This window comes from Curcuma longa, chromosome 15 (assembly GCF_044706935.1).
Source record: "Curcuma longa cultivar G26 ecotype Majalengka, Jawa Barat chromosome 15, ITB_CL_G26_1.1, whole genome shotgun sequence".
In the NCBI taxonomy this organism is placed as follows: Eukaryota; Viridiplantae; Streptophyta; class Magnoliopsida; order Zingiberales; family Zingiberaceae; genus Curcuma; species Curcuma longa.
The window spans coordinates 10,939,219-11,009,993 of record NC_133875.1 but is presented as its reverse complement, the minus strand read 5'-3'; the positions used below and the strand labels follow the sequence as shown (position 1 = coordinate 11,009,993).

At 35.5% G+C, this 70,775-nt stretch overlaps 2 protein-coding genes across 2 annotated transcripts; one reads left to right on the top strand and one right to left on the bottom strand.

Moving 5' to 3' along the window:
• The first annotated feature begins 10,814 nt into the window (after positions 1-10,814).
• Positions 10,815-46,647, top strand: LOC141846573 (outer envelope pore protein 37, chloroplastic). The gene is made up of 6 exons (XM_074734609.1): positions 10,815-11,310; positions 17,939-18,028; positions 18,407-18,577; positions 18,692-18,786; positions 45,956-46,076; positions 46,379-46,647. Exons 1-6 carry the CDS (start codon positions 10,876-10,878, stop codon positions 46,508-46,510), a joined length of 1,044 nt encoding a protein of 347 aa, XP_074590710.1. The 5' UTR covers positions 10,815-10,875; the 3' UTR covers positions 46,511-46,647.
• Positions 46,648-54,742: 8,095 nt separating this feature from the next.
• On the bottom strand, positions 54,743-66,224 carry LOC141846583 (ABC transporter D family member 1-like). The gene is made up of 9 exons (XM_074734619.1): positions 66,050-66,224; positions 65,807-65,965; positions 65,050-65,217; positions 64,768-64,974; positions 55,663-55,817; positions 55,533-55,585; positions 55,371-55,449; positions 55,087-55,285; positions 54,743-55,014 (listed from the first exon to the last, which is right to left on the bottom strand). The coding sequence occupies exons 1-8, from the start codon at positions 66,087-66,089 to the stop codon at positions 55,199-55,201; spliced, it is 948 nt and encodes a 315-aa protein (XP_074590720.1). The 5' UTR covers positions 66,090-66,224; the 3' UTR covers positions 54,743-55,014; positions 55,087-55,198.
• Between the last annotated feature and the right edge of the window lie 4,551 nt (positions 66,225-70,775).

Here is a 70,775-nt window from a genome sequence, read left to right as displayed (position 1 = left end):
AGTTGTAGGCTAGGCAAAGGGAAATCCTGGTTTAGAGGATCAGGCTTGGCAGAGTCAAAGCACTAGGTGAAGTCTGGGCTGGTCTGGAGGACCGAGTCGCAGCAGAAGTCTGGGCTGGTCTGGGTGACCGAGTCATAGCAAAAGTCTGGGCTGGTCTGGGAGAGTCGCAGCAGAAGTCTGGGTTGGTTAGAGAGAACCGAACTGCAACACAAATCCTAGGGACTAAGGACAGAGCCGAGCAAAAGTCAACAAGTCAGGAGGACTTAGTTGGCAAAAATAAATTCTCCAGAGTGGAGTGGGTTAGACTAACCCAAGATTCCGGTAGAAATCTAAAGTTAGACCCACAAGGTAATGCTTAGGATTGTTTGTATATTTGCATGTTTATCTTGCAGGAACCAGGAGATGGAAGCAAGATGGAGAAAACATAAGTGAAGCAAACAAAGTAAAGTCAAACCAACCAGTCCAGAGGATCTAGTCGACTGGAACTGGAACCTAGTCGACTTAAGGGCCAGTCGACTGAACCTGTAAACTCTAGTCGACTGGAAAGTGGATAAACGAGCGGAAAGAAGGTTTATCTGCCACGTCGACTAGAGTCGACTCAGATCAGCCTGGAGTCAACTCAGGAGCAGTATAAAAGGAGGTGAACGTGCAGAAACAAGAACATTCAAGCCATAAACTTCCCTCCTCATCTAGTGGTGTTTCAGAACGCAAACGGAGTCAAGTTCTTACAATCGGGGAAGATCCAGGAGGAGTGCGCGACGCTCAGGACTTCTAGATCGGCTACCAAGAGTTTGCTTTTGTTTTTTCTATTTTACTTTCTAGTCATTTCTTTGTTATTATTTACGGACTGTAAGACGGGTTTCTCCATCTCCAAACAACATTCAGAAAGGAGATCACTAGTGGACGGGCGCCTCCCGTGACTAGACCTTGGACGTACTAACCCTGGGGGGTTGGGAACCAAGTAAATCCGCGTGTCCTTGTTTTATTTACTAATTCCGCTGCGAGTTTTATTTTTATAGTTAACAAACGATTTTTACAAAAGCTACACGCGCTATTCACCCCCCCCCTCTAGCACATACAAGATCCTACAATTGGTATCAGAGCCAGTGCACTCTTGATTGGACTAACCGCCAAGGGAGCAAGACTGCAAAGATGGAGGGGGAAAAAGGGATGATTTTTAAAGTTCGTTTTAAATACCATATTATATGCTTTAAATGTAGGGAGAGAGGGAACTACAAAAATCAGTGTCCTACTCATAAGATTCGGACGACACCACCGGCGGCAAAGGAGCAACCGATGTTAGGAGCCCGGAGGAACAAGGATCACATTCAATGCTTCAAGTGCTAGAAACGAGGACATTACAAGAATCGGTGCCCGGAGAGGAAGACGACGAAAAAATCGGTATATTTTAATAATTACAAAAATACCCCTAGGTTGCATACCCATGCTAGATTTACTTTTTCTACAAATTTAGATAACTTTTTTGAAAATTTAGAAAATTTAAATTTAAATAAGATAAATTCAAATTTGAAAAAGTTAAATTTAGATAAATATGAAAATTTAGATAATTTAGAAAATTTAAATTCAAATTTGAAACAGTCAAATTTGAATAAACTAGAAAATTCAATATTAAATAAAAATTTAAATAATTTGACTAAATCAAATTTGAATAATTCAAATTTGAAAAAGGTAGATCTAGAAATATTAGATAATAATTTAAATAATTTAAACTTAAATTTTTCTAATTTGAAAAATTCAAATTTAGATCCTAAAAATAAGGAGAATTTATCTAATTTGAATAAATTAATTAATAAATCTGAATTAAATAATAATTTAACTAATTCAAATTTAACCAATTCAATTATTAATAATTCAAATTTAATTAATTTATATTTATCTCAAATAAATAAAAAATTAGACCAAGTCTTTAACTTATCTAACCAAGATAATGATAAACATAATAAATGAACTTCAATTAATTTAATAATTCTGAAAATTAATAATAATTCAATTAAACAAGATAAAATTAATAATCATCAAGATAAGTTGAACAATTTAATTTTACTTAATAATTCAAAACTAAATAATAAAATTAATTATAACAATGTACCTTTTAATTATCAAACATTGAATAAATTTAAATTAAATTTTAAAATTTTGAAATTAAATAATCAAATTAATTATAATAATGTACCCTTTAATTATGAAACATTAATTAAATCTAATAAATTAAATTTTAAAAATTCAAAATTACATAATCAAATTAATTATAATTCTGTACCTTTTAATTATGAAACATCTCTAAAAAATTAAATTCAAAAATTTGAAATTAAATCCTAAAATTTAGAAAAATAATTGTATAAATTTTAACAAGTCAAATCAAATTTATTAATTATTCAAAACTTAAATTAAAATTAAATTAAAATTAAAATTAAATTAAATTAAAATTAAAATTAAATTAAATTAAATTAAATTAAAAAAATTAAAATTAAAATTAAATTTAATTAAATTAAATTAAATTAAAATTAAATTAAATTAAAATTAAAATTAAAAAAATTAAATTAAATTACTTTTAATTATGAAACTAAATTAAAATATTATCAAATGAAACAAAATAAATAAAATTCAAAGTGTGTCAAAGTGGATTGACACACTCGAGGGTCCACACGAAATGTATCAAATCGAAAATTTGATACATTCTTATAAACAAAAAATTATTGTGTGAATTGTTTGACTCATGTATACTTGCCATGACATGCATCTGCTTTATTCTTAAATGCATATAACATGTCATGTCATCATATTTATTGTATTGCTTAACTTAGAACGGTTAGTTAAGGACATATAAATGGTTGATACTTGCCAACATAGTACCAAGGTAGGGCGAGATGATATTACGTTAGGGAAGCTTGGTTTGGGTAATCAAGTGGGGTAAGGAGTACCTTGCTTGGTCTGCTTAGTTAAGTGGAACTGACCGAAGCTACCTCGCCACATCTTAGACTAGTTAAACCAAGGTTAAGAAATTAGTTAAGGTCATAATTTTTTGAATCAGTTTTGTCTTAGAACGTGATCGTTATTCCGATACCCAAGAAGGCCACTATGCCTCATCACTGCCTGGAAACTGATTTTTGAAATATGGACTTAATTGATTGACGATTAAACCTGAATCTAACTCAAGGTCAAACATTTCATTAGAACTTAACTTAAAATTAATAAAGATAAAATTGACTACTCATCTCACATAACCCATAAGGTTACCCGTGTATGCCATGTATTGTAACACCTAGTACGGGTGAGATGATAAAGACAATTAAAGTACAATATTTTGAAAAACATTTTCAAAAATTATTATAAATATTTTTATAAAAACTAATTTTGAAAATTTGATATTTCCTTGAGATTCATGCTTGCTGGGTGACTATACTAAAATTTTCAAAAACTTATATCATTGAAAATTAGTTGATCAACACATTAGACACAAACCTCTAGGTCAACACTAAGTCTGAGAACCTTAAGACACATAGGCAGAAAATCCTTGTGGTCAACAAGGATGTCCTAAGAGAGTGTCTAGTTCAAGGAGAGATCATTCTTGAAAGATCATATTTTAAGACCTCTTAAAACTAAATATAAAAAAAATTCTAAAAATTATTTTGAAAAATATTATTTTAAAAATACTTTATAAATTGTTCTTTTAACTTGGAACAACCCCTAAGACACATAGGGAGATTGTCTTGTAGTCAACAAAGAGCCCTAAGAAAATGTCAGATTTAGGGGGACATCCAAATTAAAGGAGTAAAATTATTTCAAAAAACTATTTTACATATTATCTTTTTTGTTTGGGTTAAACCCTAAGACATTTAGGGAGTTTGTCTTGTGGTTAACAAGGAGCCCTATGGAAATGTCAGATTTAGGGGAGGTCCAAATTGAAAGAGTAAAATTAACTTTAAAAAAAATTATTTTCAAAATTATTTTATATATTATTCTTTTGATTTAGGATCAAACCCTAAGACACACGGGGGAGTTTGCTTTGTGGTTAACAAATGGCCTTGAGGACGTGTCTAGTTAAGAGGGAGATTCTAATTTAAAAAGGATAATAAATAGTTTTTCAAAAACTATCTATTTTAAAAATACTTACTTTCAATAAAAATTATTTCAAAATCATTTCAAAAATTATTATCCATTATTCTTTTAATTTGAGTCAAACCCTTAGACACACAGGGAGATTGCTTTATGGTCAACAAAGAGCCCTAAGGATGTGTCGAGTTATGGGGGAGATTCTGACTTGAAAGAATAATAACTAGTTTTTCAAAAATACCTATTTTGCAAAACACTTTTGAAAACTAGTTTGAAAAATGTCTTCAAAATCTATTTTAAAAATCAAAATTATATTGAAAGTTTTTTTTACAAAAACTTGGCTTTTGAAAAATTAATTTAAAAGACTTATGAAAATTTTATTATATTATTTTTAAAATATATATATATATATATATATATTTATATTTATATATTTTTTAAAATCTATTATGGTCTTTCAAGAAGTGTCAAGACTTAATTGTGACTATAGGAATACCATTATTGTTGGTGCAAAAGAAATGAACTTATAAATGTTAAATTTTTTTGATGTATGGAAAGGGGGAGAAGGGACTTTAAGTTAATAATATAGATTTCTCCCAGAAAATTAAATCCTGACCTATATTAACTTAAGAAATTGTCAAACATCAAAAAGGAGGAGATTGTTGGTGCAAGATGCACTAAGATCTTGCCTAGAGTTTCGATGTTTGACAATACACCTAAGTCTGGTCAGTTTGACCAAGGGTTGACCCAGATAGGATCTGATGTTTAGATGTGTGGAAGTGAGTGAAGTCTAGTCAGACGACTAGCGAGAAGACCTAGTCGGTTAGACTAGGCAGTGGAAGTCCTAATTTGGAAGATTGGGCAAGGGAAGCCCTAGTGAGTGAAGTTGAGCAAGGAAAAGTTATAATTGTAGACTAGGTAAAGGGAAGTCCTGGTTTGGAGGATCAGGCGGAAGTCTTGGCAGAGTCAAAGCACTAGGTGAAGTCTGGACTGGTCTGGAAGACCGAGTCGCAGTAGAAGTCTGGGCTAGTCTGGGTGACCGAGTCGCAGCAGAAGTCTGGGCTGGTCTGGGTGACCGAGTCGCAGCAGAAGTCTGGGTTGGTTAGAGAGAACCGAACTGCAGCACAAATCCTAGGGGCTGAGGACAGAGCCAAACAAAAGTCCAACAAGTCAGGAGGACTTGGTTGGCAAAAGTAAATTCTCCAGAGTGGTGTGGGTTAGACTAACCCAAGATTTCGATAGAAATCTAAAGTTAGACCCACAAGGTAATGCTTAGGATTGTTTGTATATTTGCATGTTTGTCTTGCAGGAACTAGGAGATGGAAGCAAGATGGAGAAAACATAAGTGAAGCAAACAAAGTAAAGTCAAACCAACCAGTCCAGAGGACCCAGTCGACTGGAACTGGAACCTAGTCGACTTAAGGGTCAGTCGACTTAAGGAACCTGTAAACTCTAGTCGACTGGAAAGTGGATAAACGAACGGAAAGAAGGTTTATCTGCCACGTTGACTAGAGTCAACTCAGATCAGCCTGAGTCGACTCAGGAGCAGTATAAAAGGAGGTGAACGTGTAGAAACAAGAACATTCAAGTCATAAACTTTCCTCCTCATCTAGTGGTGTTTCGGAACGCAAACGGAGTCAAGTTCTTGCAACCGAGGAAGATCCAAGAGGAGTGCGCAACGCTCAGGACTTCCAGATCGGCTATCAAGAGTTTGCTTTTATTTTTTCTATTTTACTTTCTAGTCATTTCTTTGTTATTATTTACGGACTGTAAGACGGGTTTCTCCGCCTCCGAACAACATTCGAAAAGGATACCACTAGTGGACGGGTGTCTCCTGTGATTAGGCCTTGGACGTACTAATCATGGGGGGTTGGGAACCAAGTAAATCCGCGTGTCCTTGTTTTATTTACTAATTCCACTGCGAGTTTTATTTTTATAGTTAACAAACAATTTTTACAAAAGCTACACGCGCTATTCACCCCCCTCTAGCGCATACAAGATCCTACACCAATATGTTTCTGGTTATGTTGATCGCCCATAATTAATCCTTAATTACGGATAGATTATGAATGACATCTAGTAGTACATCATGATCCTTAATTGATCAGAAAATCAACAATTGATTCCAGAACAATTTTTAAACCCTTCAACAACTATAATGAAATGTGTCTCATTCCTTTCACCATCTTATACCCGTTTGGTTCAGAACATGGTCTGTGTATGTCAGTTCCCATTAGGCTGACTATGCCACACTTAGCCTAAGCTTGCTTTCTTGTTCTATGGATTCAAGTTACTCGTACAAGTGTCCAAGAGTGTCATACTTTTAACATGTGTTACTTTGGTCAAAGACTTTCAGTAACAATCCTAACAAGCGGCCGCAGGGTATACGTCTCTTTTATAAAGAGTAGTGAATCCTCTGTGGGCTATTCAAACATACCTTTAACTAGCACCCACGTTTAACTGTCAACATCCAATGTTTCCAGCCAGTGAGAATAGCTGCTTGATAAATCAAGAAGTTTAAAACGTGCTAATCTCAACAAAATTGATAGCGTCCATGTTCATCAATTTATTGACTAGGGATAATTTCAATAATTTCATAATTACATATGTAGATATGCTCACAAGTTGTGATCCAATCATAAATTCTCTCATGCTATGAATTATATTGTGGGCATTCAGTAAATAAGTTTAAGATTCTCAAACACATGAAAATATGCACTTAAATAGTAAATTTCTATTTATTTAATAAATAGTACAACCGTAAGATGATTGCCTTAGGACACCTCTCAAACATAACAAGTCATAATGTGTGTGACCTTATAGATTCCTGATTTATATTGATCGTCTATAATTAACAATTAAATATGGATGGATCATAAGTGACACCTAATAGTACATCATAACCCTCAATTAATCAAAAAATCATAGTTGATTCCAGAACCACTTCTGAACCCTTCAGCAGCTACAATTGTTCGTACGTCTGTTCCTTTCCTCATCTTATATCGGCTCAATTCAGGACATGGTCTATGTGTCAATCCCCACTAGGCTAACTATGTCACACCTAGCTCAAATAGTAATGTTTTGTTCTGCTAATTCAAGTTTCTCAAAATATCTATTCAAGAGGATCATCCTTTTAATATGTTTCTGCTTTGGCAAAGACTTACGAGTAATAAACTTGACAAGTGACCATAGGGTATAAGTCTCCTAATAAAAGGAGTGGTGAATCATCTATTGGCTACTCAATCAACTTCGGGCACTTCAACTTATACCCAATCATCCTGGGTTCACACCTCTATAGAAACTTTTGCATAAGATGTTAAAGTGTAAGTCTCCATGATCAAGATGACTTGAATACCTCAAGTCAAAAGAAACTTATATTCAAGCCGTAATGAAATCTTCATAGACAAGTAAAGAACTACATGAAGTCTTATGGCAGATCACTTGTAATGAACTAATTACTCTTAACCAGTATTCATATGTTAATTCTCAATATCCTAATATTTCTAACTAGTTAGGATCAGTTGTTTAGTAAAATGAAGGAGTCTAACATATACTAGTCTCACAGTATCGATGATGTCCAGTCTTATCAATTCATCGACTAGGGAATATTTTAATACGTGCATAATTACACGTAGAGATACCTACTAATTGTGAGCTAATCACAATTTCTCTCATGCTATGCATTGTATTATGAACCTCAGTAATTGAGTTTAAGATCAAATCAAATATATAGAAATGTATACTCAAATAGTGATTTTATTTGTTCAATAAATAGTATATTATCTAAAGTGATTGTCTTAGGGCACCTTTCAAATATAACATTCAAGTCATCTTGGTCATGGAGACTTATACTTTGACATCTTAAGTAAACGTCTTTATGAAGGTGTAGATCCAGGATGAATAAGTATAAGTCGAAATATCCGATGGTGATTAAGTAGTCTATAGAGGATTCATCACTCCTTTTATTAGGAGACGTATACCCTCTGGCCACTTGTCAAGAGTGTTAATCTTAAGTCTTTGGCTAAAGTAGAAACATATCAAGAGGATGATCCTCTTGGATAAATATTTTAAGTAATTTAAATTCGTAGAGCAAGGAACTACTACTTGAGCTAGATGTGATATAGTCAGCCTAGTAGAGACTGACACATAGACCATGTTCTGAACTAAGCAGGTATAATATGCATGAAAGGAACAGAGGCACGAACAACTGTAGCTACTGAAGGATTCAGAAGTGGTTCTAGAACCAACTATGATTTTTCGATTAGTTGGGTCATGATGTATTATTAGGTGTCATCATGATCAATCTATAAATAATAGTTAATTATGGATTGCCAACATAAATAGGAAACCTATAAGGTCACACGCACTGTGAGAATATCCAAGAGACATAAAATGAGTTTGAGAATTGGATTCTCATATTAAGAGAGATTGAGTTTAGTTGGACCAAATGAAGGATAAATATGAAAGATATTTTGTCAAAACAAAAGCACGGATGGACTACATCTTTTGAAGTCAAAATGAACCTTTAATTATAAACCAAATTGGTTTGATTTTAATTAAAAGGTGGTTTAATTTTGAACCAATATGGTTTGGTCTTGAACCAAACTTAAGGCTATTGCTTTGGATTTTGGGCTAATGGATACATGTTTTGGTTCATGAATCAAATCTGTTAGAGATCTATAAATAGATATCTATGGAAGAGAATTTTAAAATTAATTGGAAAAAATCTAAGGGTTAGATCTTTTTCCTCTTCCTCTTCTCCTCTTCTAGCCGCTGCCAACCTCCTCCTTGCCACCGCCCATGCCGACCACCCTAGGTGTGCTTGTCGCTATCCAAGAGGGCTTCCAGCCGATAGTCTTCCACTGGCATCCAAGGCTTCGGTCTCCTCCTCCTCTTCTGGCCATCCACCAGCCCTGGAGTGGAGCTTGCCGCGCTAAGCAAGTGGAGAAGCAAGGGTTATTTTTCAGTTGCGAGGTATCCTTCTTCCTCCATCCTAAGCTATTATTCTGACAAACAATTATTGTTATCGGAACTCCCATGCTATTAGGCTTGCTGTCTCTTGTCGACAGTGAACCATCCGACCTTTGAACAGTGATTTAATCGCCTCTGTTCAGTTTGATTTGTATCGTTTAGTTGCTTTGAGCCGTCAGATACTGAATCGAACTGTAGGTTCTCTTTTGGATTACTTTGTCTCCTTCCTTAAATTAGTATCAAAACGGATACACGACACATGACTTAGTGAAGTCGACTCAAGGAGATCTCGGTGTGAATATAAATAGAGGCAATCTTTTTGAAGGTTGCTAGTTGATGCCGTTTTCGCTTTGCATCTTGCAATCGGTATAATTTATTTATACCATCTTTTCTATGATTATGTTTATATGATTTAAATACGACTAGAAGATCAATCGATTGATGAGCTCAATTAACAACTAAAGTAATGTCAACATGCTACTATAACAATTCAACTTCAACTAAAGATGAAAGTTTTAATAACATGATTCAAATAACATCTAGAAGATTAGTTGATTGATGATGGTAATGAGTAGATTATTGATTGTCATATTAAATGTACAATAGGATTTGAAACAAAGGCTATAAAAGAGGCTTAAGAGTTACGAGGCAAAGTGAAACAGATTGCAAACTATGCACCCATATACTACTTCTACACAAGCCTTTATAGCTTTACTCTTATTATATTTTTCTTTCTTATAATATTTTTTTGATAATCTAGGTATTCATACCCTTACAATCCTAACTAATCTTGGAGATGAACGACCTTCTCTCTGGTTTGCCTATCGGATAAATCTAAAAGCGTGAGCGACTCCTTACCCAACAATTACATTCCAAATTTTTCTTCCCATCGAAAGAAAATATCCTATAGTACGCTATAGTTGGAATTCAAATCATGTGCGCTTGATTAATCTATTGAATATCTAGCTGCTACATCATGCTTTGGGAGGGATATTTTTCTTTCCTATAATTGCTGATATTGTAAGAAGTTATTTTTACCTTCAATGATTAATTGAAAAAGGAGAAAAGATAGTAACGTTATTATGATCATAAGTCATGGATGAGAAATTCTAAGGAATTATGAATCACATAAAATAGTGTAGTCTAATTTGTTGTTCCTTACTTTTTATTTCCATTGAATACCTTTTAGTAAAACACTAAGCAATGTAGGTAGAAAGCCCCTTCCCACATCGATAGCATCCTAAAAAATTGCTCAAATATTAATTAAAATTACTTCAATTTTATCAAAACTAATTCAACTTGATCAAAACTATTCAAATACTACTTAAATACTTTGATCAAAATTAATAAAATACTATTAGAATAATTTCAAAACTATTATTAATTGAAATATTTTTGATCAAAATTACTATAATATATACTAATTTTGATCAAAATTAGTATAATAACAAATAATTAATCATAAATTTGATTAAAATTGCATGCTAAAATAAATATATAAATTTGAAATATGAAGCATACTTTCGTTATTTTTTAAAATGGAATGTATAATAATAACAAGTAAAGGTTGCGCTTTTATTTATTTATTTATTTATTATTATTTTTTTTTGCCAATGGACATTCGAGAACACTGATAAATTGATATATATATATATATATATAAAATAATTCGAAATATCTCTTCTGCAAGCAAGAGATATTTCGAATTATTTGTTGAAAAGAATACAAAATCCAAAGCCACCTCCACACAATATACAAGATGGCCCCGAGCCAAGCCTCCCCTTTAACATTCCTCGTCCTCTCCGCCAATGGCCGACTCTCTCCCTCCGAATGCTGGCCCTAATTTCCCCCTCTTTCCTTCTTCCTCCACGTCCGCCGTCGCTTCCTGCCTCGCCTTCGCCTTCACCTTCACCTCCACTTCCATCTCAGCCTCCGCCGCCATCATCAGCTCCTGGCCACGAGAGCCCGCCCATCGCTGGAGGCCACTCTTTCTCCCTCCGCCGTCCGACTGTGCGGGTGACATCGGAGTTCGACAGCGACAGCTCCGTATTTTCCCACAAGATCTCCTGCAAACTCTTCGACAGCCTCGCCAAGCTCAAGCTCACCTTCCAGAACGATCGCAACGGCGTGGTCGCTTATCCGCAAATCGGTTTCATCACCAAGCACTTCGCTGCGCTTTACGACTTGGAGTCTCGTAATGCTCTGCTTAAGGGATTCTTCGACATTGGTGACGCTTTGCGTGTCCGCGCCACCCACGATGCCAAGGTTCGCTTATATCTTTTCCTTCTAATTTCTATGCTTACTCTGATTAGTTTTTCTAAAATAATTGTTTTGATTTGATTTGACATTCTTAACGGTGCAAGATTCTAGGATTCAATTCATTGCGTGATCATTACCTAATTGATTGGATTGAAAGTTTTCTTGTGCAATTCTCCCAAATGATTTGGATCTAGCAAGTATGCCTCCTTCCTGATTAATTTTGGGCAAGAGATTCTGGCATAAATTAAAATACATCAGGACTCACACAGACCCTAACTATAGAAACTAAACCCGGATTAGAGAAACTTACCTTCAAACCTATCATTATGACTAATTTTCTTTATCACTTGGTTTCTACAAATGATATCTCATATCAGAACAATGTCCAACGAGAAACACTATGAAAACTAATCTACTAATCAGTATTACCAATTTTATGATGAAGCTTGCTATCTTGTTCTAATAATGTACTTTGTAGTTAGTGGAACTTCTTTTTTTATTGCTCTGCAATATATCCACGTCTTGAACTGTTTGTACTTTCAAAGAAACACATATGTGTGATATGATTTTGTAAGTTGAATGTCCTGTTCTTTCCAAAGCAATTAATATTCAGTTATGTTTACTGATGTATGTGTAGTATTTGTTTTTCATTTTAGGTCTGGATTTCTCACACTTTCATTATTATCCTCGTGCATGTTGATATAACTTGTCATACTGTATAGTGTTTTTTTTATATCAAAGAATAAAATTCACTTTGTTTCTTATGCCATACTCTTTTTATTTTTTATTTTTTATTTTAGATTTTTTATAGTTCTATGTTAGATTATTTGATAATAGGGAATATGTTGTCCTATCATTAGTTTACAAGATTGCTTATGTTTCAGACTGGACTTTTTGGAGTGCCAAATTATTTCCATATAGGATTATCAGCAAAGTGTTTATCTGTTTCATGCACATATGAAAATAATAATTCTCTTCTTTCTTGCTTCAATTTTGGTAGTGTCTTCATATTCAAGTGTACCCAAAGAAAGGTGAGTGCTTTTCTCGTCCCTCTTTATTATTTTTGGCAAATGTGGTAGTCTATCAAAAATATTCCAGCATTTAAAAGCAACAGCATGTTAACCAGTAGCATAGTTCTTGTGGTCTTTTTTTTTTTGTTTCAATGTCATAGGTGTGAACTGTAACGAGGTGTTTGCCCTTTCTTGGTTTTGAAAATAGATACTAAAAAAGGTGTGATGTTTATTTTGATTCATCACTGTTTAAAATACTTAATCAAATTTCCATACCAACTTGTTGGTTAGTTTATGATACTTAACGATGGCTGACATAAATAAAATTTGCTCATCTCTTTGAGAGTATTTCTCAAATTTAGGGAGACTTTTAAGAGTTACTCAGATGGCAGTGCATAAAAATTCCAGAGTTTTCTGGACAATTTCTTTTCATGAATGGATTTATATAGGGATGTGGCAAACAAAGCTGCACAAAATTTGACATGCAAAAGATTCTGAATGCTTGTGGATCTGGAGTATGTGATTGATATACTCTTTTGGAGAGCTGAGGCAATTTGATGGAGCTATAGGCAAGGAACCAACATAACCTTGGAGAGTAGATTTAAATAAGATTACTGAAAATTTCAACAATAGATGCTTCTTGAGATAGTTACAATAAGATTTATGTTCCAAGAGTATTTAAGATCACCATAATGAATATGACGTTTGTAAATAAAGGTTATGTAAAATTCAATTGTCTTTTAGGAAGCTTAGAGATCTAAATATTTACAAGATAACAATGACTTGCCAAAGGATTCCATGTTTATTAGGAGATAGATGATAAATTAAAACATCTACATGTTTTTGTTGAACAAAAAAGTGAAAGGATGATAATATTGTATAATAGTGGTAACTATCATAAAATTATTAGTGACACCCACAATCATGGTTTAACATTTCGAGCTATATCGGAGTTTTGATTTATGATCAGAACGATATGGTTTCAGTATTGTATCTGTTGTGCATTTACAATTTTGATAATTTTTAAATATAAAATATGTTAATTAAAAATATTATTATAATATTTGATTACTACAAATACTTACTATTAGGTTAAATTAATATTTTAAATTTAGAATTGAGTAAAAATCAATTTAGGATTAACTAAAGTCTACACATAATGATTAGAATTAAGTAGATTTAAATTGAATTGAATTTATTTTGATTAGTATAAGGAGGAAATATTTTTCCCATGTATTTAAGGAGGAAAGGGACAAGAAAAAATTTTAAAAAGAATTTTTTTCCATGTCTTTAAGGATGAAAAGGATAAAAAAGAAATTTAAATATGGAAAGGAAGGAGAAAGAATTAAGAGGGTAAAGAATTAACCATTAAAAAAATAAAAAAGAAAAGAAATTAATAGTTAACAAAATAAAGAGAAAAATAACAATTGAAAAAAAACTTAGTGATCCTGCGCGGCCGCGGAGATTCCTCACTATTGAACCAGTACTATAACTCTCATGTAAACCAACTAAAGTTACTGGCCAATAAGTTCCTATAGTTGTGATTATTATCTACATAGATGTTGATTGTATTTTAGACTAATCCATTAGTTTAATCATAATGCTCATGTTTTTTTTTTAATGTTTTTCAAAGTCTTCTATATTGCATAACATTCATGGTTGTTAGTATCAATATATCAAAAGATCCAAGTTTGACCATATCGGATTGGTGGGAATGTAATTAGCAAAAAAAATATGGAATGAATAAAAGAATTACAAGATAACAAACATTCATTTATTTAGTTAAATTACTTTAATCTAAGATTTAATTTAATAATTAAATTATTTGAAATGAGTTCTATTACTTCAAATAAATTATTTGAAATTAAACTAATAACAATTAATGAAATTATATTTAAATTTAATAAATTAGTCAAATTATTAATTACATTTTAATTAAGTTAATTAATGCATCATAATGATGATTATAAATGATGTCCAGTTTGTCCAAAAAAATGGTTTACATTGTGAATCATTTTAGTGAATTTTAAGTTATGAATCATACTGTAAATTTGTATTGTTAATTATAAATAGGTGGAAAAGATTCCCAAACTTATTCTAATTTTTATATCCTAAAATATATTAAATAATATAATATCCTATTTAATAGATTAATATTAATTAATGGTACTCATCGTGATTCATAGTGGATATGTCATTTCATTTTAATTTTGATCAAAATGAAATGGCAAGACATCTTATCACCAACTTCTTTTGGGAATAGACAATTATTGTTGATAACCTTTATCAACTTTGAGTCTTGAGGGCATCCATGTTATTGAAGAGACGAAGAACATGAGACACCATATGAGGAGAATAAGAGGAAGGTGGCTTCAATTTGTCAAGACTTTGTCATTCTTGACTCTATGTTCACTAACTCTAAGTCTCAATATGGGACAATTATTCTTGTCAAAGGAATTGTTTATTCTAATTCATACATATATATATATGTGCCAAAAAAATAGTGAATCACATTTGTTGAATTTGGAAAAAGTGAAATATTGTATCGTCGGCTTAATGAGATAACCACAAATTACATGTGACATATGATAAATTTCTAAAGCTAAAACTAAATTGTGAGACTATACCACTACACAATAATTTTATCAATCTAAAAGCTCTAACACTTTTCTTGAACTAGATTATAAATACTTGTTAACAATATAAATATGTAAATTGCCCTATTTCCTAATGTGTTAAACTTTTGGAATAAATGGCTAACCAATTGACTTTAACATTAATAACTCAAGATTTGGGATATATGGTTGGATAATTAACTTTAATAAAACAATTTAAGTTTTCCCCGTTAAAATTGTAGGCCATTTTGTGTTAAAAGAATATCTAATCAATCCATGTGATTCTTATCATTTGAACAAAAATGTAGAGTAAGACATGGTCATAATAAAACAAAAACATAATATTGACATCCAATTAAAATGAAACAAGTTAAAAAAAATGCCTAACTAACAATCCCTTTGCGCTTAGATTAATATGCACTCTTCCTCCGTAAATCAACACATTGACAAAGAGAGAAAGCATGAAGTGCAAACATAAATATGATCTAAAATATAGGTTGAACATATTTCATAAATTATGGGATAAAATAGCATAGCTAGTTTCCCTAAAGTTACTTTTTTTAGAAAGTGTGCAGGAGTTTTTGTTGGGATAATTTGATTTATTTTAGAAAAGTTTGTTATTTTATGAAAAATAAGTCATATTATCATTTTATAAAGGGATTAGGGTCTGATGTATTGGATAAGTTATGAGTTAATACAATTTTTAATTTTCATCATGGTATCATAGCTTATGGTTCATTGGTCTTGATTTTTTATTGATTCATTTCTACTCTTCATGCAATTATAACTCTAAATCCTTCGAATCGTCTCTTAATTTGTGTTATCTGATTTCTTGTTGCCACCTATATACCTTTATCCACCCTTATCAAATCACTTAATCTCATTCTTAATTAATTTCCTACATAATCACCATCTCAATATCACTATCAAAATGTTCTCTTCTATTATTTTCTCTATCCTAACAAAATCTCTCATTTCTTTTTGCTCGGACAATAGCTCGAACTACATGCTTCCTTCTCTATATCATCACTTTAATCTCCAACTCTACCTTTGATCTTTCAACAACACTACTGCTTCCCTTCTACTTGAGATCCTCGACACTTTCAACATCACCCATCTAAACTATTGCATGTCGTCTATTGTGCCTTTGCTGCTCTAGAGCACCATCTCCTGAACAACCTTTGCCACCTAATCAAAGCCCCTCATGCCTCCAAATCAACATTGACGGCTGTTGTTACTGGTCTTCATTGCCATTCTCTCTTAAAGCCAATGTGATAGCATCGGATTGACATCAATTTTGACATCACCCATCCACTGTTGCTCCTGCACTCCATGCTACTAATGTTGTTGCTGCCACACAACCCTCTTCCTTCTTCTTGCAGCAAAGACACCATTCCATCATTAGCCGTGATCGCCTGCGAAGCTCACCTTCAACACCACTCTTTGCTGTCGGAGGAAAGCCTTGTCGCGTCCTTTTGCTGCCACTCGCCATCTATCTTGGCCTTTCACTGTTAAGCTCTATCTACTAGGAAGCCAATGTGAGAGCATCGGATTGACATCAATTTTGACATCACCCATCCACTGTTGCTCCTGCACTCCATGCTAGTAATATTGTTGCCGCCACACCTCTTCCTTCTTCTTGCAGCAAAGACGCCACTCCATCATTGGTCGTGATCGCGTGCAAAGCTCATCTTCAACACCACTCTTTGTTGTCGGAGGAAAGTCTTGTTGTGTCCTTTTGCTGCCACTCGCCATCTATGTTGGCCTTTCACCGTTAAGCTCTATCTACTAGGAATTTCAATATAATCCACTTTTGCATCTATTAAGGGGTAGTCTGATGCATGAAGCTCTCCATTAGTGTGGGATTCCTGAGAAGGGTTAGACCACATTGGATCTATTGTATGTAGTCTTACCTTGTATTTTACAAGAGGTTGTTTCCATGATTCGGACCCGTGACCTCAAGATCACATGACAGTAACTTTTGCATTTGTTAATTTCTCATAAATGCCACTATTTGGTAGTATCCATACTTGAAACTCCTTTTTTAGGGTGTCTATTTCATCACCTCAAAAGATAGCTTGCTTAGTATTTCAAATCATTTTCTAGAATTTTTCTTAACATGATAAAATTCATTTAAATATAGATGAGGATGAGTGTTGTTTATTTATTTCTTCAATCATTGTCTTTTTGATACCAATATACTTGCATGTTTATGTTAGAGTGCTTAGGTAGGAATATAGGAGGTTGGTGTTAATATTATTAAAATAGGATCAGACAACTTTAAAATTATAATGATACTAAAAATGTTTTAATGGATTCAAAGCAATAGGGTAAAAAAATACAAGATATGGTAAAAAATGATCAAGAAGAGGGTAGAGGTATCTTATTTAGGAGGATGAACAAGATAGTGATAAAAAGAGAAGAAGATTAGTCTATAAAAATATTTTAATTTGCAGAATAAATCTTTAAAAAAATTTAAGAATACATGAGGAAAAAGAAACAGTGGAGAGAGACTTTGGAGGAATATACCTTTCCTAATTCGTTATAGTATCAATGTGAGTGATTGTATAATTCATATTTGAGTGTGGTAATTCATTATAGTTACTTTGTGTGACTAAACAGGTAAGCGTTGTTAGATACTCTGTGGGTTTTGAAAATTTGGGTTTGATCAAACATCCTAGTCCAGATTGAGGAGATGAGATGAGATGACATGTTGCTTGACAAAGTTTCTATTCTTAATTGAACAGGCAAGCTGAAAAATGTTTAGACATTTTTTTCTTATTGTCTTTGCATCCTAATATGAGAAAAAAATAATCAAAGGCAATAAGATACCCCTCTGGTGTCTAAAACAAATGATTCTATGTCTGGAAACAATCAAACAAGTTAAAAAAATACTGTCGCTATTAAATTCTTTTTGTGGTATTTTATTTGATATAAAATGTGGTCTTCTGATTCAAAACAACATAGTTCTTTTCTGTGTACCCTTCTTACTTTCAACTTTTCTCTCAGGAGCAACAAGGAGAAATTGCAATTATAACAAACTTGTTTAACCCATCATATAAATTGGAGGTGGCTTCACCTGTTCCATCAGTTGGTCTGGTAAGTTTGTATGCTACAAAAACTTATGGTTGAAGTTTGCTCACTTGCATTATTGCAATGAGGTGAAGCTTAATTAATTTTCTCTTGATGTGAAATATACATATATTTTTTTGATGACATCAGTTTCTATTGGATGGAGGATTGTGTCAAATCTCAAAAGCTGGTTATTGTATCTTAAAACTATGCCAAAGCCCCAACGAATGACTTTGAGATGACTAAGGCTCATCTGTAGCACCAATAGTTCTGCTAATGCAGGATTATGGGACATGATGGGACTCAGCTGCCTTATTGAGGATGCTGACTTCTTTCATTTACATTCCTTAGTTTGCTGATATATTTGATATCAATGAGTTGATTAACTACAAATTACATCTGCAGCCAAGAGCAACTGTCTGTTTTCCCCTTGGTGAAGTGTCAGTGGAGGAGAAGAAAGATCAGGAAGCTGAGAAAGTACTGTCTATTAGTGGAATTCTCAAAGGTTACCTAATGAATGGAATGTGTACTGCATTATACCGGAATGAGGAGCTTAATCTAAGTTACCTTTACAAGGTGATATATCCTATATCTTTGTTTTTGCAATGCTTTTTTGACCATTGATGGTACCTTTTCACTTGGAGAACATTTTATAACTAATTCTGGTTTAGTTAATTTTTATATTTGTAGGATGAAAATATGTCTTTCATACCAAGTATCTCTCTACCGTCACAAGCACTCTCCTTTGCATTAAAGCGCCGTTTTAATCCCTTAGACAAGATGAGGTTAGCAATTTATTCGAACTTCCTATATTGTATACTAGCTGTTGCATTTTCCTTTCCACTAAGACAAATGCAACTTCTTTGTTATGAAGTTGAGTTAATCTTTATCATGGAGTGGAAGTGAATGCCCATGAATCTTTTACCATGACACTTTTACTTTTGCTAATCTTTTTGTTGGTACAATCAATTTTGATATTAGAAAACAAGTTAAGTTAGAACATGTATTTGATGAGCTTGTGATAAGTGTATGTAGGATCGCAACAAGAGAAAGTTGTGCATATCAGGGGTGATCAAATGATTGGTAAGAGGAAGCCTTACAGATCAAGGGTGATTAGATATCTGACAAGAAGAAGTCTTAGCAATTCAAGGGTGATTATATGTCTAACAAGATATTCTGGTAGGTCAAGGTTGATTAAAGGCTTGGGAAGGCGAAAAAGACTTCCAAACAAAGGTCTTCGAGAAAACAAAGGTCATGCTAGAGAAGAAGGGTATTCTCTAGTTATTACGTCTATTTTATTTGTGCAATGATGAGAGTGATAGCACATGTAAAATTGGGGAATCGAGGGCTAGATTAGGGTCAGACGAAAGCCTCAGAAGTGGCTTAGTTAATGCTTTAGTCATTAAATTGTGATTACCAATTGATTAATAGATGAGTCAACTCAATAGATTACTAGACCTTATTACGAATGTGTTAGTTAACTAAGTGGTCAATTGATCAATTAAGTTGATTGTGGAGTCGACTCAGCTAATGGGATAGGAGGGTACCTTGTTCATGGTCTTTATTGAATAAGCAATCATCAACTCATTAGATTCAACTAATTCGTTCTAATAGAATGATTAGTTCATTATAACAACCATTTTTAGAAGCTATTGTTGAACATAGTTGATTGTGTAGGATCGATAGAAACGCTAGAGGGGGGTGAATAGCGTTTCTGCGCTTTTCAGCCGATTTTCGATGAATGATTTAAACGATTGCGGAAGCAAGTATGAAAACGAAAATATGATGGAGGCGATAGCTAACGTAAATAGAAACACAAGTACGCAGTCAATTTTACTTGGTTCATAGCCCAAGGTTGCTACTCTAAGACCCATGGTCTTCGACCGTTTCCGACGGGTAGGGTAATCCACTATTAGACTTGTTCCTTACGGACACAAGCCGAACGATATAAACTCAAATAGATAACAAGCTTTTAACTGAATTACAAATTAAAACAACACTTATTACCAAAGAGGCCGAAGATGCTTGATTGTCGTTTCCGTGCGATTTCGGCGTTGCGGCGGCTTTAGGTTGCTCCGGGTTGCTCAAGGCGTCGTCGTCTCGACAGAGTGGTCTTGTAGAATGATGGAAAAACTTGTTTTGAGCCTTTCGTCGAGATCTTCTTTTATACAATGCTCAGGTCGACTTGACTCAAACTCAAGTCGACTCCAGTTCAGCGTAGATCCATTTTCTCTGCGGCGACTTTGTCCTCAGGTCGACTCGAGTCCCTACTCAAGTCGACTCTAGTCCGACGTGGAGCCTTCCGATAACTTTTGCCTCTCTGCTGCATTATCTGGTGCTCAAGTCGACTCTAGTCCCCTCTCAAGTCGACTCTAGTCTGACGTGGAGAAATTCTGAACTACGTCGACTTCCGTTGTGATTGACCAGACTCAGGTCGACTTGAAACTCAAGTCGGCTCCAACACTGAAATTCTGAAAAATTTCGCTCGGAGTCTAAGTGTTCAATTTCTCCAATCCTGCATCAAAAGTTAGCCAAATAACATGCAAAATAAGAGTTGGAGAGTCAGTTCCTAGAATTGTCTCTTGGTCTTAACTTCAGGTCTCCAGTGAGATTCTGGGTTAGACCGACGCCTACTGTTCCCCTTGGGAACGCGTCCTGACCCACTCCACTTAGGAGAATTTACCTTTTGCCAACTAAGCCTCTTGACTCGTTGGATTTTTGCTCAGCTCTGTCCTTAGCCCCCAGGATTTGCTGCTGCGGCTCGGTCCTCCTGACGGCCCAGATTTCACAACGTCCTCCGGTCCTCCTGACTGTACATGATTGGATTTTTACCACGCCTCTTGGTCCTCCTGACCTTGCATGGACTTTTCACTTGGTGCCTTGATTCTGCCAAGTCTTCCGCTTGATCCTCCAGATCAGGATTTTCCAGTGCCTAGTCTCAACTAGGACTTAGTCCTTTGCCTAGCCTCAACTAGGACTTAGCTCAAACCTATGCTCCCTGCACATTTGGATTAACAATGTCAGCTCAGCAACACACTTAACTTGAACCTAGTACCATTATCAAAACTAAGGTTTGATCGTCTGGTGCTCCCTGCACCAATAGATTGATGAGTTCTTGAGTCGACTGATGGACATTTAATCGAATATAATAGAATGGTTATTGTAGCATCGTGAGCATGCTAGGGGGTGAATAATGTATTCAATTTTTAGGTTGATAGCAATTAAAAATAGATTAATAACTAAATGCAATGTAAATAAACTAAGTATATGAATTATAGTGGAAATATATAAAAACACAAAAATAATATCACACAAGACAAAGACAAATCATTTAATGTGATTCGGCTTCCCTCTTGGGTTCCTACTCTACGCTTTATGATCCGTTAGGTGGATCATTTAATTACTAGAAATAATTCATTTATGTCTCATTCAAATGCTAGCACCTCCACACTTGGCACAACGTGAATACCATAGTTATTTAAGATGTGAGGCATCCAAAAGCGTATAGGTATTGTGGGGCCTGAGGTGCTAGGTGTAAAGTGAGACGCATGTCTCACTGAAGTAAGGTTCTTTGGGTATAAATTTTTACAATTCAAACATATCTATATTGCCAAAATATTTCACTAACAAAATTATAATCTAAAAAATATTAAATAATAATATAAATATAAAATTCACTAACAAATAAATACGTTATACGCATAAATATAAAATATATTCACTAAAAATAAAAAATTTAATATAAATATTTAAAATATAAAAAAGAAAATATTTTTTTTAAAATGAAATATATATATAAATTTATTAAATTAATAAGATAATTTTATTAGAATTTAATTAATCTTATTTAAATTATCTCTACTAAGGTAGGAGTTGATTGAAATTATTAATTTAATTTTTATTTAATGAAAAGCTAATTTACTTCATGTTACTCGTTGCTTGTGCGAAGCGTCCTATGCAGTCGTAGGCCTTGCGTGACGCCTTTGCTGAGTCCACGGGGCTCGCGTCATGCTTTTGCGACCGTCGTGAGGGTTGGGCTTTAAATTTAAGGCAAGAAAAATCGCGCCTTATGCGTGCTTGTTGCCTCTCGAAAAGCGCCTTTCAACTATGGTGAGTACAATAATATAAAACTTTTATCAAATATATCAAAATAATATTATCAGACTCAACTATTGAGGGTATGATTGCATCAACATCGATGATACAATCGATTAAAGGTTTAAATTTAGTCGACTGATGATTAAGTCAATTAGTTAGTCGAGCGAACAAAATATTTTTATTCGTGGGCTAGTTAATTATGCAGTTGACTAAGAGTTAGATAGTCGATTGAATGTAGTTATAGTCGACTCAACTAAAGTAGTGAGTCCCCTAAGCAAGCGAATGATAATAGGTAGCTTAGGAGAACAAGACTATAAGTGTTGGGTTTTTACATGTGTAATTTAAAATTTTAATTTTATAAATCATGATAACGAAAGCGTAATAAATAAATTTATCACTAATTACGCAAAAATTCATCTAAGGAATCACACACATGCAAACATAATCGTAAATAAGATATAAACAATTTCATACTTTTTGAATAACGCGAAGCGAAAACAACATCAACTAACAACCTTGAGCAAAATTGCCTTTACTCGTATCTACGCCGAGATCTCTTCGAGATGATTTCTCTAAGTCACGTGTTGTGTCTCTATTGCGATACTAGTCGAAGGACGGAGACAAGCGATTCGAGAGAAGACTTACGGTCTGATCTGTATCCGGCGGCTCGAAGCAACTCGGCGACTCGAATCGGATTGAATGAAGGGGATCACACTTCCATTCGAAGGTCATATATGGTGTGCTGTCAAGAAAGGGCAGCAAACTAATATGGTGTGGATGTTCTAGCGACAACAATTGCCCTAGAACAAAAGTTAAATTAAAAGGAAGAAGCGATACCTTTTAGTGGAGAAACAACCGTTGCTTCTCCTTGCATTTTTTGCTTCCACCACCAGTTTGCAACTTCCTTTGGCTCTGAAATGGCCGACCCATAGGAGGTACTGATCCTTAGTAACCGGTGGTAAGCTTTGGAATAGTCTCTTTAGTCGGCGACAACAAGAAGCCCTAGCTTGTTGGCGGCGGCAAAGAACTTCTTGTTGTGGGCGGCGGCAAGAGAGGAAAGGAGTTTGTGTTGTTTTTTAAAACCTAACAATTAGGTTTTTAATTCCTATAAAACTTTTCATAAGAGATATATTTATAGATATTTAATAGAAAAAATTTCATTAAGAATACTAACAGAATCTGTTAAATTAAACTCTTATCTTTTAACCTCAAATTTGATTCAAAATCAAACCGAGTTGCTTGGGCGGCAAGGAGGAAAGAGGTGCTATAATTTTAAACAAAAAAAGGTTTCAGATCTTATAAATAACTCTTCATAAGAGTTATATTTATAGACCCCTAACGAGTTTGGTTTGCTAATAAAAAATTGACATCCATTAATCCAAAAGTCCAAATTGCTAAATTTAAGTTTGGTTCACAACCAAACCACATTGGCTCAAAACCAAACCACTTTTAATTTAAACCAAACCAATTTGGTTTATAATTAAATCGAAGAGGGACCATTCTTCAAAAGACGTGACTTATCTGCGCTTCTTTTCGACAAAATATCTTTTATATTTATGTTTCGTCTAATCTAACTAGACTCAATCTCTCTCAATCTGAGAATCCAAATCTCAAACTCGTTTTATATTTCTTGGAGAAATTCGTAGTTCGTGTGATCTTATAGGTTCCCGATTTATGTTAGCCGCCCATAATTAACTATTAATTACGGATCAATCATGAGTGACATCTAGTATCACATCATGACCCTCAATTAATCAGAAAATCACAGTTGATTCTAGAACCACTTCTAAATTTTTTAACAACTACGGTTGATTGTGCCTCTGTTCCTTTCATCATCTTATATTCACTTAGTTCAGGACATGGTCTATGTGTCAGTCTCTACTAGGCTGACTACGTCACACCTAGCCCAAGCTGTAGTTTCTTGTCCTGCGGATTCAAGTTACTCAAAACAACTGTCCAAGAGAACCATCCTCTTGACGCGTTATTGCTTTGGCCAAACATTTACAAGTAACAATCTTGACAAGTGACCATAAGGTATACTTTTCTTAATTAAAAGAGTGGTAAATCCTCTGTTGGCTATTCAAATGCTTTCGAGTACTTCGGCTTATACCCAATCATTCTGGGTCTACACCTCCGTAGAGAAGCTTGCTTGAAATGTCAAAGTATAAGTCTCTATGGCTACGATGACTTGAATACCTCAAGTCGGAGGAAACATGCACTTGAGCTGTAATGAGATCTTCATAAACATTCATAGAATCAACATTCATATGTTAACTCTCAACATCCCAATGTTTCCAATCAGTGAGGATTAGCTGCTTGGCAAAATTAAGGAGTTTAACCTATGCTAGTCTCACAGAATTGATGATGTTTAATTTTATCAATTTATCGATTCGGGAATATTTTAATACATACATAATTGTACATGTAGAGATATCCATTAATTGTGATCCAATTATAATTTTTTTCATGCTATGTATTGTATTGTGTACATCAGTAATTGAATTTAAGATCAAATCAAATACATAGAGAATGTATACTAAAATAGTAATTTTATTTATCTAATCAATAATACAATATCTAAGGTAATTGCCTTAGGACACCTCTCAAATATAACATACTTCCACTAAGCCTAATGCCAATCGCTATAGTATCCAATACCATATGACTCAACATGACTCTTAAACTTGCTTTTAGGTAGAGGCTTCGTTAAGGGATCAACTAGATTCCTTTCGGTAGGAATTTTCTCAATTTATATTTCTTTCCTACTAATGATCTCACTGATCAAGTGATAATGGTAGAGCACATGTTTGGATTGTTGATGAGATCTCGGTTCCTTCGCTTGAGCAATTGCGCTATTGTTGTCGCAGTAAACTGGTATCGTTTTAACCATGCTCGGAACCACATCAAGTTCTGTGATAACTTCTTGATCCAAGCCGCTTCCTTTGCTGCTTCCGAAGCAGCAATGTATTTCGCCTCAGCGGTAGAATCAACAACGGTTTCTTGCTTAAACTTTTCCAACTTATTGCGCCTCTCTATTTAGGATGAATACGTATCCAGATTGCGACTTGGAATCATCTTTGTTCGTTTTAAACTGACATCAGTATACTCATGTACATTTATATCATCCCCTCCATATACCAAGAACGAATTCTTAGTTCTTCTTAAGTACTTAAGGATTGCCTTGACAGCCACCCAATGATCTGTGCCCGGATCCAATTGGTATTTGCTTGTGACACTCAGAGCGTATGATATATCAGGCCTCGTACATAACATAGCTTACATGATTGATCCTATAGCTGACACATATAAGATCTGACTTATGTGAATCCTCTTATCTTGTGTGTGTGAACATATAGACTTCGAAAGATGAATTCCATGCCTCATGGGAATGAAATCTTTCTTGGATTCTTTTATGCTAAACCATTTTAGCACTTTATCGATGTATGCAGACTGCGAAAGACTTTTTTTGCTCATTGGTAGAAACCCAATAATTGTATAGGTTTTCATGAATAAATTTTTCTATCGTGTACAAAGAAATTTTACGTTCTATCATTTTTGAAAAAATCAATAAACTAAATGAATATGTAAAAGATATTGTTTGTTTTCCATCACTTAAATATGTATAAAAAACATATTGTGACATTTCATTTCGTATAGAACGTGCAAGTCGATTATTTTGTATATACCGTGATGGACGATTCCACCACTTATAATTGAAAAGAAAAGTTACAAGAGATTTTTCAAAAGGATACATTTTTTCTACTCGGATCTCTTTCATTTGATCTATTTTGTCCGGATTCTCCTTTTCTTCCCAATAAAGGGAAGGGTTTTTTTTCGTGGATTCCGCTTGTTCCTGTTTAGTCTTCTTCCTTTCAAAAGTAGTTTCTACATCGCTTTCTTCCTCACTTTTTCTCCTTTCTTCCATTTCGTTTATTTTATAGATCAAGCAATCTTTTCGATTTATCTCTATAGATTATAATCCCAAGGATATAGGTTGCTTCTCCCATATTTTTCATGGAGAATATTTTTGATAACCAACCTTTAACAGGCTGTACCAATGATACATCATTTTCTATAAGTAATATGTCATCAACGTATATACTAGGAATACGATCGTACTTCCACTAACCATCATGTACACGTAAGATTCATCTGAATTTTGTGAGAAATTAAACTATTTGATTACCTCATCAAAACGGGTATTCTAACTCCTCGATGCTTGCTTCAGTACATAAATGGACTATTAAAGTTTGTATACTTTGTTTTTATCAATAGATGTGAAACCTTCGAGTTGTATCATATACACATACTCAGATAGTTTTTCGTTAAGAAAAATTATTTTTATATCCATTTGTCATATTTTATAATTATAATGAGCCATTATGGCTAGGAGTATCCGAATGAACTTAAGCATAGCCACTCGCAAAAAGATCTCGTTATAGTCAATACCATATTTTTGATAATAACCTTATGCCATCAGTCTTGTTTTATGGATAATCAAATTATCATTCATGTCGATTTTCTTCTTGAAAATCCATTTGCACTCTAAAGGAGTTATCCCTTCGGGTGTGTCTATCAAGTTTCAAACTTGGCTTTCATACATGGAATTCATTTTCAATTTTATGGCTTTAACCATGAGCTCTTTTCTGAACTTTTCAAAATTTCTTCATAACTAGTAGACTCATTATCCTCAACGAGTAGTACATCTCTCGATTCATTTATGAGAAATCTATATCTCTCGGGAATTAGACGTGTCCCACTAGATCTATGAAGTGACGGTGTAACCACAGGTTCAACCATTATTTCATTCGTATGAGTAACAAGCAGTGGGTTTATATTAAACGTCTCTTATATATCTATTGGAGTTTCTTGAATTATCCTTAGCTCGATTCACTCACACTATTTCTTGCAAGAGAAACTCTTTCTCTAGAAAAACAATATGCCTTGAAATAAACACCTTTTGTTCCGAGGGATAAAAGAATTGGTAACCCATAGTTTTCTTAGAGTATTCAATAAATACACTTATCAGACTTAGCATCAATTTTGTTTGATACAATTCGCTTCACATAAGCAGGACAATTCCATATCTTCAAATAAGATAAATGAGATTTTTTACCATTCCATATCTCATATGGAGTGGTAGAGACTGTCTTAGTTGGGACTCTGTTTAGCAAATAAATAGTCGTCTCGAGTGTATAATTCCAAAATGATTTGAGAAGACTTACATGATTCATCATTAAACTAACCATGTCCAATAAGGTTTGGTAAGGTCATGATGAACCATGCAAATCTTTCCAAATCTTTTTAAGGTTACGCACTCGAGACTATTATTTACTTGCTAAACAGAGTCCCGACTAAGGTTGTCTCTACTACTCCATACGAGATGTAGAGTAACAAGAACCTCATTTATCTTATTTGAAGATATGTGGTTGTCCTGCTTATGTAAAGTGGACAATGTCAGATAAGTTGGAGACTAAGTCTGACAAATATCTATTTATTGAATATCCTAAGAAAAAAAGGGATTACCAATTTTATCATCCCATAGAACAAAAGGTGTTTCTAGAGAAAGAGTTTCTCTTGCAAGACAATAGTAAAAGTAGAGTCGAACTTAGTGAAGTCCAGGAGACTCAAATAGACATTGATAAGACACCTAATCAAGAACTACAACAGATTACTCATAGTGATGAGTCATCAGATAAATCTTTAGAAACACGACCTCTTCGAGATCTAGTAAGACACACAATACTCCAGAGAGATATGGATTTCTCGTAAACGAATCGAAAAAACGTGTTGCTTATTGAAGATAAGGAGCTTATTAGTTATGAAGAAATTTTGAAAAGTTCAGAAAGGGATAAATGGTTAATAGTGATGAAGTCAAAAATGGATTCCATGCATGAAAATCAAATTTGAAATTTGGTAGACCCACCTGAGGGCATCGAGCCCATTGGGTGCAAATGAGTTTTCAAGAAGAAAACTGACATGAACGGTAACATGATTACCTATAAAGCTAGATTAGTGGCAAAAGGATATCGTCAGAAGCAAGGAATTGACTATAACGAGACCTTTTCAGCAATCGCTATGCTTAAATTCATTCGGATATTCTTTGTCATAACTGCTCATTATGACTATGAGATATGACAGATGGACGTGAAAACAACCTTCCCTAATGGGAATTTGTTTGAGGATGTGTATGTGATACAACCCGAAAGTTTCATATCCATCGATAAAGACAAAGTAGGTAAGCTACAACGATCCATTTATAGATTGAAGAAATATCTGATTTGATGAGGTAATCAAAAAGTTTGATTTCTCACAAAATCCCGATGAACTCTGTGTGTATAAGAAGGTCAGTGGGAGTGCGATCGTATTAACGTGTTTCGTTTCTTTCATCGTCTTGTACTCGTTTGGTTCAGGACATGATCTGTCTGTGTTAGTCTCCACTAGGCTGACTACGTTACATCTAAGCCCAAATTTTTTTCTTGTCCTATGGATTCAAGTTACTTGTACATGTGTCTAAGAGTGTCAAACTCTTGACATGTGTTGCTTTAACCAAAGACTTTCAGTAACAATCCCAACAAGCAGTCGTAGGGTATACGTCTCTCTTAGCTGAGAGTGGTGAATCCTCTGTGGGCTATTCAAACACCTTCGGATACTTCGACTTATACCCAATTATCCCGGGTCCACACCTTATAAAAGAAGTTTGTTTAAGATGTCAAAGTATAAGCCTCCATGATCAACGTGACTTGAATACCGCAAGTCCAAGAAAACTCACACTTAAGCCGCATTGAGATCTTCATTGACATATGCTTAAAAGGAACCATATGAAGTATTAAGGCAGGTCACTCCAATAAACTGATTATCTTTAATCAATATCCACGTTTATTTCTTAACATCCAATGTCTACAATTAGTGAGACCGGTTGCTTGTCGAATCAAGGAGTTTAAACATGCTAGTTTTAACAGAATCGATGACGTCCGTAATTGTCAATTCATCGACTGAAGATAATTTCAATACATTTATAATTACACATGTAGAGATACTCACAAGTTGTGATCCAATCATAAATTCTCTCATGTTATGAATTGTATTGCGGACATTCAGTAATTAAGTTTAAGATCCAATCAAACGTAAGAAATTACACACTTAAAATGTGAACTTTATTTATTATTAAACAATTTAACAATACAACCATAAGGCGATTGCCTTAGGACACCTTTCAAACATAACAGATAAGACAACCTTGAAGAGAGTCCAATAAATTATATTTATTTCTAGTGGTAAGTATCAAGTATACTAATTATATATCACATATATATATAACTATAACATTATGCTATCAACTAATTGATATTTGCATAAACATTAGGTTGTTAACTCATTAACATATATACATCATATGTATATAACCTAACTTCATCCCTATCCACATCGACCTTGGAGAGAGTCCAATAAATCAATATTTCAAGTTAAAGCCGACTCATTAATCATGAGATCATATTTCAATGACTCGAATATATTTAATTATAAGTTTGAGCTTGGAGAGAGTCTAACATTCCATGCTTATAATTAAACTCTGGTTCTCAATCATATTAATGGAAGGTGTAAGGTTTAAAATTTACACGAGGGTTTTCCTATTAAGTTTCATTAACTATATGCAACATAGAAAACTATTTATATGCATCTACATGATCATGATATAATCATGACATTTCAATATAACATACATTAATCATATTAATCATGCATATGACATAATATACATTATGGCAAGAGTTATATCATTAGTCCTAAATTATTTTCGGATATATATGTCAAAGAATTTGATTTCACTAATCTCAATTTTTTATTAGATTAGGAAACAATTTTCAAATCTAATTACATGTATACATATTAGGAAAATTTTCAAATCTAAAATTTTCAATTTAATTAGAAAATGATTTTAAAAATTGATATTTCTTAATCATATTAGGAAATAATTTTCAAAATTGAATTTCCAAACAAATTTAAAATTTTTTCTAAATGTGAAAAATTTCTATATTGGGTCAGGAAATAATTTTCTGATCTAAAATAAAATTTTAGACAATTCACAACACGTCAAACAAGGATCTACGATCTATGTTGAATATGCGGTGGCTCTGATACCACTGTTGGGTCTCTATATGCGTAATTTAAAATTTTGATTTCATAAATCATGACAACGGAAGCGTAATAAATAAATTTATCACTAATTATGTAAAAATACATCCAAGGAATCACATGTATGGAAATATAATCGTAAATAAGATATAAACAACTTCATACCTTTTGAATGATGCGGAGTGGAAACGACATCAACTAGCAACCTTAAGCAAGGTTGCCTCTACTCGTATCCACGCAGAGATATCCTTGAGATGATTTATCTAAGTTACGTGTCGTGTCTTCACTATGATACTAGTCGAAGGGAGGAGATAAGCTATTCGAGAGAGTAACTATGGTCCGATACGAATTAGATTGAATGGAGGAGATTACATCTCCATTCAAAGGTCGTACATATGGTTTGCTGGCAAGAAGGGGCAGTGAACCAATATGGTGTGGATGTTCCAGCAGTAACAATTGCGTCGAAATAATAATCAAATCGAAAGGAAGAAGCGATACTTTTCGATGGTGAAACAATCATTATTTTTCCTTATGTTTCTTGCTTCTACCATCGGTTTGCAACTTTCTTTGGCTCCGGAACTGCCGACCCTTAGAAGGTACTGATCCTAGGTGGATTAGTAATCGGACGTAAGGTTTAGAATAGGCTCCTTGGTCGGTGGCAACAAGAAGCCTTAACTTGTTGGCGGCGGCAACAAGAAAAGAACTTGTTGTGGGCGGCGGTAAAAGAGGAAGAGGAGTTTGTGTTGTTTTTTAAAACCTAACAATTATGTTTTTAATTCCTGTAAATAACTTTTCATAAGAGATATATTTATAGATGTTTAACAGAAAAAATTTCGTTAAAAATATTAACAGAATCTATTAAATCAAATTTCTATCTTTTAGTCTCAAATTTGATTCAAAACCAAACCGGATTGCTTAGACGGCAAGAAGGAAGAGGTGCTACAGTTTTAAACAAAAAAAATTAGATTTTAAACCTTATAAATAATTCTTCATAAGAGTTATATTTATATATCTCTAACGGGTTTGGTTCGTTAACCAAAAATTCACATCCATTAACCCAAAATTTCAAACTGCTAAACTTTAAGTTTGGTTCACAATCAAACCGAATTGGTTCAAAACCAAACCGCATTAATTTAAAATCAAACCACCTTTAATTTAAATCAAATCAATTTGATTTATAATTAAACCAAAGAGGGATCACTTTGTCTTCAAAAGATATGGTCTATCCGTGCTTCCTTACTGACAAAATATCTTCTATATTTGTTCTTCATCTAGTCCAATTAGACTAAATCTCTTTCAATTTGAGAATCCAATTCTAAAACTTATTTTATATCTCTTGAAGAAACATATAGTGCGTGTGACTTTGTAGGTTTCCAGTTTATATTGGCAATCCATAATTAATCATTAATTACGGATCGATCATGAGTGACATCTAGTAGTACATCGTGACCCCCAATTAATTAGAAAATTACAGTTGATTCCAGAAGCACTTCTGAACTCTTCAACAACTATGGTTGATCGTGCCTCTGTTTCTTTAACCATCTTATACTCGCTTAATTCAGGGCATGGTCTATGTGTTAGTCCCCGTTAGACTAACTATGTTACACCTAGCATAAGCTGTAGTTCCTTGTCCTGTAAATTCAAGTTACTTAAAACAACTGTCCAAGAGGACTATTCTCTTGATGTGTTATTGCTTTGGTCAAAGACTTACGAGTAATAATCTTAACAAGTGGTCATAGAGTATACATCTCTTAATCAAAAGAGTGGTGAGTCCTCTGTTAGCTACTCAAAGATCTTTGGACACTTCGGTTTATACCCAATCATCCTGGATCTATACCTCTGTAGAGACGTGATGTGGTATGATTTTGAGATTTAATTTTTATTTGATATTTTTATTTGTCACGCACACCAATCAAAATTATAATTTATAATTAATCATAATCCCTAATTTTCACTCAGGTAGCATAGTAGATGTCCGGGTCGTCTCTCTCGTGGAATCATTGTTAGGGAGTTGTATTAGACAACATGGCTAGGGATTTTCATTGTTGAGACCTTACTTAACGAATTCATCCTAATTATTCACAAAATCCCTTTATTAACAATTTAACATTACAATTCAATAATAAATATAGCATATAAGCATTTAGCTGTACAAAATTACTAATGAATATCAATTATATATAATTCACAACGTAATACACATCTTACATCCTAATTATAAATTCATGCACACAATATTCAAATTTACAATCTCATCCCTAATTCACACAATTACATTAAAGTATAACAAATTTCACAAATTTATAATTTATTCCACTAACCATGTACAACTAAATTTAAGTTATCTAAATATCCAATTCTCTTAATTCAAATCCACATGCAATTAATACAATTCAATTCCATTCCTATTAACTTCAAAACAAGCAAGAACATGTTCCATTAACCACAACTTCAAACATCACAGTTCCAATTCATTTTCAAATCAATTAACATGAAGTGGTTCAATTATCAACACTTATTCAAAATACAATACAAGATGTTCAATTCAACATTCTAAACAAATAACTATGTTCCATTCAACCACATTTTATACTAGAACATCATGCTCCATTACCACACATTCAACAATACAAGTTAAACAACCCTAATTCAACACCACATCTTCTAGATTCAAATCAAACAATAATCCACTTCATTATCACAGATTCAACACATAAAACAGAAAATTCAATTACCATAGTTCAATGAACCACACAATCCATGGTTCCATTCAATTTCAAACAATCATAACATGAAACAAATTCTCTTATCAATTCAAGTTTAACAACCATTCAACCTCAATCTGAATCACACAAACAATAGAAACACAATTGAATAAAAAGGGGGGGGGGGAGGATTTTGTTCATCTGATCCAAACAATGAACAACCAAAAATTAAGAGTTAGGGTTAAGAAGTTGATTTTCCCGGTTTGACACAGAATGGAGAACACGACATCACTGTCAGTTGAATCGCGCCAATAGGGATGAAGAACCTCGTCGGAGCTGGTCAAATCCGGCGGGATTTGATTGGAGAAGACAAAAGCCGATTGCCTTCCTTTGCCCTAACCCCCTGTTGTAAACCATAGACAAAGAATCAAAAAAAGGAAACGGAAACCCTTACCTTGCTTCTTCAGTGGCTAAAGGATGGTTGGAACTGAATAGAGCTTTCCCCTGCGTTGGCAACCACGTCGGCGATGTCAGACCTTGCTCGAAGCAACGGTGGATGTGAAGGGATAAGGAACTCGCTGGAGCAAACTACTCACAGAGGGAATCCCTACTGGGCGGGATACCGCCGACTACCAATTGTCGGAGCTGGACCACTCACGGTGATCGATATACGATTAGAGGGGGTAAAGTAGGCTCTCGCGTTCGCAAACCGCATTGGCGAGATCTCCTGTGGGTGCGTTGGCACTCATCGACCGTCGTGGACGCCCACCGTTGCACTGATGTCGATCAGGAAAGGGAAGGAGATGGTGGGGAAGGGAATCGTGAAGAAGGGAGCTCAGTTTGTGGAAATTGCGAGCGAGAAGGAAAAGTGCTCGCGATTTTTGGGAAAGAAAACCTAATCTTTGGCCAAGCCTCCTTTTCTCATGAATCGGATGCGACTTTTAAACTAGACTTGAATTGGATCGGGTTTGAACCGAACCGTGAACTGGTCCGGTTTTTTCTAAATTGGACTTTTTCGTGGGATTTTTGAATTGGTTTTCTTGGTCTGATTTTAAATCTTTATAATTGGGTTTTATTGCAATTATCTACAAATTATTATCCTTATCTTAATTTTCCGCAAAATCAAATACAACAAATTAATAACCGTTAATTACCTTAAATTAATAAAAAATAAGATGAAGACCTCAAATAAATCCAAATTAACGAAATAAACTAGAAACCTAATTTATGATATAGAAAAGGATCAAAACATTGCGATATAATTCTAATTTATCCTGTCCCAAAGCCACTTATCAAGACGCTTGCTTAAAATGTCAAAGTACAAGTCTGTATAACCAAGATGACTTGAATACCTTAAGTCGGAAGAAACTTGCACTTGAGCTGCAATGAGATCTGCATAGACATTCATAAAATCATATGAAATCTCATAGCAGGTTACTCCCAATGAACTAGTTATCCTTAACCAACATCTACATATTAACTCTCAGCATCCCAATGTTTCCAGTTAGTGAGGATCGACAGCTTGGCAAAACTAAGGATCTAATATATGCTAGTCTCACAGAATTGACAATGTCCAATCTCATCAATTCATCAACTAGGGAATATTTCAATATGTATATAATTGCACATGTAGAGATATCTACTAATTGTAATCTAATCACAATTTCTCTCATGCTATGCATTATATTGTGTACATCAGTAATTGAGTTTAAAATCAAAATCAAATACATGGAGAATGGATACTTAAATAGTGATTTTATTTATTTAATAAATAATACAATATCTAAGATTATTGCCTTGGAACATCTTTCAAATATAACAATAAGAAGGCTCTCAAAAGGAAATTTCTATAGCAAACACTTAGTGTTCTTGACCAATTAAATGAGAAAGAAAGCTAAGCAATATCAAATTAAAAAAGAGCTCTCCATCCTGTAATCATTTTGTAAGGTTGTAATTGTTATCTCATCTTGAATCTTATCTATCTTAGTAAGTTCAGATTGTAAGAGAATTTCTTTACCTTCGGGAGGCATCCAAGCAAAAATTATAGAGAAATTTTTTGGAGTGACTCACTGAAACTATAAGGGTTTGTATTGATTTTGTTTGTATTTATTTTTGTGTTAGAATATTTAGGGTTTCTAGAATAATTCTCCTAGAATAGGTCTCTATGTTCGTATATAAATAGGGGCTTATTCCTTGTAATAAAATTAGGTTTTCATATTCTTTTACATGGTATCAGAGCTAGGTTTAGGTATATCCGCCGAACCCTAGCCGTCATCCCCTCTTCCTTCTCCTCTCTGTTCGCCGCCGCCGCCGATCTTCCTTCGTGCGGCCTCCTTTGAATCGCGCCCTCGCTGTTGGCAAGCTCCGCGATTCGAAGCTTCCTCTCCGAAGCGTGAATCGCGCTCGTTCCTCGCGTGAGCCTTCCTCTCCCGCGTCTCCTCTCTTCTCTCGCGGCGGACAGCTCGCGATCGCAAGATCTTCTCTCACGGCGGACGGAAGAAGAAGCCGCAGCGCTTCTCTCACGAAGATTGGTCCGACCTGCCGGATTCGAACCAGCATCTGCCTTCTTCTCTTCTCAATAGCAGCAGTTCTTCTCAGCAACGCCAGCGTCTTCTACTGGTGCGAGAGGGAACTGGTCGCAACAGCCTCAACGTCTTTGGCGATTAAGGAAAGGAACCCTACTGGTGCGACATCCTCAGCACCTACCTTCTGCTTTTCCAGCAACACAGCAATAGCAATTTTTCCTTCTCCTCTTCCCGTTCTTCCAGAAGCAGGCAGACTCGCAGACTCAGCAGTGCGACCTCCTCTTTATTCTGTTTGCTGGACCTGTTACAGGTTCACGTGGGAGGAAACCCAAACAGCAAACAGGTCGCCTCTTCCATTCTGTTTGCTGGACCTGTTACAGGTTCACGTGGGAGGAAACCTGTAACAGCAAACAGGCCGCCTTTCTAGAATAAACCTGTTGCTGAGAAGAACAGGGTGAGAAGGTGTTGCTGCATTTGTAGTCTCTGGATTGTAGCCAATACCAAGTCCAAAGTCCACACCACGTACACCACCCCGCCTCCTTGCTGCCCTTTTTTCCAGCAGGCCAACAGCAGCAACATTATTGCTGTCTTCCAAGTTACAGCTGTCGGCAGCCGTCCTGTCTATTCTCCAGCAGCAGCAGGACATTAGCAGCAGCAGCACCTTTCCAAAAGCAGGTGCTGATGGAAAGAAGATTGATCATGTCACCTCGTAAAGGTGGCAAAGAACCACCCGATCTGACCCCACCGCCTTCCTATGACGACTTTCTGAAATGGTATGAGGATCGAAAAGCTTCTGATTCCCCTGTTGCCGTTGCACTCACTGGTAATTCCTTTGCTGGCATATCTCGCTCTTCGAGTTCTTGGGTTCTTGATTCCGGGGCCACCGATCATATCACTGGTAATAGATTACTTTTTTCTTCTCTCTCTACTTCTGGTTATTTACCCTTTGTCACCATGGCAAATGGTTCTCAAATTCAGTCTCAGGGTGTCGGTACTGTTCATCCTTCTCCATCTCTTTCTATTCATAATGTTCTTTATGTTCCCGGTGCTCCCTTTAATTTATTATCAATTAGTCAGCTTACTCAGTCTCTTGATTGTGTCATCTCGTTTACAAAATCTTCTGTTTCCTTACAGGATCGGAGTACGGGGAGGATGATTGGCTTCGGATATGAGTCTCATGGCCTATATCGGCTTCAACAATCCTCTCTTGTTGGTTCGGCGGCAGCATCTCCCCTTCTTATTCATGCTCAGTTGGGACATCCAGGTCTTGATAAGTTGAAACAATTACATCCTGGTCTTTCTCACTTAGATTCTTTATCTTGTGAATCATGTCAATTAGGAAAGCATATTCGTAGTTCTTTTTCTCCTCGCACTGTGAGTCGGGCTACGTCACCTTTTTCTTTGGTTCATTCCGATGTTTGGGGTCCAAGTCGTGTTTCTTCTACATTGGGGTCACGATACTTTGTTACCTTTATAGATGATTTTTCTCGTTGTACTTGGTTATATCTGATGAAGGATCGTTCGGAGTTGTTTTCTCTTTTTCAATCTTTCTTCTATGAAATCAAAACTCAATTTGGTATTTCTCTTCGAACCTTACAGAGTGATAATGCACGTGAGTATCTATCTACTTCATTTCAAACCTTCTTGGCATCTCATGGTGTATTGCATCGGACATCTTGTCCTCATACCCCTCAACAAAATGGAGTTGCTGAACGCAAGAATCGCCATCTTCTTGAGACCACCCGGACTCTTCTTCTCCATTCTCATGTTCCTCTTCAGTTTTGGGGTGACGCTGTACTTACTGCGTGTTATCTCATCAATCGCATGCCTTCCTCCACTCTACAAGGTCAAATACCTCATCATATTCTTTATCCTCATCAGTCTCTTCATCCTTTACCACCTAGGGTCTTTGGTTCTATATGTTTTACTCATGCTCTCGATCCTGGCATTGACAAACTCTCTCCCCGGTCTCATAAGTGTGTCTTCCTTGGGTACCCACGGTCTCAGAAAGGGTACAAGTGTTATTCTCCTACTCTCCGTCGGTACTTCATCTCTGCTGATGTCACGTTCTTTGATTCGGTTCCATTTTTTGGGCCTAACGGATCTCCGTCTGAGTTTTCTCCTTCTACGCCTGCACCAATGGCTATCTTTTATCCTCCGGAGGAGTCTCTGTCGCCTCCGAGGACATCTCCTCCATTGCAGGTTTATCAGCGTCGTCCTCGTCCTGCTTTGCCGCCGACCACCACTGACACTGCCATGGACACATCTTTGGAGCCAAGTCTTTCACCTCGTCCTCCGGTCTCATCTCCTGAGACTGATATTCCCATTGCACTTCGGAAAGGTATGCGTTCCACTCGTAATCCTTCTCCTCATTATGTTTCTTTGAGTTATCATCGTGTTTCTCCTTCCTATTTTGCTTGTCTTTCCTCCTTGTCGTCTGTTTCTCTTCCGAAGACTGCAGGTGATGCCTTTGCCCATCCAGGATGGAAACAGGCTATGCTCGATGAAATGTGTGCCTTACAGAGCAGTGGGACTTGGGACCTCGTTCCTCTACCACCAGGGAAGTCAGTTGTTGGTTGTCGATGGGTATATACGGTGAAGGTTGGTCCGGACGGAAAAGTTGACCGGCTTAAGGCTCGCCTCGTTGCTAAAGGTTATACTCAGATCTTCGGATTAGATTATGGGGACACTTTTTCTCCTGTTGCCAAGCTGTCCTCTGTGCGCTTATTTCTGTCCATTGCTGCAATTCGACATTGGCCTCTTTATCAGTTGGACATCAAAAATGCTTTCTTACATGGTGACCTGCTCGAGGAAGTCTACATGGAGCAACCTCCGTGTTTTGTTGCTCAGGGGGAGTCTTCTGGTCTTGTATGTCGCCTGCGAAAATCTTTATATGGCCTCAAGCAGTCTCCCAGAGCATGGTTCGGTAGATTTAGTACTGTAATTCAACAATTTGGCATGACTCGGAGTGAGGCTGACCATTCTGTCTTTTATCGTCACTCATCTACTGGTTGCATCTACTTGGTAGTTTATGTCGATGATATTGTTATCACAGGGAGTGATCATCTTGGGATTTCACAGGTGAAACAGCATCTTTTCAAACATTTCCAGACAAAAGATCTCGGCAAACTCAAATATTTTTTGGGGATAGAAGTGGCACAATCCAAAGATGGGATTATCATATCTCAAAGGAAATATGCAATGGATATTCTAGAAGAAACAGACATGTTAAATTCAAAGACAGTTGACACCCCCATGGATCCTAATATTAAGCTCATGCCAAATCAGGGGGAGCCTCTTTCAGATCCTGAACGATACAGGCGATTAGTAGGGAGACTAAGCTACCTTACTGTTACTCGTCCGGATATCTCATTTGCAGTAAGTGTAGTAAGTCAGTTTCTCAACTCTCCATGCAAGGAACATTGGGATGTTGTGACTCGCATTATTCGATATATCAAAGGCGCTCCAGGAAAAGGTCTTTTGTACGAAGACAAAGGACATACTCGAGTCGTAGGGTATTCTGATGCAGATTGGGCAGGTTCTCCCATTGATAGGAAATCTACTTCTGGTTTTTGTATATTTGTTGGAGATAACCTTATTTCTTGGAAAAGCAAAAAGCAGAATGTTGTGGCAAGATCCAGTGCAGAGGCAGAATATCGAGCTATGGCCATAGCCAGTCAAGAGCTTATATGGCTCAAACAGTTGCTTCAAGAGTTAAGATTTGGAGAGGTTACACAAATGTCACTTATATGTGACAATCAAGCCGCCATGCATATTGCCTCGAATCCAGTTTTTCATGAAAGGACAAAGCATATTGAAGTCGACTGTCACTTTATCAGAGAGAAAGTCATATCTGGTGAAATATCTACTAGTTTTGTTAACTCACATGATCAACTAGCAGATATATTCACCAAGTCACTGAGAGGTCCTCGAATTGACTACATATGTAACAAGCTGGGTACATATGATTTATATTCTCCAGCTTGAGGGGGAGTGTTAGAATATTTAGGGTTTCTAGAATAATTCTCCTAGAATAGGTCTCTATGTTCGTATATAAATAGGGGCTTATTCCTTGTAATAAAATTAGGTTTTCATATTCTTTTACATTAGTTTGATATTTGGTTATCTAAAGCCTATCTTTTAAAGCATTGAGACTTAGGCATGACAATTTGCTCGGACCTTGTTAAAATTTGCCTTTACTTGGTATTGAGGTTGTCCTGCCTTGAAACATAAACGGGCTAGGGTTAAATTTAAAAAAAACCCATATATATATACACAGTTGGTTGAGTATGAGTTAGGATTTTTTTTTTTGCCTTCCTCCTGTCTTCGGAAAATATATAGTTGCTTTATATTTGTTGCGCCATCTTGCTTGAGAAGTGATACGGGGATGGGAAGTATTTCCTTCTCCCACCTCATCCACTTCTTTATATGGGGTGGGGATGGGAAAACCCACCTCAACCATCCCTATTTATACTTAGGAGTGTTTGTAAGTCATATTTTGTTGAGGATTCATGTCTTAGATCTTAGAGGATTTAATGAAGCACATAAGTGCACTAAAGTGGGCTGCTTGACAAGACATTAGTATGCAATATACTAAGCTAGTCTTCTAATCTACTAGATAGTTCTAGTCGACGAAAGGCTAGTCTTTGAGTGATCAAAAGCGTTTAAGTTGCAATTGATTTGATAATTTGAGTCGTGGATTGAAATGATGATCAAAATTCATTTGTCATCTAGAAATGTTATTGTTGGATTCAACATCCATATTGGTGTGTTCACTTGATTGGATAATTTGATAGTCATCTTGAGCAATCTTTTTTAGGTTTTCAAAAGGGAATGTTGAACCATGACATGCAAGGGGATTTATCAATTGGTAGTTAACGAATAGTTGACTGATAGTCGCCACATAAGCATAACGATAGGATTCGGAAAACTCGAGGGGTTGCGAAACTAACTATAAAGTGAAAATGATGCTTTCTATGCCCCATGAAAGAGCATCTTTGAATTTTTTTTCTTCTCTTGTAAATCTTATTTCTTAATCTATAAGAGATTTCTCCACCTTTGGTGGTACTGAGAAGGAGAAAGGATAGAGGTTCTGAGGAGTGATTCAACTAACAGATCATAGATTTGAGAGGTTGCCAAACCACATTAAACCATCTGCATACTCTATTTATATTCTCTCTTTTGTGTTTGTTATTATTTTTGTTATATATTTTATCTTGTAGAACACTATCATCACAGAAAGTGATATTCACTCCCCTCTACCTCTTCACTCTACCACTAGCAACATGATCCAACAAGTGGTATTAGTACTGGGACGTTGTGAAAAAAAGTTTAACAACTTTTCGAGTAATAAGATGCTAGAGAAGTTCAAGAAGAGAAAGATAACCTTTTTACACTTTCATCGACAGGACAATAAGTATAGAAAAAGAGTGGATTTTCAATTTGATAGAAATAACAATTTGTTACCTCTTCCTGGTTAACTAACAATGAAACAAAAGGAGGTGGTGGTCGACATGTGGAACAAGCACTATCCAAGCATGGGTAATTTGGTGCATGAAGCTCCCACCACTGTGGGGTTTTGAGGTCAGTATTAGGTCTATTGTATGTAGCCTTATCTGCATTTCAAACACTATCCAAGTATGACATGAACAAAATTAGAAAATACATGATCTCTAAAGAGTTGTGGGAAAGTGATAGCTATGCATGATGGATTATCAGAGGCAAAGCTGGCATGAAAAGACCTCTCGCACATGAAATTGAATTCTTTCATCATGCCAAAAGGAGGACAAATCCAGCATCTATGCCACATATTGTTCATGAATTAACTAGTATTGGTTAATAGATATCCAATAGGGATCTCATTCAGACTGCCCTAAATGTCTTACTGAAGACTATTGGAGCTCGATCGTCAACCGCTACTACATTGCTAGAGATTTAAGTGCAAGTACTTTAGATCAATTATTTTCGGGGATCCAAATGCGCATATCATAACTTAGCTTTAATCCACAAAGAAAAGAAAAGAAAGGGGAGATCATCATTTTTAGCTTCCAAGGAATTCACTATAGAGGACAACGGCGGTGAAGGATATGGTAAGATAAGAAGTATATTGAATAATAAACTGAATGAAAAAGAATGACTTAAAGGAATACTTAAGGCATAATAAGAAGGATAGAGAAAAGCATCCAAAGAGGAACTTGAAGGTCACTTGGGGTAAATGAAGCTTATTGCTGGGTATTAAAATTAACAACAGAACTTTATTGCCACTCCCAACAATTTGTTGAAGTACCATCCTTATTCGAAGATGAAGAAAGAACCACCTACACAATAAACAGAGTATTCATGGTGTTTGATGTTGGCTTATCATTCTCATTCGAAGAAGGCCAGGAGACATCAGATTAAGGGGGAGCAGATAATTGACACGATAAGTGAACTCTTCCTCCTATGAAGCTGAGTTAATTAATTTAGTAAATTCCTTGAATAGATCACTTGATAGATGTGAAAAGAAAAACAAAATGTTGAAAAAGAAGTTTCTATGTTAGGATTCAAGATTGAAAAACTAGAATTAGAATGATATTGTAGCTTATTGTACCTTGTGATAAAGGATTAAAGAACTAGAATTATAATATGATTTATTGAAAAAACAAGTTGAATCTCTGTAATTAACATTAGAAAAATTTACCATTAGATCACAATCATTGAGCATGTTAATAGGCAGTCAAAGGATTTTAGAAAAAACGTTTTATGCTACAAGGGGTTCAAGAAAGAAAAAGTTATTTTAGCTAATAGTTAGAAGCAAAAATTAATACCATAGCTAAGACATGAATAATACATAATTAGTGCGCTTAGACCTAACTTGTTTTGTGTGCTAAATTCACTTTTTGACCATTTGAATACCCTTAGGGTCAACCATATAAGACTTGATTCATATTTATTCATGTGGTTGACTTCACATGATTAGAATTATTTTTTAAAACCATTTTTGAAATTTGAAATTTTTAGTTATTGTTGTAAATCATTAATTTTTAAAACATGCTTTAGATAAATAATACAAAAATAGTATGTTGTAAGGGTTTTGATGGTTGTACCAAATATGTCTTTCAAGGTGCGTAGGATCTACTATGTATACCAATTGACCTGGTGTGCCAAGGTCTTTGTTAGTACGATGGCTCAAGATCCATACAGATAGAAGGATGTTGTCAACATCAAGGCACCACATGACAAGGAGCATGGAAAGTTGAGGAGGTGAAGTGTAAGCGAAGAGCAATGGTAAAGTTGAGGAGGTGAAGTGTAAGCGAAGACGTGAAGGGATGGTAGAGGAGCTGAGGGTTTTAAGCATTTAAAGGCTTGAAGAAACTTCACATGAGTGGAGCGACATGCTTATAAGGGACAAGAGTAGATGATACCTTAAATGGAGTCGACCGTAGATGTGGTCGACCCACTTGTTCTCACAATATAATCTTCTGACTCATGTCTTCTAGTTTATGAATCCTGAATGGAAATTAAGCAAGCAATAAAGGTTATTGAGCAATTAAGTGGGCAGTCAGTTTCCTTGCAGATGCTAAATTCTAAGAAAATTAGGCGCAGGTGCACAGAGATTGGAAGAAATTGGTAGGGATGGAGTATGATTGACCTTACTAATGGCTTTCACTGATGCGAATGACCCCATTACTAGTATAACATTGGTAGGATGTGATGTTGCAAGTCTAGAGAAAAGGGAGATACTGCCAGATACATACACATAAACTTCTGAATTCAGGTGTTCGACATTGGATATTCTGTTATGCAACAGACAGTACTAGCAATGGAGAATGTAATAGACTGGGATGGTGTACTATGATGAATAGTTTGCTATTGAAGAAAGTGTTTTTACTCAATTGGTATATAATAGTGTCTAATACTGGGAGACTTACTATGAAGAAGGCTAACGTGATAATTCTGCTCAGAATGCATCATTTTGCATTGATGTCTGCAAATTGGAAATCAAGCAAAACCACAGACAGCTGATACTTTATACTCAGTTGGTACATAATAGTGTGTCTAGTACTGGGAGACTTACTACTAAGAAGGTTAACGTGATAATTCTGCTCAGAGTGCATCATTTTGCAAATTGGTAATCAAACAAAACTACAGAGAGTTGATGGTTCTATGAAGAACTAAAGAGGTGCAAATTGCAAATAAAGGAGAAATAATCTAGATGGGCTGATAGAAGAGCTATGAGTATTGTAGATGAGACCTTGAGAGACAAAAATAATACCTTGCTGTGAGCTCCAACAATAGATAGTCTGGAAGAGTCGGCACAGAAGATGAGAGATTGCTACAAGAAACATGAACTCATGCAAGGATCGTTGCAACAAGGAAGACAACATAGACAACACAATCAAGGTTTGAAATTTCGAGCCATGTCGGGGTTTCAATTTATGACCGGAATAATATGGTTTTGGTATCGTATCACATCGATACAGCTTCGGTATTTTTTAAATATAAAATATATTAATTAAAAATATTTTTATTAATATGTGATCACTATATATACTTATTGAGTTATATTTGAAATGTTGAATGTTGAGTTTAAGTTTTAATATTATCTAGTGAAATGTTTGATGCTTATTGAATAACAATCGATTTAAGTTAATGGGAGTCCATCAAGTAGGTTAAAGTTATATTTGATTTAGATTTATTTTGATTATATTAAAATTAAATCCAATTTATATATAAAATAATTTAGTTCATTAGTAGTAATATATTTTATAAAATTAGAAATTATAGTATATATATTTTTTATTTTTTATATTTTTTCTTCTATGTTTATCTCGTGGATGGATAAAGAAGGGAATAGGATAATCATCTTTAAAGAGGTTTTATTGTTCCTCTATTTACCATAAAAGGTTTTTTTTTCTCGCTGATTATTTTGACGAAGGAAAAATGATGAATGAGGAAAAAGTTAATTAGAAAAAAATTAATGGATAAAAGAGAAAAAATTAAGAAGGAAAATATTAATAAGAAAAAAAACTTGTTTAAAAAATAAAAAATTGTGGTTATTGTGGAGGTTGTCGCGTGCCCACGACACGCTCTGTGACCCTATGGAAGCAGCCTCGGGGTCGCGACACCCTCCGTGCCACAATGGAGGCTTTTGCAAGGTTGTGACACCCTCAACTCCTCGGTGGAGACCGTCGCGGGTTTGTGATATTCGTGCCTTTGTGGAGACCACTGTGGGGTCACGACACCCTCTGTGCCCTTATAGAGGTTGCGTCAGAGTTGCGGCACCTTTTGTGACCTCGTAAGGTAGCGACGGCTTCGCGATGCAGTGTTGATATGATGTCGGTGCTGGTTGGCAGGCGAAATGGTAAATTCTGTCCGTGCCAATCGACATGACAACATTTAAATCATTGAACACAACTTTATGAGAAAGGAGCATACATTGAAAACTATGCAACATTTGCAAGCGAAGGTGGATAGCTGGCTATCCACTTAGGGTGTTCGGCAATAAGTGATAACAAAAAAAGCAGCTGACATCCATTGTTTTAGTTGCAAGAAATCATGCAAGGAAAACTTGAGGTGGGATCGTATGAGGAAAGCTTGGTATGCAGGCCGTGCGTAGAATGGCCTATGCCCCACCCAACCCGCAAGCTGAGCCACCTCCACCTGGCCCGACCTGCAGATCCAGCTGGGCCAGCACGGCCTAGCCCCTAGCAGACTGTTGGTCCACGAGTAAAGTCACTAGTAATAAGAGGGTGAAATTAAGGCATGTCAGTAGCTGAGAAGGAAGCTTATGGCTATAAAGCATGAAAGTAAAGCAGATCCAACACCAAGAAAGATTTATACAAGTTGAGTGGGATAAAATTTTGTACAGTTATCAAAAATTATATATACGGACCTAGGCACCAAGGACATAGGGACTGGGTCAGGCCAGGCGATGCAGCCTGATTGCCACTTCTACACCGATGACAAATCTTTTTTGTAAGTTTTTTTAAATCTTCTGTGTTTTCCTTTTTTGGTAAGATTTGGAATTGAGGATGGCAGTCGCCTGACCTTGTCAGATTTGGGTTGTGCCCAGCACAGCCAGATAGGGGCCCAACACTCTGGTTGTATGATCTGCAAGATCCTTTTATTGTCTAGACTCTACGTCAATTGATGATCATCTAGAATTTTCCTACTATTGTCCTGAGCTTGAAAGATACAATATGTGACAAGTTGATGTTTCATCAACTTTCTCAAGTGCCATTGATACATGATAAAAAAATGCCTTGATTTTCTTCAGGATTGGGAAATAGCCTACAGATGTTTTAAAAAGTGTGGTAGTATACGTTTGGGGTAATGTTGATCTGGATGCACAAAATCTATAAAATGAATTCAAGTAGTACCCAAATTGCTGAGACTTTGACTCCTCATTGATTTAATTATTTTGCCTCGTTTTCTAATGCTGACTGCCTTTTCAATTAAGACTGCAAAAATTCATTTAAGTAAATTTTATCAATATTTTCTTCTTTCAGTTACTGGTACCACTTTGACTCCAACGATTGGAGCATCGTGTATAAGCACACTGTTGGCAAGGATCTGAAGTTTAAAGCTGGTTATGACTCAGAGGTGCGACTTGGATGGGCATCTTTTTGGGTAGGCTTCAATTTTCGACTGCTTACTTTACAGACTGCATCTTATAGTAGTAAATTATAACTAGAGTTATGGAAAATTTATTTGTTAAGAGTCACAAGAATGACGGTTATACAAGTACAGTCATCTTCCATCGTCATCCAGTAGTGCTTGTTCTATTGACATCTCACCGTAAGTGATGATAGGATTTTCATACAAGGAAAGCAAAACTTTTCATCTAAAATTAAAATTTATTTCACGCATGGAGTTGTGGTAATGTATTAGTTGACTTGGAAAATAATTATTATTGGGATATTCCTGTGAAGGTTGGGGATGAAGATGGCAATGCCAAGGCAGCTCCAATGAAGATGAAAGTCCAGTTCATGGTCCAAGTACCGCAGGATGATATCAGTAACTCAGTATTGTTGTTTCGGGTTAAGAAAAGGTGGGACTTCTAGTCCGGTTTTGTCTAGTAGTAAAGTGGTTCAAAATATCGTTGTCTACGTTATTCCTCAGAATTAAAGATCATTAGTTTCAAGAATTTCAGTTTTTGGTTTCGTATGATAATATCAAGTTTGTGATATGCGAGTGTTTAGGACGGTAAACTAAACAGACTTTGGTGAGCTTATCCAGTAGTTGACCTGATGGAAGTTTGCTACACAAAACATGGCTAAGACTAGATCTCTTAAAGATCTATGGTTTTTTTCTTTTTATATATATCCAAAATAGATCAACCTAGTGAAATTAATTTCTTTTTTCTTTAGGATTGAAATTTAATTATTCAATTATAATATTGAAGTTGTTATAACTAAAAAATAATTAAGACGAGATTAACAAGTGAAGAATTAGTTCAATCAATTCTTTGTATTTTTTTTTTTTTTGAAGATTGCACAATTTTTATAGATACCATGTCTCTCTTGCACCTATAAATACTCAGGTACATTCATCTTAGACAGGTTCGGAATCTCTCTTTGAATTTTCATCCTACTTTCCTTTCATAAGCATTGTACAAGCATAAGAGTTTGATTGGATAATTTGGGCATGCTATGACATTTTTCTCTAATGTGCGTAGGTCCCCTCATCATCAACACTATCTTAGCATCCATATTGTCAATTGTGTTTTGACACATCATTTTAATATACGTTTAAATGGTGCGTACAAGACGAATCAATCTCGAAAATCCTGAGTCTTCCATAGTCAAATCACACATTGTCTAAGGATTTGTAATCTATCAGTGTAAGTCGTAAGAGTCAAGATTCATGAGATGATTAATTTAAAAATTTTATCATATTTTAATAAACGATAATATTTGTATTTATTATATTTATTATATATTTGTGTAAATTTATAAAAATAATAATATTTTAGAGTGGTAGGTTTTATTTTATGGGATATCAATTATTTGAATTGATTATGAAAAATTATAGATATATAAAAATATTATTCTTAATTATTCTTAATTAAATATTAATATCTAATGGCAATATTAATGATTTGATATTAATATATGGTTAATTGATGATTTACTTTTATAAGTCGTGGATATGAGATATAAGTTAATATATAACTATATATTAAAGAATATGTATTGAGTGATTTATTATGAGAATTTTTATAGATTGTTATATGAGTGTTATAAATATTCTCATAATGATTAGTCCTTTGATTTTGTATTTATTTTTCGTATTAGAATTTTATAGTGGTATCAGAGCCACTTGCGAATTCGATTGAATCAATTTAATGCTTATTTTTTATATACGATATAAACTAACATGTTTATTATGATTGTTGAAATGATTTATAAGTATTTTGATTAATCTGGCATGAAATCAAAATAATTTAATTTAATTAAACAAGTAGTGTTTGTAGCATGTTCATGTTCATTCGATTATATGAACTTTATAATCTAGTTTCATTCGACTAATCAACTAATAATGAATTTTAATATGATTGATATGAATGAATAATCGGATTGTGAGATTTTGCTTATTATGTTTAAATAATAATCGAAATTGTGATTTGATTACAATAATGAATCAACAGTTTGTGAAAATTGGATTATTAATCTCAAGGGAACTTTGTGAAAATTCGATTATTAATCTCAAGGGAAATGTGGCAGTAACTCTTTTAACGAGTTAAAAATCATTAAAAACAATAATAATAAAACATATCATATTTGACATTAAACTAATAAAATAAAATTGTTAATCATAAATTCACATTGTAAAAAAAACCTAACAAATTCATAATTAGCATTATGGTACAACATCCAAATATGAAAAATGACTAATGTCATACATGCAAGTTCACAATAAAGTATAGCGATAAATAAAAATTTATCTCTCTACGTAAAAAAAAGTTTCTCATTGAGATCCTCATTATTCTGTAGTATAGGATCGCTTTCTCGTTCTCAGCTCAGGATGGAATCAGTACCTAGGGCTAAGAACAATCGGAGAAGGGAGCACAAGTGGAGGAACAACGAACTAAGCCCTTTTATTATAAACCAGAGGGAAGTAAGGCACGAGTATTACTCGTCTGCCTTGCAACCTATTATAAGCAGACTTAAATAGAGAAGGAAAAGGGTGATCATCACATGTCGGATGCTCATTGGGCTCTATCGTCACATGCGAAGATGTTTTTCTTCTTAAGTAAATCACTCAAACGAGTGATGGGACAGCGTCACTTTTACAAAACTATGGGCTAAAAACCGTGAGCGCCACTGGTTTTACAAAACCAGGAATCCAAGTGGATCCTGTTGAATAGTATGGCACATGGGCGGGCACCTTTGGGTGCTTTTCAGACATACTGTTTGACATGACAAAAGAAAAAGGACTCTCGCATACTGTTTGACATGACAAAAGAAAAAGGGCTCTCATGGCTGACTTAGCCACGTTACACACTGGCCTGACTGACACTAACACGAGGATACGCTGGGAATCCGGGTCCTCCACACTTCATTATTGACTCTGATAAGGTACAGCCTTCGGTCAGCTGGCTGTACGGAGCCGTTGCTGGTTCTTGCCTGACGGACCAGCAACTCCGTCACCAATCCTCACGGCGTCTGCACGATCGCTTTCCATTTCTTCTTTTGCAAGGGATTCCAACAGAAACACCGTCTCCTCGGCCTTCCCTGTTCGGGTTTGCTTTGGATCGGGTTTGCTTTCTGGGCCATGATTAGGTTTGTAGAGATAGCTTTCGGAACAGTACAAGGCCCACGAGCTTGCTTTTGCTAAGTCACCTTCTCTCTCTCTCTTGGCGTCACCCTATGCTGGAGCTGTCCATCTTCTTCCATCGCCAGTAGTACGGATTCGACCATCATTGCGGTGGCGCTCGTAGAAGATGCCTAGAAGGCAGCAGTGGCGCTAGGTCACCACTCCGGCATATCCCGACTGTTCATTGGCAATTAAATGGATGTCCCATCCATTTTCAAATGGTGGTGGGGGAAGTGGTGACCTAGCGCCACCGCAACGACGGCCGAGTCCGTACTACTGGTGATGGAAGAAGATGGACAGCTCCGGCGTAGGGCGTGTTGGTGCAATCGTGCCCCGAGTGATTGGATTTTAATGTTTGGCTAAAATGAGTTTAAGTTAGGCAATGTTGGTGATCTAACATATGTGATTTGAGTATACAGGAAAGTCCAGGTTTGAAGACTTGGCAAGTGGTGAAATCCCAGAGGCGCGGCCTCTTGGCACATGGAGAAGTCCCGGAGGCGCGGCCTCTTGGCAAAGATGACTTAGCATGACGAAATCGAGGGAAACGTCTCAAGCTAGTGCAAAGATGAGCACGAGGCTTGTGAAAGGCGTTTGAAGGTTTGCGTCAAGGCTAAGGGTTGAAAGAGCTGAAAGGGGGAGTTTTCAGCTGGAGCAGTCGACTGGCCCTACCAGCAGTCGACTGGGGTTGATCCGGGACACACACAGAAAGATCAGTCGAGTGGAGTCGACTGATCAGTCGACTGGGAACAATCGACTGGCGATTCCAGCAGTCGACTGCTAGTCGACCGTTTGGCTGACAACTGCGCAAATCTGATTTAATTAATGAGTCATTAATGCTAATTAATGAGCCATTAATGCCGCTGACAACTGCGCAAATCTGATTTAATTAATGAGCCATTAATGCTAATTAATGAGCCATTAATGCCATCAGTCGACTGGCCTTATGAGCAGTCGACTGATGCACCGAAAGATTATAAAAGTGGTGTTCGACGCGAAGAAATATAAGAACTCTGATTCTCTTCTTCTTTGTTGAACATTCACACTGTGTTTTTGTGTTCTCTTCCTCTAAACTTCAATCTTCATTATTGTAAGGAAGAGATCAAGATTGTGAGAGTTTTCTCCACCTTCGAAGGGTTCTTCGAAAAGGAGGGTTTTCATAGTGGAATCGTCGGCTGTGTGTGTGGATCCTTGGATTAGTCACCTCTGCGGAGGTGGAGACCAAGTAAATCGAACCGGGTTAGCGTTGTGATCTTTTATCTCTTTTATTATTTTGCTTCCGCTAATCTCTGTGCAGAGAAAGATCAAGAAATATCGAAAAATGCTATTCACCCCCCTCTAGCGAACGCACCAATCCTCAACAGGGCGAAGCCAGGAGAGAGGGAAGGTGACCGAGCAGAAGTAGGCCCGTGAGTTGACCCCACGCCGGTAGTACGACTCGGTTGCCAAGGCGGGCTCGACCCCGGCTGCAGGAGCGCGGGGGAGTTTGAGAATTGTAGTAGATGGCGGTGACGGACGCTATAGCGGGTCCGATTCCGCGATTCGGCTCGACCCCGGCTGTGCGAAGCGCGGGGGAGTTAAGCATGAAAAGATAGCAAGTGTTATGAGATTTACCAGACTTTGATGTGGCGGGCGCTAGTGGTCCGTGACCACCGGGAGTAAGCTCGACTCTGATGAGGGGAGGTTGAGCCCTGACAAGGACATTTGCTGATGGAGTTAGTGGTCCGAGACCACCAGAATTGAGCTCGACCTTGGCTATGTCCGAGCCGAAGGGAGGTTGAACCCTGAGAAGGGCAATTGCTGATGGAGTAGGTCCGAGACCTAATTTGAGCTCGACCTTGGCTATGTCCGAGCCGAAGGATGTCCGAGCCGAAGGGATGTTGAACCCTGAAAAGGGCAATTGCTGATGGAGTAGGTCCGAGACCTAATTATGTCGGTGGAGACAGCTCGATCCCGATTATGTCCTAGTCGGGAGAGTGATGTCGAATGGCTGAAAAGCCTGAGCGCGGAGAAGACCTGCGGAAGTATTTCCGTTATTCAAGTGTAGGGAAGTAAAGTACGTACCATGGTACTTAGTATTCTTGACCGCTAAATGCGGTAAAGCTGGAGATGCGTAGCCTTCCATGGCCTGGTTAAATCTTTGCCCTCTGCCTCGGTCTGAGATGCGTAGCGTCGATGTAGGACCGGGCTTGGGCCTGAGCCTGGTGGGCCAGGGCCTGGTAGGCCTAATGGGCCTGAGGGGCTGGAGCTCGATAACTTGAAGCTTGAAGAACCGGATCTTGGTGGGGCCGGGGCCTGGTGGGCCTGATGGGTCTTGATCTTGATGGGTCTAATGGGCCTGATGATGTTGGGGCTTGAAGGACTTGAGGATTCTGGACTCGAGAATAGTGGGCCTCTATGGGCCCATAGCGGGCCTCTATGGAGCCGGACAACTGGCGCACCGGTGGTGCGAGCATCGTCGGCGAGAGATGGAGGTCTCGAAGGGCCAGCTTGTACCTGAGGTTGTTGTCCAGAAACTGCTAGGACGGCCGTGGCGACCGCCCTGTTGAAATCTTCCTCCGTCATGGCGTGAGGCGAGGCTGAGGAGGTTTGTCCGTCGGCATCTCAAATCTGGGCAAAAGATGTTCCCACAGACGGCGCCAAATTATGTTCCGGTTGAGATCTGCCTCTGGACACGTCACCGGACCTTCCTCGCCTTGGGAGTAGAGCAGGGGGAGGAGATGAGGACGACGGTGGTAGCTTCAAGGGCGTCTCGAGCTTCCGTTGGAGCTGTGTCAAAGCAGGAAGGAGGGTCCAGTGCGCCGCTGGCTCTTCGACACCTGAAAGCACAGGGAACGTCAGTAGGACGCCCGGGGGGTGCCCCGGCGCCACCACTCCGACGCTCAAGTTAGCAATGGCGAGAGGGAGAAGAAGATGAACAGTGAAATAATAAGGCCTTGAGCGTGTCAAAGAGAGTAAGAGTCCAGCCCCCATACCTGTCCGACGGAGTGGTCTTTTAAAAGAAGGGATGAGCGTGCGCACGTGTCACGTCATCATTTACAAGATGTTCCATCATAATTAATTAGATGTCAGGAACAATCAAGCACAATAGTCATGAGTCACATCTCTGGTAGGTAGCCGTCATGTCATTGCCCATGTGGGTGTTTAGAGGGCGGCGACAATAAATGAAGGGCGTGGGCCAGTCAGAGAACATGATGGGACATGCCAGGGCACTGTAAGGCGAGTCTGCTGAGGACTCGGATTCGGCCTGGAGAGGAGTCGGCTGAGGACTCGGATTCGGAAGGATTCGGCAGGCTTGTGCCGGATGGAGGATTCGGCAGGCTTGTACCGGATGGAGGATTCGGCAGACTTGTGCCGGATGGGGGATTCGGCAGGCTTGTGCCGGATGGAGGACTCGGCAGGCTGTGGCCGACTGGAGGATTTGGCAGGCTGTGGCCGACTGGAGGATTCGGCAGGCTGTGGCCGACTGGAGGGCTCGGCAGGCTTGTGCCGGATGGAGGATTCGGCAGGCTGTGGCCGACTGGAGGATTCGACAGGCTGTGGCCGACTGGAGGGCTCGGCAGGCTTGTGCCGGATGGAGGATTCGGCAGGCTGTGGCCGACTGGAGGGCTCGGCAGGCTTGTGCCGGATGGAGGATTTGGCAGACTGTGGCCGACTGGAGGGCTCAGCAGGCTTGTGCCGGATGGAGGATTCGGCAGGCTGTGGCCGACTGGAGGGACTCGACTGTGGCCGAATGAGGGACTCGGCGAAGAGGATGGCTGCATAGGTGATTCGACGAGAACAGGGCCGAATAGGTCCTTTACTGGGGAGGTGGCCGACTGGCCGATTCCGGTTGTGTCCTTTGGCAGCGGGACCAGACTTAGACTCGAGTTCGACCATGATGAGCCCATTGGATTATCTCCGGAACAAAATTAAAAAACAATATTAGTGAAAGTTTTCAGTAAATTAAAATAACTAACTAACTTAACTTACTAAGTATTTCAGTATACCCGGGCTAAAGTTTTCATCATTCTTTGATCTTTATCCTATTGTTCTCTAAAGAGTCCTCATACGTCTTTATACCCCTACGATCTCATTTCATTCTTATTATATTATCTCGAGCAGTAGGATAAGGATAAAAAAGACTTTTCACATGCAAGTATACCATCTACCATAGTTATCTGCAATAACTAAGGGAGTTATGCTTAAAATAGGGTTAGCTACGTTAAGGTTATATACTTTCATATACTTATTACTTAGCAACTCGTTTCGGCAGGGCATGTGCCCTCTTATGTTTTCATACAATTCTTAGTCCTTTCTATCAATGATATATGTTTATTAGAAATAATATCCTAATGTTGTAATTTATAAGATCAAAGAGAGGCAACCTATATACTAAGTATCAGGATAGATTCAAGAACTTGTTGAGGCTTCCAAACTCAATAAATTTACAAAATACTAAAAAGAGCATTGCCTCTAAGGTGCATGCCATTACTTTTTGTAATAATGCATATCCAAGGGACGATAAGCATATCATAATATGCATGAGATTTCGTACGTTACTTTAAAATATATCATGTTGATCATAATAAAGATCACTAGATAGTATTCAAGAATATCTAAGTACTAAACAAGGATTAAAAGTTTAGGTCTTGATCACTAAATTATTATTGTAATATAACATAAAAATCTTATTAAATGAACTAGAAAATTACTATAAACATAACTTAATAAAGCTTTCCTTTCATTATGATCTTATTATATATAATTGGTGAGTTATAGTAAAAAAATTAAACTATCATTTATTAAATAAAAAAACATGTGATTATGCATTTGGTGAATTATAATAAAAAATTCAAATAGTATAATCTATTTATTAATAAAGCATGAGGTTATGTAATTGGCAAACTATGATAAACAATTCGAATAATAGTATCCATTATTTAATAATAAAGTATGATATAATAATATCAAAGTCCTCTACCATAGTGATGTTATTACTTATTTATTTATAATTTAAATATTCAACTGATCTTACGATCCAATTAATCTTGAAGATGCTATGCTCAACTCCATACACCATCCATCAGACAAATTTGAAAATACATGTGACTACTCAATCAAAAATCAACCTCCTAACTTTTTCATAATGATCATAAAATAAGTCATCAACTTTTAACTTTACGATGGCATCAATAGTATTTATATTTCTATCAGTTTTGATTTGTAAAAGAATTGCATAATAACATTATAAAAAACAACAGAATTTTGTACCATATCTTTAATGTTTAAATTATAAAGCATACAATAGTATAGCTAATAGAAATGGCATAGATTATAAACACCCACAAGTCCATGACTAATAGTGTTATACCTCGCATCCCTTTGACAATCAGTGCACGCCACAAAGCTGCGTTCTTGTGACGTGTTGAAAACAGTGAATAAACTGCACTCGAAGTCTGGAAAACAGTGACTAGAGGACAAACAATAATAAAAAAATGCAACAATAACCTAGAAACTTTCACATAATCACTATGATTTTGATTGAATAAACTTGTTGTTCCCGTGTACTAAATCTAGGAACCATTTGAATAAAGTTGTCAAACAATGACATTTTATTCTACAGAATCAGAGACAATGCACGGAAGTATCTTAACAATTGCACGAATATGATGCAACGTCCTCGTATACTTGTATATGTACATTGTATGCCTTGGTGTACTGCATTCAGAGAATCAATCCTATACCCGAAAGGAGATGCATTCATCCATCTCTGCAACTTGGAAAAGGAATTTTCAGTATGTGGAGACTTCAACCAAGTTATTGTGTTTGTTGTTGCACTTACCAAAGTGAAAATATCTGAATTGCAATTTGTGAGGTATTTACTACTTCAAATGGCATAGATAACTAAAAACAATAGTGCAACTGAACCTAAAGATTCCAGCAAATCCAAATTCTCACTGGTTTATTTCACATAACTCCCATTTGCCCTCCCCGTCAATAAGTTTCAGTTCCATTGAATGAAATGGTAGGAGGGCAGGTCGCTGTAAAATGCATATTGACATTTAAGCAGTGAATGCTCAACCCAAATTTATATACACAATTAAAAGCCTTCCTTTCATTGGTTACCTGAGAGGATGTAATGACGGTTATTCCCATTTCATTTGCTAATTTGTAGAGATGCTCTTCAACATCAACACTAGTGGCACTGTCACAGAAAAAAGAAATAAAATATTTCATGTTCAATTCAAAGAAATCATCCAAATTTGAACAATGTCGTTGCTTGCATACTTGGTACACTCGTCTAGGACACCATATTTAGGGTGGTGGAAAAATAAGCGAGCCTGGAAAAAATACATAAGCTAGGCATAAATGATAACAATCGACATAAAAATTTATAAACAAGGGTCAAGAAATTTACCATTCCTAGCCTCTGTTGTTCTCCTAGAGACAGAACATCTTCCCAGTTAGCAGTAGCATCCCAACCTTCTCGTTCAAGAAGATAAACTAACCTAACATTATCCAGAATGGTTTTTAGGTGAACATCCAGAAGTCTAGTTGCCTCAGATTTTTCACCTACATATCATGAATATAAAGGATACATTACTAGATGTGAACAAAAAGTGCCCAATAATATTATTTTGCAAATATTATCCTTTACAACACAATCGTACATAAATTACAAAATTCCAATAACAAACTATTTACAGACATTACTCCCGAGCTATGGTTAATCATTTTATGAGATTTCATATATAATAAAATTATTTTGGCAAGGGCTGTTTCCAAAACCTGTGACCTCTAGGTTTACCGAAGGCTCCCCTTCCATTTTATGAGATTTCATATAAAATAAAATTATTTTCAGAGGAAAATGTGAATAGAATTCCACACAATCAGTCAATAAGGACAGAAATAAAATTTAACATTTAAATGTTGTGCATTAACCTATTTTATAAATAATTGCAAAATTAATTATAATTAGTTGGGTCAAATACAGCTTGATTAATAATAAAATTTAACATTAATTTTGGTGGTCTATCTATAAACTTTTATAAGAACTACAATTTTATGATTAAAAAAATCTACAGTTTATTTCTCCCATAAATAATAATGTACTTCAAAAATACTATATTCCGTATATTCACATCCTAGATTAATAGTATTCATGTAATTTAGTATAATCTAAAATCTTACTATAAAAACTTCATCTTAATTAAAAATAAATATTATTAGTTTCTTATGTATTCTCAAATAAAATTCTTAAATCCTTAAATTCCAGATATAATTAAACTAAAACAATCATTATCAATTCCAGTTAGACAATGTGAAATTATGACATACATATTAAACGAGGAAGACCAAAGAAGACTTAGTTAATAATGATAAAATACGATAAAATTTATTTAAACATAAATGATGATATAATAGGGAATAGAATCCAATGACATAGGAGTAGTAGACCCCATGAGTGAGATAAAACTTGATTGTTCTTGTTGTTGGAATCATTGTTAATATTTTAGAATTTCAACTTCAGATTTCTTAAACAATTATAGGAACTACTCTTGACATTTTAAAAAATATATATAATATGTAATATAAATTTATAGAAACACCGACACGGGGGTGGGTAGACTGCTAGGTCATAACTAGTAAGTGAATTAGTTTAAGTTAAATTGATTTAGTAACAAAAAAAGATGTTCCATCTTGATGCCATTATGAAAGAGAAAAGAATATCATTTAGGTTCCTAAATTGTAATGTTTGGTGGAATCATTGTCTACCTATGTTAGCCACTCGACATAGACAATGTTTTCACTAACCTCTCTCTACCCACTACAACTTCTCTTCTTCAATAACTTCTTCTAAACACAAATTCTATTGATCATCTTCTAAATTATTTTTTATTATCATTTATAGATGTTGCACCTAATTACTAACTCCAAATTCATCTTAGTACCCTTACTCTAATAAATTTATGTAGGTTTCACGTTTTGATAGCATAATATTCTGAAACATACAATCATGATCGTGTGTCGGAGTTTCAACATCTAATTGCAACAATTTCAATACAAAATCATGCAATGCTGGTACAATTTTGATACTTAATTAAATTATTAATAATAGCACAATTAATTTTATTTAATAAAGGTATAACTTTTAATTAATTTTTTATTATCATTAATTTAGTTAATAATTATTCTTTTGTTTATATTTATTGATTAATTTGATCATCTTAGAGTTAAAAGTGGGTGTAACTAATTAAGTTTTATTTTTGAGCTTTAGTCACAAATAAGTTGTATACTTCTTTCATTTCATAATGATTTACACTTATAATTTTTTCAACTTTTGCAAATAGAAGGCTGAAATGATCAACCAGAATGAAATCATCCCTAATTTAATATAAATTAGGGCATGGGCATGCTCTGCTTCTAATTTTGCAATATTGAAACAATTCAAGATTTGAACGTTGAGAGGCTGTTATTATTAAAGATGCAATTTAATTTGAAGTGAAAGTATATTTTTTAATAAGTTATATAATTTTGTATGAAATGAATTACAAGTAGGAAAAAACTAATTTAATCAAATACAATTTTCATTTAATCAAAGCATCTTATCAAATGCTAGTTGTTCCTTGATGCTAAAACCGAAACTAAGAGAAGACACAAAGGAGAAGCTCGACATAATCTCATCAAACTTTAGTTTTCTATCACTTGCTCATATAATCTCTTTTGGTTTTTTATGACATCACAAATTTAAAAATCCAAAAAAACTCTGTCAGTACCAAGTTTTATTGTATTTGAATTTTTAGATTTTAAATTTTTTAGAAAACTAATTAGCTTAAATTAAACTTGAGTTTTGAGATTAAATAGGTTTAGGATTAGCCATGGCTCAAACTTTCATATCGTGTCGAACGACACGGGCAAAATTTATCGTTCCCCCTGCCGCACGACACTGGTATTAACACTGGCACCGCAAGCCGCCACAGTGACCTCTGCGAGGTCATGAGGGCAGTGCGATCCCGCGGGCTAACCGAGGCTCTACGATCCCACAATTATTTTTTTATATTTTAAATATTTTTAATATTTAAGTTAAAATATTTTTAATTAATATATTTGATATTTAAAAAATATTAAAATTATATCGGCATGACACGATACGCTATCGAAACCATATCATTCCGATCATAAATCGAAACTTTAATATGGCTCGAAATTTTAAACCATCGATTAGATAAAGCTCATCGAGTAATGATAATTAGAATCAAGTGGGTTCAAATAAAACTCGATTTAGATTTATTTTGATCCATTTAAAATTAGATCAAGTATATATATATATATAATAAATTAGTTTAAACTATTTAATTAGGTTAGTATTGTTAGAAAATTAAAAATTGCACCTCCCTTTCTCCTCTCTCTAAGGTACTTCTCTCTCTAGTGCATTTTCTCCTCAGTCTCCCTTCTATTTCCTTTGCATGTCATCGCTCTATATCGATGTCAATTCATCTTGTGTGCCAATATACAAGAAACACGATAAATTTTGCTTGCGCCGACTAACAGAATTCAACATTTCAATCCTTGCCATAAAGCATTTTTAATCTAGTAAACACAACAGTCACACGAAACTCATAGATTTCCTTTAAATTTTGACAACCTATGCTTCGACGAACATATCTAAAACTCTTTTACATACAAGAATTTTATGTCCAAATTTAACAAATCCACTAATTCCCCAGATTGCTTTGAATTTGGTGGAATTATAGGATAGATTCTAAGATCCATCAATAGAATTAATAGAGCAAGAATAATACGAGCATACACTAATCTAGAGAAAACTTAACTACCTAACATAGGTTAGTAATGTTGGATATCTATCTTAGGTATAGTATCAATAGAAGGAAATCATGCAAGATTGCTAGAATCCAGTGGTGGAAATTAAAGATAGGAAGCAAAACATATTTAAGCAGAGGATAGAAGTACAAGTATTAGAAGAAATACATGGTGACTCAAATATAATATGAGATAAGATGATATTAAAGTTAAAAATGATCAAGAGTATACTCGGTGACTCAAACAGACGTACACCACTAAGTAAAAAATTTTGGTGGCAGAATGAGAAAATACAAGACAAAGTGAAGAAAAACTAACATCCTATAAATTATTATACTTGTACGAACAAAAAAACCAAAAAAGATGTCAAGAAAGTGCTACATACGAGGAGGTTCTGGTACGGATTTTGGATCACCAGGAGCGTAACAAGACAATCCGACTTGTCAAAGTCGGATGGCAGCATCACACTGACGAGGAGGCTACCTGGGAGCTTGAGGATACGATGCGAGCTCGATACCCCCACCTGTTTACTTGAAGTATGTGAGTTGGTATCATGTCGTTTCCCTATTCAACTTATATACTACATATTTGTTGTTAGTATAGGTTGTTCGAAATAACAAAATTTGGGGACCAAATTTTTATTAATAGGAGAGGATGTAAGATACCGAAAAACTTTAATATAGATACGAAAAGATTCGTCTCGCGAAGTCGAACCAAACGAAGCTTGTTTGGATCAAATCGGAGGTTGTTTGGTCACTGAACCAAGTGAACCGAAAATAAACCGGTTCACAAGGGATTGGTTCAGTTTGGGTTCGGTTCGATTGTGGTTTGGCTGATTCAGTGGTTTGAGTTCGAGTTGGGTTCGGTTGGTTTGGGTTGGTGCGATCAATTCGGCCAGGGTTAAATTAAACAGTGAAACTCCTCGAAAACCCTCATTCGCGATTTTGGATCTGTCCGACGCCTCCTCCGTCCGAGCTTCATCTTCTTCCCCGATCTCGTTCTTCGCCGTGACCTCACCGCCGCCGTCGGCTGGTGGTCCTGCGCCTCCTACAACGTCGGCTATTACCCTTCGCTGCTGTCGCCGGCGGTGTGCCCTGCTGAGGCGACCGCCGCGGAGCCTTCAAGCGCCTGATCCCTGTCGGCGTCGAGTTTCTTCTTCGCGATTCCGAGCTCTCCTCGCCGACGCCGATCGTAGCCCTATTCCCGGTTCGACCGCAGCCGACCCTTGCTCTTTCACGCATCCGCCGCCGGCTCTTCGCTGCTTCAAGCCACCATCGGCGACCGGATCTAAGGTAACAACAAATCTTGAAGCTTTAGGGTTTTCTTTTTGTTGAGCTTGAGCAGATCCATTAAGGTATTAGTTGGATGAGGCAGTAGACGAGTCCTGGACAGAGGAAACGTGGACTCGATTGGATCGCTAGAATTGGAGCTCAACCATTGCTGATCGGAGAGGCTACAGATCACTTATCAGAGCTTGTTTTTAGGGCATCTAAGTGATCTGAGGTAAGATCTCTGTTGGGTTCAAATTTAGGTTAATTGTATGGTTTCTGAATGACATTCGGTTGTGGTTCTGTTCAAATTGAAGGACCTGATCGAAGGTTTATTTGGCTAAGGAAAAGGAGTTGATTCATTTGGAGGTAAGTGTTACTTGTTAGCTTTCTGTTGATTAGCAACGAGTTGGAGAAATTTGTTGGAGTTATGATGTATACTGATGGTGTGATCAGGATGTTGCATGTATAGGATGTGAATTGGTTAGGACTCTGGATTTCGATGTGTGGTATTATCTGGCTGATTAGATGTAAATGTTCTTGGATACAGGACATTGATTCGATTTGATCGATTGCGGATAATATCAGACGCAGATTCTCTGTGATTATACATGACAAATCTGAAGGCAGGTATCTTGTCTCTGACTTATCTATTTATAGATATGCCGTATTTAGACATGTATACATTTTTAGCTACCAGTGATATTATGTTTTCAGTTCATACAGATCTCTATTTGATACCTGTGATCTAGTTATGTTATCAGTTATGCTTTTGACTGGATATCATGTGATACTTTTCATATGCTAGTGGTTGGTGGTTATATATTTCATTTACTGATGCACATGCTAGACATATGACTTTGTACCACTTTGGTACTAGTGTAGTGTGTATTATGGATTGTATGTGGTTACCTGTACTAGGGTAGATACCATGTTTATATTATGACACGCTGGCCAGCATACTGTCCATTCGGTCACGTATTAGCGATGATGTCAGAGTGCACAGCGGTTATACCCCTACCCATGCGACCTCACATACAAGTGATGGATCTGACGGGCATATTCAGTTCCCACGAGACCTCACCATTTGAGTGTGATAGATCTGACGGGCATAGTTCCCACGCGACCTCACATATGGGTGATGGATCTGAAGGGCATTTATCAGTTCCCACGCGATCTCACCATTTGAGTGTGATGGATCTGACGGACATAGTTCCCACGCGACCTCACATATGGGTGATGGATCTGACAGACATTTATCAGTTCCCACGCGACCTCACCATTTGAGTGTGATGGATCTGATAGGCATAGTTCCCACGCGACCTTACATATGGATGATGGATCTGACGGGCATTACTCAGGACCCACGCGACCTCACTTTGGTATGTTATGGAGCTGATGGGTAGCAGGGGTGACCAGGATATGTTATTGTACTTATACATGGTATATGGTTACATTGGTGATATTGTTGCCTTCAGGATACTGCATATGTTTGATATGGATATTCAGGGATCGTATGGATTTGATTGGATCATTTTATCCATGATTATACTGTTAGTATGTTCTAGTGAGTATATGTATTTCGAGTTCAGGTTTTCATTCCTGTTACTCTTCTACCAGTATTTTTATTATTGTCTGATAACTATTTGATACATGTCTACTAGATACCCGCTGAGTTCGTTTGAACTCACTCCGTTTACTTGTATGTCTATTTCAGGTTGATGTCGTCTGGAGAGCTGCACTGCTAGTCCTAAACCACTTATGTTTTGGTTTTATTTTTCTTTACGTTATTCGTGTAGTTGGACTTATTAGACTTCTTGCTGTGTTTTCCATTCGAGTATCTGGTTTTCCGATGATTCGATATTTGGTTTTCATTTCGAGTTGTTTATACGGATTGGGATGGATTTGATATGCAGGTGTGGTTATGATACTAGACTTGGTGATGTTGATAGTGATCGTGTGGATCACTTTATGTGGATGTATGACGTATTGGTTACTTTGTCCTTTCATTTCTGTTATATATATATCCATAGCATGTTATGGATTCCTTATTTGTGTATGTATTCAGGGAAAGTCAATTGTTACAGGGGAGATGCTGTCGAAATTTCTTGAACAGCTGTCTCCCGGGGCGTAACAATAGAAGCTTGTGATAGAGTCCCGAAGAAAATTGTGGAGAATTAAAAAAAAAAGGTGCTAACATAGCATATATTAAAATTATTAACTGAAATATTTCCTATAAAGATAGAATTACATTAAGGATCAGTTTTAAGTCTCTATCTTTTTACATTAATCATGGATGAACTCATTGAGCACATCTAAGACACGTTACCATGGTGAATATTATTTGCAAATGATATTAATTTGATATATGAAATATGTGAAGGAGTAAATGTTAAACTCGAATCTTAGTAGGAAACACTGAATGTTAAACTCGAATCTTTTAGTAGGAAACACTGAATGTGAAATATTTTAGATTTAGCAAAGACAGAATATATAAAATTTAAGTTTAGTAATACTAGACATAATAAAACAATTGTAAGATAGAAAATGATAAGTTATTTAGGATCATTTTTGCAACAAGATGAAGGGATTGAGAGAAACGTATAGAATAGAATGGTTAAAATAAAAAAGATTGTCAGGTGTTCTTTGTAATGTAAAATACCTCTAAAATTTAAAGAAAAATTCTATAAAATAACGGTTAAACCTACTATGTTATATGGAGTTGAATATTGAACTATGACTCGAGCACACGAAAAAATGAAAGTCACAAAGTTAAATGTGCGGACATACGAGGATGGATAGGAAAAGAAATGAAAATATTAGAATGTCAAGATTGCACCTATTGAAGAAAAATTCTAAGACACGTTAAAGATGGTACAGACATATACTTGGACGATCAATAAATGCTCTAGTTAAATGATGTGAATATATGACAAAAATGCACATTAAATGAGGAAGAGGAAGACTAAAGAAGAATTAGTTAGCAACGATAAAATAATTTATTCAAATTTGTAAAAGAGAATAGGTTAATAGTAGGCTCCTCCCACTCTTTTATGCTAAAGACATGATATGAATCAAAAGGCATAAAAAATTATAGGAATCTAACAGAAATGTGAAAAACATGATATACATGAATCACAACAAAAAAGAAATAATCTTCTTATGTTTAGAAACTCTTTTCTTTTAATCTCAGCAACTAATAACTATGTTAAAATGTTCTCATATTGTTGACCAATCTATGTACTCTTTTTGATAGTTTTAAATGCGTATAAAAATTACAATTTTATATAGTATGTATGTTGCTCCTAAAAATATTCATTTGAGCACTAAAATATATTGCTAAGAGTGATCTAGAATATGAAAATATAATAAGGAAATATTGGTTCTCAACCAAAGTCCTAGAATTATATTTCAACAAGTATTGTTAGGATGTCACTTAAGTTTCTATGCCAAAGTAGACCATTTAGTTTTTATTCATTACACTACTAGCATTGTAACTTTGGCACCTTCTTGAAGTGGAAGTTATATATAAAACTCAATGGAAATTTTATCTTAAAAGAAATACAAATAGATAGTATGTTTTTTTAGAAAAAAGGTTGTTATGCTTGGATGCAAATCAATAAAAACTCCAAATATGAAAATCATAATATATGTGGTCAAAAGATGATGATTTTAAGGGTTCCTTAGCATATTATGGAAGTAAAAATCATTTCATGATGTTTAATCTAATAAGAATGCATATTGTGTTTCATTAGATATAAATTAGTAGCATAATATAGATAATAAATAATTATACTAGAATTAATAGGTCAATATCATGTCGGAGCCAACTTGGTAATGTGGTAAAATATAGCATAGACTAGATGTAAAGCTAAATGTAATTACATGCACTAGCGATATGATCTTGATTTTAGCAGTTTAAACTAATAAAATAAGCATACACTAGCAATATGATCTTGATTTTAGCAGTTTAAACTAATAAAATAAGCATACAATTAGACAATCACTTACAATTGCAAATAATCCAATGTGTCATAAATATACTAAATTGAGGTTCACTACCATTTCACTTGTGATGCAATTGTGCCCAAGAGGATTAGAAGACCAGGTAACCATTCTAAAACAAATTACTGACAATTTTACTTAGCCTTCTCATGTAAATTTAAATTTCCACGTAACAATTAGGCATTATAAAAATTAATGCTCTAACCTAAATGAGAGTCCCAAACAATAAAAGATTGGATAGCCTAGTCAAGACATAGCATAATGCCTTAGTTTTTGGTTAAAAAAGTTATTCTACACCCTATAAATTATAATTAAATGAGTTGCAATCATATGTAGACATGTAATTAAGTGATAAAAAAATTCTAAAGTTTACTTCAATTTATTTTGGATGTTTTTAGTGCATTTAGACACTTGTGTTAATGGCTTACCAATCCTCATCATAGTAATCACCCTCAATTCAGCTTCTTCTCGTGAAAGAGGATATATGATTTGATCCCTCAATGTTCCTAAACTTGTATATGGTCTCTGTGGTACATAAAACACACCATTGCAGGGTTTTATGAGTCTTCCAGATACAATTGGCCATAATCCATGGAGAGCTCTAAAGATGGAACTCTTTCCACTGCCATTTGGACCTTCAATATGATCATAAAACTGCACTTAGTTTCTGATACAAAGAAAAATAAATGCACTAAATTTCTGATACTGACCAGTAACAAGCAGACTTTTCCCACGCACAATATCACAGGTTAACTGCCTAGCAAGTAGCTTCTGTGATGGGGTGATAATATCCACCTTACAGAATGAAATGAAATCTGGACCAGGCAGGCTATTGGAATCATTGCTGACAGAATTGTCTGACAAAGATGCTTCTGCATCTTCAGGAAATTTACAGCACAATGGTCAGCATTAAGAACCATTATTAAGAAGAAAAACTGATGATTTGTAAGGCAAAAGGATAACAGCAAAAAATTCGTGTTTAAATTCTAAGTTCACAGGCCTCATGACTCTTTTACGTTTCAACCTAAACATCTACATGCCCTGAAAATATAAAAAAGTGAAACTCATATGAGGAAAAGACATGATTTTAGTGAATAAGTTCAACATTTGAGCCAGAATATGCTTGTAGACAGATATACATGTATTTATATTATATATGAACACATGCATATAAGGTACATTTCTAATTTAAAGTGCTCAATGTAGCATTTGAGTACGATTTCTAGTAAATAATATTGACAATTTTAACGACAATGAGTAAACATCAATCAGGATATGTGACAACATGGTCTAACTATCATTGATAGTAACCTGGAAGGATTTATTTGTACTAGGTTGCAGGAATGAATACATATATTACTAGAATGCTGTACCAGTAAGAGTCTTGCATAATTCTATACATGTAGAATGAATGTGAGTCAGCAGGATGCAAAAAGGAACATTCGTCGCATATTATACAACACATACCACTTTGTGCAGCATCCAGCAGTTCCTCTAGTTCAAAAATTCTATTAATACCACCAGAGAGTTCAAGAAACTTCTTATGCAACTCAAGTATGTCCCCAAATGCTAAAAAGCTTTGTGATACAACAGAGGCTAAGAACCTTAGTGAATGTGCTAGCTCTCCTGTTAAACATTTATGATTGTGAAAAATTGATGTATTCTTTGATTAAATTAACAAAACGAACAATTCTTTTTGTTTTGTCCAACCTTGTGTAGATGTCAGTGAACGGTCGCCTTCATGCTCCATGGCATAAAGAAGACTAAGTACCCATGTCACATTGTGTGGAAGTTGTTTAGTGATGAATTCATCTAGTATGCCATACAACCACTTGTTTTTCAGGTGTCTCTTGCAATGCTCAAGCAATTCAGTGAATCTTGAATCAACCATCTGTTCTGACATAATGCTTTTTAAGTATAGAAACAACAGGAACTCATTTTTCAGCATACATACAATTTATCAATTATGAAATACATTTTAATACCATGATAATGATTATGGATGCTACAAGAAAAAAAGAATTCCTAGTGAAGGTGCTAAAGGAAATTACAACTTAGATCATCAGTGTGATATTAGAATAAGTATTGGGTCATTAAAGAAGCTCATAGTCAAGCCTATCTAAGTAAGAACAGAATCAGCTGAAAGATGAATCATTGCTAAAGCAAGAAAATAAAAAAGAAATTCTCAAAATAACATTTAAACAAAAAACAGAAAGTTATTAATTAAATTTCGTATTTAATTTTGCATGACATCATTTAGTAATATGTCCTAACTAAATATCAGTAACAATCAAACAGTCTTGGCAAGTTAATCTTACATGCATTTTACATCTATTTGAACATTATATTACAGTTAGACTCTACGTACAAGCACAAGATCAGCCAACAAATATTCCTACAACCATCCTAAAATGATTGTTCACATAAATCACCAAAGCTAAGTATTTCAAATTTGTTAAATATGGAGTTTTAATTGATTGAAAAATTTTGCATCTTAAATTTTTTTTTTAAATTAACCACAAATAACTCGAACCGAACCATCAAAGTAGATTTTGGGAGTCGAGTTGAGCAAAATTGGGTTCGGATTAAACCCATCGAGTAGGTGTGGCAATTCATGTCATGTGGGTTCGAACTAGGGTTGTTTTAGATTTGTTTTGGCAAATTTATGATCAAATCAAATTTAAGTGGAGATAAACTAGTTCAGCAGGTTGGGGGATGAATTAGGGATTTTTTTTAGGAGTTAGGATAATTATTTCTCTCTCCTTTTCTCTCTCTCTCCCACTCAAGCGTTTATCCCCACACATCCACATCCGAAGTCATTTTTTTCTTCCCCATGTGTTCTCTCCCACATCTTACACCTCTCTCCCTTCCTTCTCATTCTCTCTTCGTGCAAAACGTTGCCTCCACTCAACTTCTCCAAGCGCCAATGCTCTCAGCCTTCACCAACGCCTATCTCTCTCGTGTAACACCTCTTTGTTTCCTTTTATCTCTCACCCTCCCAATATAATGTTGGAAAGAGATGATAAGGATCATTGAAAATAAGGAATAAAAAACATGTTGCAAAAAGATGATAAGGATCACTACAAAAAATCATAATCCTTCAAATTAGTTATGATGTATAATAGTCATAATTCCTTGGCTTAATTATAGGGATTTTTTCCTATGTTAGACACAACAAAGATCATAGAATTGTATATATATTTGTATCATTTCTCAATGAAAGGTACATAGATTTCTTCATAATTCTTTTCTGATTTCATGGTATCAGAGCAAGGTCCTAATCACACTAAAAGTTCGATCAAGGATTCGTCAAAAGTCCCTTAGAACCATTGTCGCAACTTCAGATATGAATCATTCTCTGCAGATTACCTAAGACACAAATTTCAAAGAATGATTTCAGTTCGTTATTTTGGCGATTCAAGGAAAAGAAAAAGTGGGTTATCTAACTGATGAAACACTGATCTCAAAAATCAATGATGCAGCATACAACGCATGGATAGGTTGATCAATTCAATGGAGCGACCAGTTCCATGCCATCTTTGAACAAAAAAAGATGAATCAAGAATCAAGAAGAAGATAGGTAGGATAGGGTAATCGTGAAACCTTGGGGACCTAGGATGGAGATGAAATAAGGAAGACAAAGCATCCAACAAATCATCAGCCAAGATGATCGAGAACATAAAATAGAGCTAGCTTTAGTTAGAAATAAGTGTGTCAGATATCTAAACCTAATAAGGCGATAGTGATCTTGCCTAAGAAAACCTAGAGATATTATAGAATGCTCAAAGAGGCACAAGAGATCGGCGTCCATCCTGAGAAGTTCCGTGCCATATTTGAACAAAAAAAGATGAATCGAGAATCAAAAAGACTACGAGGTAGGACAAGGTAATTATGAAAGAATTACTGGAAAGACTGTTCCGAGATCCGCGCCTTCAAGGGATCAAAAAGAAAAGCGACGTCACCTAGCAGTTTAGAATCGATGGAGGAGGACGACGGGACGGATGCTTTCGATGACGACGAGGTATTGACAAGTTCCATGCCATCTTTGAACAAAAAAAGATGAATCAAGAAGAAGACAGGTAGGATAAGGAAATTGTGAATGAAATACCGAAAAGGTTGTTGCGTGATCTATGCTTCCTAGGGATTACAAAAAAAACGGCGCCAACTAGCGGCTTAGCATCAACAAAGGAGGGCGGGGCGCCGGGATGGAAGATCTTGACGACGAGCTTTCGGAATAGCGATTACGATGTCCAATCTTTTATTTAATGAGAAATTTTCACTTTAGCCCTCAGTAACCAAGATTTCATTTTGGTTTCTGTAACTTAAGAAATAATAATTTATGTTAAAATTTTCCAATTCAAGGCACCAAAAATAAGAAAAGTAAAAAAACTGAAATCAAAATATTTTAACTTAAAATCCAAGTGAAATTCAAATAGAAAATGATCAATTTTTTAAAATTTACTTAAATAAAATTTAAAAATAATTTATTATTAATAAAAAGAATCTTTAACATTTATATAGAAAATAACAATAAAATTTATTAGGACAAAATATTCACATTAAATGAAAAAATCAACACATTTTTTTATTAAATTATTAAAAGAGAATTTTTTAAATTTATCAAAAAAATTATATTGAGTGTATTTTATTAAATTTATTTCTTTAAGTCGGTGAATCCTTAAGCCAAAAAAAAAATTCTAATTGCATGTATTCTTACCCATCTATCCTTAAAAAATTAGACTACAATTCTCGTGATAATTTTAGTTAAAATTGTAAAATAAGTTAAAATATTTAGAACATCTGAACATCATTAAAAAAAAATTAAAAGAGAAAAATAGTAAAATGCTATTGTAAATTTTTTAAATTTATTATGTGTTAAAAATTTTAAAAATAATAAAACTCAAAGTGAAACAATAGCACATTTATTTTTTTAAGAAATAAATTTTAAAAATAGTATTTTTTTTTTATCAAAATATTACAATGTCACATAATAATTTTAATCAACCTCTTTAAATATGTCTATTTATTCAAATTTAAAATTAAAAAAAGGATCATTTAATCATTTTGATCAAAAATGTTATATGATTATTTTTGAATTATTTAGTTATTTTAAAGCACGAATAAACTAGAGTGAATCTATTCACATTCAAACTTTGAGAAGAAAATATGCATATTACAATTTGAGTGAAGATTATAAATGACTATATTGAGTCATTTTAGAAAACATGAGTAGATTTCAATGACCATTTTGAGTCATTTAAAATTTAAGAATAAAACTATTAAATTTATTTGCATTTAAAATTTAAGGAAAAACTATTAAATAATCATTTAAATTTTTATTATCATTTAAAAGTGTGAGTGGACTTTAATGATATTTTAAAGTGCGTCTATTTATTCAAATTGAAATTTTTATTCAAAAATATTATAAACCGCTAAAACTATTATATGATCTTTAGTTATTTTCCTAAGGTCTTCTATCAAAATTTGACCTTAAGAATTGATTCATCAATTTTAATTTCCTTAACAACTTATTATTCATTTGAAAATTCTTATTTCTAGACATGTGTCTATTCTTTTGAATTGATCATCTAGATTCTTCTTTATTTTTCCCTTACTAATTAGGTAAAATAATCTTACTATGATAATTCCTTCTAGAGTTATCATGCCACTGAACCCTGACCTTATGAAAGATTTTCTTAAAATTATACATAGGTTTATCTAGTTTTCTATTTTTATGATAATGAGCATTGAGATTTTAACTTTTAATTCTAGCATATTTCTTATAATGAATTAAAGAAATATCATTACTAATTGCATTGCTACAAGTAGATAATAATACCTTGGGTTTTACCTTTGAAGTTCCCTCCTATATCTTTCTTAGATTTCCTCCTCAAATATTGATTCCATGATAGTTTTTTTTTCTTTTGTTGTAAAAGAAACATATTATGTGTTCTGCCCTTCCATGTCATAGATTTGACTTCTCCTTTACCTTGGAAGTCACTTAAACTTTTTTTTATTAAACTTAACAATTGCTTTTGTAGTGTCCCTTCTTCCTACACTCAAAGTATACAATATGATCGCTACATTTAATAATTAAAATATGTATGCATCTTTGTGTGGGGCCCTCTACTCTCTTAGAGGTGGTACACACTTACTCCTTGTACTTTAATAAGGTAGACAGCTCATCGTCTTCGACTCCAATGTTGATGCTTGTTGTTGATCTAGTGAACTTTTTTTCTTTTTCCTCATATTCAGATAAAGAGGTGGGCATTTCCTTACCTTCATTTTAGATGTTGAGCATCTCTCAACTTTAGAATCTTCATCTTCTTAATCCAATGAGCCCTTCTTCTTAGGGGTTTCCTCTTGTATATTTGTATCTTCTTATAAGTACACTCAACATCAATCTATTGTCTCTCAAATAAGCTTCGGTTCCTAG

Coding starts and splice junctions, on each gene's coding strand:
- LOC141846573 (XM_074734609.1), top strand. CDS start 10,876: ATGCTGGCCCTAATTTCCCCCTCTTTCCTTCTTCCTCCACGTCCGCCG. Junction 11,311..17,938: donor GCGCCACCCACGATGCCAAG/GTTCGCTTATAT, acceptor CTTTTCTCTCAG/GAGCAACAAGGAGAAATTGC. Junction 18,578..18,691: donor ATCTAAGTTACCTTTACAAG/GTGATATATCCT, acceptor TTATATTTGTAG/GATGAAAATATGTCTTTCAT.
- LOC141846583 (XM_074734619.1), bottom strand. CDS start 66,089: ATGGAGCATGAAGGCGACCGTTCACTGACATCTACACAAG. Junction 64,975..65,049: donor GAAAAGTCTGCTTGTTACTG/GTCAGTATCAGA, acceptor ATCATATTGAAG/GTCCAAATGGCAGTGGAAAG. Junction 55,286..55,370: donor CCGTCATTACATCCTCTCAG/GTAACCAATGAA, acceptor TGCATTTTACAG/CGACCTGCCCTCCTACCATT.